This window comes from Petromyzon marinus, unplaced genomic scaffold (assembly GCF_048934315.1).
Source record: "Petromyzon marinus isolate PM22_M1 ecotype Great Lakes invasive population unplaced genomic scaffold, UKy_Petmar_22M1.pri1.0 PM_G_Scaffold_41, whole genome shotgun sequence".
Classification (NCBI taxonomy): domain Eukaryota; kingdom Metazoa; phylum Chordata; class Hyperoartia; order Petromyzontiformes; family Petromyzontidae; genus Petromyzon; species Petromyzon marinus.
The window spans coordinates 503,067-575,155 of record NW_027422993.1 but is presented as its reverse complement, the minus strand read 5'-3'; the positions used below and the strand labels follow the sequence as shown (position 1 = coordinate 575,155).

Genomic DNA, 72,089 nt, shown 5'->3' with positions numbered 1-72,089 from the left:
CCGTGTGTGTACACAATGTGTGTACACTGTGTGTAACAGTGATCATAGGGACTGTGACCGAATTTTTAACAATAAACTACATAAATAAATTATAACACCAAAATCTAGAGCCATATTTTAGGCCACTGTCCATAGACAGTGTTGAGTCTATGGACAGTGTTGAGTCCATGGGCAGTGTTGAGTCTATGGTGCAGTTCTGAGTCTATGGTGCAGTCTTGAGTCTATGGGCAGTGTTGAGTCTATGGTGCAGTGCTGAGTCTATGGGCAGTGGTGAGTCTATGGGCAGTGTTGAGTCTATGGGCAGTGCTGAGTCTATGGGCAGTGTTGAGTCTATGGGCAGTGCTGAGTCTATGGGCAGTGTTTATCAGTTCTACAGAATCTGAGCCTCGCTCGCACTGCGTGTTCGCCTATCCGCACTACGATTTATAAAAGCGCCCTGCTAAGGCCTCACGTGATAACAGCCCCACCGAGTCGCCTGCCTGTGATTCGAGGCACGGAACGTCGAATCTCCTCCACCACGACCACACGAGGACATTGTTTTGTTTATAACCTCACCACGAAGGAGGATATAGCTCAAGACCCCCTCCCCAGACACCTACGCAGCGTTGCGCTTGTGAGTGCCGCGTTGAGGCCTATTCCGGGAGTGTCACCGGTCTCGGCTAGATTGCCCAGCCGGCCGAGGCGGCACTTTGGCCGGCTACAGATGCCGCTGTCATGCGATGGTCTCCATAGAGACCTGGAAGATGGTCTCTAGGTTATGTTGTGGGTTAGCAAGCTTCCAAAGGATGCGTGAAGGCTGCCGCTAGGCTTTTGTAACGAATCTTTGCTGCGTGTTTTAAACTTGAATTATTTGCAATGCACGCGTGTCAATGTGCTCTAGAGGAGTTGTAGAACCCTAGCTGCCACTGCTATTCAGTGGCCTAAATTATGGCTCTAGATTTTGGTGTTATAATTTATTTATGTAGTTTATTGTTAAAAAATCGGTCACACTCCCTATGATCACTGTTACATTGCATTTATGGCTTTTATTTTGGTGATTTCGAAAAAAATTGTTTTGGCCATGTTTTTGTTTATTGTAGTACGGAGTTAGACTGATGGCTTTAATCTTACTTGTCTTGTGGTTGTTGTTGTTATTTGACTTGCATCCCACTGGGATTTTTGTACACAGCGTTGGTGTACAGTGCTATTTCAGGAATATTTTGATATTTTTTTCCTGTATTTTCTGTTTGCACAGTCACGTAATCACTTTAAGATGTTTTCTTGTTCATGTTTTTTGTTTGTTGCGGTTGCACCCGATTCAAGAGCCGAATGGCTCACAGGGCTATACCAAATAAATGAACTATGAACTATGCGTCGCTCAAAGACTTCACTCGAGCGCGTCGTGTTCAAGCTCGCTTTGTCTACCTTAGGAGCTTACAAAGTGCCGCCCAATAATTTACTGTGCGTCTGCCTCTTAGACCGAGTGAATCGCTTGAACAAGTGCACATTCAGAAGCGTAAACTCTGCGAGTATCTCGTTTTAAATTTAGATTTAAAGCTTTCGTGACTGCAGTAATTCATATTCTTAGCTCTTTCGGTAAAGTCACGTTGAAGGGAAACAATAAAATATATAAAACAATAAAAATTCTCACGATGTTTCGACCTGATGACGACCGTTTGTGTTATGGTCGAAACGTCGTGAGAATTTTTATTGTTTTATATATATTATTATTTTATTGTTTCCCTTCAACGTGACTTTACCGAAAGAGCTAAGAATATCTCGTTTTATTCATAGTCCGTGTTTCCAAGGATAAAACAAATTGCACATTCTCATTACCAATACATCGACCTGGCTGGCGGTCAAAGTTGCCAGGAGCCCCTTTCCCTGTCGGCTTGACATTTTTTTCAACTCAATTGTTTTTTTACACAGCTCTTGGACAGACGTGCGGCAGTGTTGGTTTCTATCCTGGAAGGTGCTCTCACTTCAGGGGCTGTTTCATTGATGGGAAAAAAAAACCTGAGCTGGGGGTGTAATCAATGTTGTTTTATTGATCTAGTTTAAAACAATCAGCACGAACATCGGTGCCAAACTAACACGATGTGAGGCGCTAGATTTGAAGCTTTCGTGATGTGCAAGGATTCATACTCTGGCTTATTTTCGGTAAAGTCGCGGAGGTAAAAAAAATAAAGTTAAACCCAAGTTAAACTTTAGCAGCCTTATAGTTTACAGCAGTATGCTCTGCAAGGCAACCAGTTTGTCAGCTTAACTACTGCCTCCTGCCTCTGGTTCACGTGTGTAATGCTCTTCAACCTGCACACGGCCATCTCTCCGTCCCCAACCCCCTGCAGCATAACAGAAGGCGGCTTAACTTAGCCCCCCCCCACGGCCCTTCTTGTCTCTCCCCCCCCTTAACCTGTATACAATCTCGGGTGTCTTAGAGTTCCTCTTTGGTTCTATTCGGTAAAGTCACGTAGGTAAAAAATAAAACAAAAATCACGACGTTTCGGCCACAACACAAGCGACCTTCATCAGGTGAAAGGATCAGGCTGTCTCGAGGACAGCGCTGGAGTGAAACACAGCCACGCTCAGACCGCGACCTTTAAGCTGTCCACGGTCTGAGCGTGGCTGTGTTTCACTCCAGTGCTGCCCTCGAGACAGCCTGATCCCTTCACCTGATGAAGGCCGCTTGTGTTGTGGCCGAAACGTCGTGATTTTTGTTGTTTTATTTTTTACCTACGTGACTTTACCGAATAGAACCAAAGAGTATGGATCCTTGCAGTCACGAAAGCTTTAAATCTAGAATTGGCTTAGAGTTCTCTTCACTTGATGTAGCAATTTTTACCGTGATGGTTTCCACCTCAAGACGGAAGCTTGTGCTACTGCCTCCGAAACGTCGTGATTTTAATTGAGTTGTTTTTTAAATTTATTTATTTTATTGATTTTTTTACCTACGTGACTTTAGCGAACAAAAAACAAAGAGTCCGATGTGAGGAGGCGTTTCCCCCAACGTTCGTTTTCTGCGGTGGCAAAAAATGCAGCCTCTGCGAAACGATGAGAACCTAAACATTTTGCTCAACGCAGGAGGAACGTGTCCATCAACGAGGGAGCCTTAGGCATGCATCCAATTGTCCCTTGTGAAGGAGGAGGTCTTTAACCCGGCATGGTTGTCACCTGGTGCACAGGAGGTCGTGGGGTTTGATACCGACCCTGACACTCCCTGCTGTATCTTTGGAGTTGACGTTTCTCGCGCCCCGCGGCCGCGTGGATTTCTCTCCCCGAGTCCTCCGGTTTTTTCCCCTCCACATTCCGAAACGCCACGCGTTTAGAGTATTTTGCCCTGAATGTCCACTTGATATCAGCCCACTATTTGTGGGCCAGGTCTCTTCTTAAAAAGAGCTATGTAGCACGGTGGTGTGCTTCACGTGGCAACATTAAACATTGGTTACTTTTATTAGTATAGATTTTTTTAAAGTGATTTGTTTACTCTTCCTGTAACTCTGCACTCACGCCGTGTTTTTGTTTAGTGTTTGTTGTCATGTTTTGACCCAGTGCCACAGCTGGACATCTGTGACAAAAAGAGCTTTGTAGCGCTTTGGATTCCTCCTCTTGCAGTCTAAATAAATATCATTTCCACTGCTCCTCCTACTCCCTCCCCTTCACCCCTCCTAGCCAAGTGAAGGAAGCCTCCAGGCCGACCATCTGCCACCCCCCCCCCCCCCCCAATGGAGGCTTTCCACACCACCACCCGTTTAGTGGCCTTGCTGGTCGTTGTGCTGGGCGACCGTCACAACCCCTTCGCCCTGCCGCTTGACCGTGAGTAGCAAACAGCGCCGCTACCCCACTTGAGACGATGCCCCCTCTCAACGCTACTCCCACTAAAGGCCATCGACTAAACTCGACACTTTTGACTTCACCAGGCAATGCCCACTGAGCTTCGTGGCTCTTATTTTTTTCAGAAGCGCCCCGGCTCTTGCAAATGATGGCTTCAACGAAGCACTTCGACGTTCAAGCGGGGCCGAGTACTCGAAACACTTGTGGGTATCTGTGTGAGTAGTGTGTGGGTCTCTGTGTGAGTAGTGTGTGGGTTTCTGTGGGTCTCACACAGAGACACAAATACTACTCACACAGAGACCCACACACTACTCACACAGAGAGACCCACACACTACTCACACAGAGAGAACCACACACTACTCACACACAGAGACCCACACACTACTCACACAGAGACCCACACACTACTCACACAGAGACCCACACACTACTCACACAGAGACCCACAGTCTACTCACACAGAGACCCACAGACTACTCACACAGAGACCCACGCACTACTAACAGAGAGACCCACAGACTACTCACACAGAGACCCACACACTACTCACACAGAGACCCACAGACTACTCACACAGAGACCCACACACTACTCACAGAGATACCCATAGACTACTCACACAGAGACCCACAGACTACTCACACAGAGACCCACACACTACTCACACAGAGACCCACACACTACTCACACAGAGACCCACACACTACTCACACAGAGACCCACAGTCTACTCACACAGAGACCCACAGACTACTCACACAGAGACCCACGCACTACTAACAGAGAGACCCACAGACTACTCACACAGAGACCCACACACTACTCACACAGAGACCCACAGACTACTCACACAGAGACCCACACACTACTCACAGAGATACCCATAGACTACTCACACAGAGACCCACAGACTACTCACACAGAGACCCACACACTACTCACACAGAGACCCACACACTACTCACACAGAGACCCACAGACTACTCACACAGAGACCCACACACTACTCACACAGAGACCCACACACTACTCACACAGAGACCCACACACTACTCACACAGAGACCCACATACTACTCACACAGAGACCCACACACTACTCACACAGAGACCCACACACTACTCACACAGAGACCCTACTAACACTGCTGTATTTTCGCCCGCAGCTGCGGTTATCATCTCTGGCCACGTACGGTACCAAAGAAGCTCACATCAGGTGTATGCAGCAAAGCAGCAACCTCCGGAAACACGACGGAAAGGTGCACGGTTGCGACATCACACACACACACACGTACAGGGCCCAGTTGAGTACGCAGTTTGTTAAGGTGCAACACTGCAAGTACTTGCTCGGCCCGGAGCGACCCCCCCCCCCCCCACCCTCGGGAGCGACCTCTGCCCGCTCGCTGTCTCTGCCCCCCCCCCCCACCACCGCCTCACACAGCCAACCCCCCGTCGATGTTGTCGGAGCAAGACAGGATGTACAGGGCGAGAGAGGGAGAGGCGGTGTACATGGAGTGCTCGGTGTGGCCGCCCGCCACCATCCTGTGGTGAGACCGAACGCCGCGCCTGAGCTTCCGTCCCTCTCCGCCTCTCCTCTCGCTCTCCGCTCGCTGGAGACTCTTTTTGTTTATTTCACCGCCTGATGCCCACCGAGCCGTGCAGCTGTTTTTCAGAAGCTACCCGGCCATGTCGCAAACGACGGCCCTGACGACGCGCCTCGAAGCTCCCTGTCGCGAGGGCTGTACGTGCCCTGAACTTCTTTCGCACCCTACGTGGCCAACCGTGCTAATCTGTGCCTCCGTGGATCTGGGTGTCTGTGGGTCTCTCTGTATGTGTACGTGCCCTGAACTTCTTTCGCACCCTATGTGGCCAACCGTGCTAATCAGAGGCACGAGAGCCGAGTCTGTTTTGGAATGCCGCCAGCGGGTTTGCATGGCTGGCCACGTACGGAGCGAAAGAAGTTCAACATAGAACACTTCCATAGACTTCAATGCTAAAGGCTCCCATAGACTTCAATGTTAAAGGCTCCCATAGACTTCAATGTTAAAGGCACCCATAGACTTCAATGTTAAAGGCTCCGACAGACTTCAATGTTAAAGGCTCCCACAGACTTCAATGTTAAAGGCTCCCATAGACTTCCATGTTAAAGGCTCCCATAGACTTCAATGTTAAAGGCTCCCAAAGGCTTCAATGTTAAAGGCTCCCATATGCTTCAATGTTAAAGGCTCCCATAGACTTCAATGTTAAAGGCTCCCATAGACTTCAATGTTAAAGGCTCCCATAGTCTTCAATGTTAAAGGCTCCCATAGACTTCAATGTTAAAGGCTCCCATAGTCTTCAATGTTAAAGGCTCCCATAGACTTCACTGTTAAAGGCTCCCATAGACTTCACTGTTAAAGGCTCCCACAGACTTCAATGTTAAAGGCTCCGACATACTTCAATGTTAAAGGCTCCCATAGACTTCAATGTTAAAGGCTCCCATAGACTTCCATGTTAAAGGCTCCCATAGTCTTCAATGTTAAAGGCTCCCATATACTTCAATGTTAAAGGCTCCCATATACTTCAATATTAAAGGCTCCCATAGGCTTCAATGTTAAAGGCTCCCATATACTTCAATGTTAAAGGCTCCCATAGACTTCAATGTTAAAGGCTCCCATAGACTTCAATGTTAAAGGCTCCGATAGACTTCAATGTTAAAGGCTCCCATAGACTTCAATGTCACAGGCTCCCATAGACTTCAATGTTAAAGGCTCCCACAGACTTCAATGTTAAAGGCTCCCACAGACTTCAATGTTAAAGGCTCCCATAGACTTCAATGTTAAAGGCTCCCATAGACTTCAATGTTAAAGGCTCCCATAGACTTCAATGTTAAAGGCTCCCATAGACTTCAATGTTAAAAGCTCCCATAGACTTCACTGTTAAAGGCTCCCATAGACTTCACTGTTAAAGGCTCACATAGACTTCACTGTTAAAGGCTCCCATAGACTTCACTGTTAAAGGCTCCCATAGACTTCACTGTTAAAGGCTCCCATAGACTTCACTGTTAAAGGCTCCCATAGATTTCACTGTTAAAGGCTCCGATAGACTTCACTGATAAAGGCTCCCATAGACTTCACTGTTAAAGGCTCCCATAGACTTCACTGTTAAAGGCTCCCATAGACTTCACTGTTAAAGGCTCCCATAGACTTCACTGTTAAAGGCTCCCATAGACTGCACTGTTAAAGGCTCCCATAGACTGCACTGTTAAAGGCTCCCATAGACTTCACTGTTAAAGGCTCCCATAGACTGCACTGTTAAAGGCTCCCACAGACTTCAATGTTAAAGGCTCCCACAGACATCAGTTTTAAAGGCTCCCACAGACTTCAATGTTAAAGGCTCCCATAGACTCCAATGTTAAAGGCTCCCATAGACTTCAATGTTAAAGGCTCCGATAGACTTCAATGTTAAAGGCTCCGATAGACTTCAATGTTAAAGGCTCCCATAGACCTCAATGTTACAGGCTCCCATAGACTTCAATGTTAAAGGCTCCCACAGACTTCAATGTTAAAGGCTCCCACAGACTTCAATGTTAAAGGCTCCCACAGACTTCAATGTTAAAGGCTCCCACAGACTCCAATGTTAAAGGCTCCCACAGACTTCAATGTTAAAGGCTCCCACAGACTTCAATGGTAAAGGCTCCCATAGACTTCAATGTTAAAGGCTCCCATAGACTTCAATGTTAAAGGCTCCCATAGACTTCAATGTTAAAGGCTCCCATAGTCTTCAATGTTAAAGGCTCCCATAGACTTCAATGTTAAAGGCTCCCATAGACTTCACTGTTAAAGGCTCCCATAGACTTCAATGTTAAAGGCTCCCATAGACTTCAATGTTAAAGGATCCCATAGACTTCAATGTTAAAGGCTCCCATAGACTTCAATGTTAAAGGCTCCCATAGACTTCAATGTTAAAGGCTCCCATAGACTTCCATGTTAAAGGCTCCCATAGTCTTCAATGTTAAAGGCTCCCATATACTTCAATGTTAAAGGCTCCCATATACTTCAATATTAAAGGCTCCCATAGGCTTCAATGTTAAAGGCTCCCATATACTTCAATGTTAAAGGCTCCCATAGACTTCAATGTTAAAGGCTCCGATAGACTTCAATGTTAAAGGCTCCGATAGACTTCAATGTTAAAGGCTCCCATAGTCTTCAATGTTGCAGGCTCCCATAGACTTCAATGTTAAAGGCTCCCACAGACTTCAATGTTAAAGGCTCCCACAGACTTCAATGTTAAAGGCTCCCACAGACTTCAATGTTAAAGGCTCCCACATACTTCAATGTTAAAGGCTCCCACAGACTTCAATATTAAAGGCTCCCACAGACTTCAATGTTAAAGGCTCCCATAGACTTGAATGTTAAAGGCTCCCATAGACTTCAATGTTAAAGGCTCCCATAGACTTCAATGTTAAAGGCTCCCATAGACTTCAATGTTAAAGGCTCCCATAGACTTCAATGTTAAAGGCTCCCATAGACTTCACTGTTAAAGGCTCCCATAGACTTCACTGTTAAAGGCTCCCATAGACTTCACTGTTAAAGGCTCCCATAGACTTCACTGTTAAAGGCTCCCATAGACTTCACTGTTAAAGGCTCCCACAGACTTTAATGTTAAAGGCTCCCACAGACTTCAATGTTAAAGGCTCCCACAGACTTCAATGTTAAAGGCTCCCACAGACTTCAATGTTAAAGGCTCCCACAGACTTCAATGTTAAAGGCTCCCACAGACTTCAATGTTAAAGGCTCCCATAGACTTCAATGTTAAAGGATCCCATAGACTTCAATGTTAAAGGCTCCCATAGACTTCAATGTTAAAGGCTCCCATAGACTTCAATGTTAAAGGCTCCCAAAGACTTCAATGTTAAAGGCTCCCATAGACTTCACTGTTAAAGGCTCCCATAGACTTCACTGTTAAAGGCTCCCATAGACTTCACTGTTAAAGGCTCCCATAGACTTCACTGTTAAAGGCTCCCATAGACTTCACTGTTAAAGGCTCCCACAGACTTCAATGTTAAAGGCTCCCACAGACATCAATTTTAAAGGCTCCCACAGACTTCAATGTTAAAGGCTCCCATAGACTTCAATGTTAAAGGCTCCCATAGACTTCAATGTTAAAGGCTCCGATAGACTTCAATGTTAAAGGCTCCCATAGTCTTCAATGTTACAGGCTCCCATATACTTCAATGTTAAAGGCTCCCACAGACTTCAATGTTAAAGGCTCCCACAGACTTCAATGTTAAAGGATCCCACAGACTTCAATGTTAAAGGCTCCCACAGACTTCAATGTTAAAGGCTCCCACAGACTTCAATGTTAAAGGCTCCCACAGACTTCAATGTTAAAGGCTCCCATAGACTTCAATGTTAAAGGCTCCCATAGACTTCAATGTTAAAGGCTCCCATAGACTTCAATGTTAAAGGCTCCCATATACTTCAATATTAAAGGCTCCCATAGGCTTCAATGTTAAAGGCTCCCATATACTTCAATGTTAAAGGCTCCCATAGACTTCACTGTTAAAGGCTCCCATAGACTTCACTGTTAAAGGCTCCCATAGACTTCACTGTTAAAGGCTCCCATAGGCTTCACTGTTAAAGGCTCCCATAGACTTCACTGTTAAAGGCTCCCATAGACTTCACTGTTAAAGGCTCCCATAGACTGCACTGTTAAAGGCTCCCATAGACTTCACTGTTAAAGGCTCCCATAGACTTCACTGTTAAAGGCTCCCACAGACTTCAATGTTAATGGCTCCCACAGACATCAATTTTAAAGGCTCCCACAGACTTCAATGTTAAAGGCTCCCATAGACTTCAATGTTAAAGGCTCCCATAGAGTTCAATGTTAAAGGCTCCGATAGACTTCAATGTTAAAGGCTCCCATAGTCTTCAATGTTACAGGCTCCCATAGACTTCAATGTTAAAGGCTCCCACAGGCTTCAATGTTAAAGGATCCCACAGACTTCAATGTTAAAGGCTCCCACAGACTTCAATGTTAAAGGCTCCCACAGACTTCAATGTTAAAGGCTCCCACAGACTTCAATGTTAAAGGCTCCCATAGACTTCAATGTTAAAGGCTCCGATAGACTTCACTGTTAAAGGCTCCCACAGACTTCAATGTTAAAGGCTCCCACAGACATCAATTTTAAAGGCTCCCACAGACTTCAATGTTAAAGGCTCCCATAGACTTCAATGTTAAAGGCTCCCATAGACTTCAATGTTAAAGGCTCCGATAGACTTCAATGTTAAAGGCTCTGATAGACTTCAATGTTAAAGGCTCCGATAGACTTCAATGTTAAAGGCTCCGATAGACTTCAATGTTAAAGGCTCCCACAGACTTCAATGTTAAAGGCTCCCACAGACTTCAATGTTAAAGGCTCCCATAGACTTCAATGTTAAAGGCTCCCATAGACTTCACTGTTAAAGGCTCCCATATACTTCAATGTTAAAGGCTCCCATAGACTTCACTGTTAAAGGCTCCCACAGACTTCAATGTTAAAGGCTCCCACAGTCATCAATTTTAAAGGCTCCCACAGACTTCAATGTTAAAAGCTCCGATAGACTTCAATGTTAAAGGCTCCCATAGACTTCAATGTTAAAGGCTCCGATAGACTTCAATGTTAAAGGCTCCGATAGACTTCAATGTTAAAGGCTCCCATAGACTTCACTGTTAAAGGCTCCCATAGACTTCACTGTTAAAGGCTCCCACAGACTTCAATGTTAAAGGCTCCGACATACTTCAATGTTAAAGGCTCCCATAGACTTCAATGTTAAAGGCTCCCATAGACTTCCATGTTAAAGGCTTCCATAGTCTTCAATGTTAAAGGCTCCCATATACTTCAATGTTAAAGGCTCCCATATACTTCAATATTAAAGGCTCCCATAGGCTTCAATGTTAAAGGCTCCCATATACTTCAATGTTAAAGGCTCCCATAGACTTCAATGTTAAAGGCTCCCATAGACTTCAATGTTAAAGGCTCCGATAGACTTCAATGTTAAAGGCTCCCATAGACTTCAATGTCACAGGCTCCCATAGACTTCAATGTTAAAGGCTCCCACAGACTTCAATGTTAAAGGCTCCCACAGACTTCAATGTTAAAGGCTCCCATAGACTTCAATGTTAAAGGCTCCCATAGACTTCAATGTTAAAGGCTCCCATATACTTCAATGTTAAAGGCTCCCATAGACTTCAATGTTAAAAGCTCCCATAGACTTCACTGTTAAAGGCTCCCATAGACTTCACTGTTAAAGGCTCCCATAGACTTCACTGTTAAAGGCTCCCATAGACTTCACTGTTAAAGGCTCCCATAGACTTCACCGTTAAAGGCTCCCATAGACTTCACTGTTAAAGGCTCCCATAGATTTCACTGTTAAAGGCTCCGATAGACTTCACTGTTAAAGGCTCCCATAGACTTCACTGTTAAAGGCTCCCATAGACTTCACTGTTAAAGGCTCCCATAGACTTCACTGTTAAAGGCTCCCATAGACTTCACTGTTAAAGGCTCCCATAGACTGCACTGTTAAAGGCTCCCATAGACTGCACTGTTAAAGGCTCCCATAGACTTCACTGTTAAAGGCTCCCATAGACTGCACTGTTAAAGGCTCCCACAGACTTCAATGTTAAAGGCTCCCACAGACATCAGTTTTAAAGGCTCCCACAGACTTCAATGTTAAAGGCTCCCATAGACTCCAATGTTAAAGGCTCCCATAGACTTCAATGTTAAAGGCTCCGATAGACTTCAATGTTAAAGGCTCCGATAGACTTCAATGTTAAAGGCTCCCATAGACCTCAATGTTACAGGCTCCCATAGACTTCAATGTTAAAGGCTCCCACAGACTTCAATGTTAAAGGCTTCCACAGACTTCAATGTTAAAGGCTCCCACAGACTTCAATGTTAAAGGCTGCCACAGACTTCAATGTTAAAGGCTCCCACAGACTTCAATGTTAAAGGCTCCCACAGACTTCAATGGTAAAGGCTCCCATAGACTTCAATGTTAAAGGCTCCCATAGACTTTAATGTTAAAGGCTCCCATAGACTTCAATGTTAAAGGCTCCCATAGTCTTCAATGTTAAAGGCTCCCATAGACTTCAATGTTAAAGGCTCCCATAGACTTCACTGTTAAAGGCTCCCATAGACTTCAATGTTAAAGGCTCCCATAGACTTCAATGTTAAAGGCTCCCATAGACTTCAATGTTAAAGGCTCCCATAGACTTCAATGTTAAAGGCTCCCATAGACTTCAATGTTAAAGGCTCCCATAGACTTCCATGTTAAAGGCTCCCATAGTCTTCAATGTTAAAGGCTCCCATATACTTCAATGTTAAAGGCTCCCATATACTTCAATATTAAAGGCTCCCATAGGCTTCAATGTTAAAGGCTCCCATATACTTCAATGTTAAAGGCTCCCATAGACTTCAATGTTAAAGGCTCCGATAGACTTCAATGTTAAAGGCTCCGATAGACTTCAATGTTAAAGGCTCCCATAGTCTTCAATGTTGCAGGCTCCCATAGACTTCAATGTTAAAGGCTCCCACAGACTTCAATGTTAAAGGCTCCCACAGATTTCAATGTTAAAGGCTCCCACAGACTTCAATGTTAAAGGCTCCCACATACTTCAATGTTAAAGGCTCCCACAGACTTCAATGTTAAAGGCTCCCACAGACTTCAATGTTAAAGGCTCCCATAGACTTGAATGTTAAAGGCTCCCATAGACTTCAATGTTAAAGGCTCCCATAGACTTCAATGTTAAAGGCTCCCATAGACTTCAATGTTAAAGGCTCCCATAGACTTTAATGTTAAAGGCTCCCATAGACTTCACTGTTAAAGGCTCCCATAGACTTCACTGTTAAAGGCTCCCATAGACTTCACTGTTAAAGGCTCCCATAGACTTCACTGTTAAAGGCTCCCATAGACTTCACTGTTAAAGGCTCCCACAGACTTTAATGTTAAAGGCTCCCACAGACTTCAATGTTAAAGGCTCCCACAGACTTCAATGTTAAAGGCTCCCACAGACTTCAATGTTAAAGGCTCCCACAGACTTCAATGTTAAAGGCTCCCACAGACTTCAATGTTAAAGGCTCCCATAGACTTCAATGTTAAAGGATCCCATAGACTTCAATGTTAAAGGCTCCCATAGACTTCAATGTTAAAGGCTCCCATAGACTTCAATGTTAAAGGCTCCCAAAGACTTCAATGTTAAAGGCTCCCATAGACTTCACTGTTAAAGGCTCCCATAGACTTCACTGTTAAAGGCTCCCATAGACTTCACTGTTAAAGGCTCCCATAGACTTCACTGTTAAAGGCTCCCATAGACTTCACTGTTAAAGGCTCCCACAGACTTCAATGTTAAAGGCTCCCACAGACATCAATTTTAAAGGCTCCCACAGACTTCAATGTTAAAGGCTCCCATAGACTTCAATGTTAAAGGCTCCCATAGACTTCAATGTTAAAGGCTCCGATAGACTTCAATGTTAAAGGCTCCCATAGTCTTCAATGTTACAGGCTCCCATATACTTCAATGTTAAAGGCTCCCACAGACTTCAATGTTAAAGGCTCCCACAGACTTCAATGTTAAAGGATCCCACAGACTTCAATGTTAAAGGCTCCCACAGACTTCAATGTTAAAGGCTCCCACAGACTTCAATGTTAAAGGCTCCCACAGACTTCAATGTTAAAGGCTCCCATAGACTTCAATGTTAAAGGCTCCCATAGACTTCAATGTTAAAGGCTCCCATAGACTTCAATGTTAAAGGCTCCCATATACTTCAATATTAAAGGCTCCCATAGGCTTCAATGTTAAAGGCTCCCATATACTTCAATGTTAAAGGCTCCCATAGACTTCACTGTTAAAGGCTCCCATAGACTTCACTGTTAAAGGCTCCCATAGACTTCACTGTTAAAGGCTTCCATAGGCTTCACTGTTAAAGGCTCCCATAGACTTCACTGTTAAAGGCTCCCATAGACTTCACTGTTAAAGGCTCCCATAGACTGCACTGTTAAAGGCTCCCATAGACTTCACTGTTAAAGGCTCCCATAGACTTCACTGTTAAAGGCTCCCACAGACTTCAATGTTAATGGCTCCCACAGACATCAATTTTAAAGGCTCCCACAGACTTCAATGTTAAAGGCTCCCATAGACTTCAATGTTAAAGGCTCCCATAGAGTTCAATGTTAAAGGCTCCGATAGACTTCAATGTTAAAGGCTCCCATAGTCTTCAATGTTACAGGCTCCCATAGACTTCAATGTTAAAGGCTCCCACAGGCTTCAATGTTAAAGGATCCCACAGACTTCAATGTTAAAGGCTCCCACAGACTTCAATGTTAAAGGCTCCCACAGACTTCAATGTTAAAGGCTCCCACAGACTTCAATGTTAAAGGCTCCCATAGACTTCAATGTTAAAGGCTCTGATAGACTTCACTGTTAAAGGCTCCCACAGACTTCAATGTTAAAGGCTCCCACAGACATCAATTTTAAAGGCTCCCACAGACTTCAATGTTAAAGGCTCCCATAGACTTCAATGTTAAAGGCTGTTAAAGGCTCCGATAGACTTCAATGTTAAAGGCTCTGATAGACTTCAATGTTAAAGGCTCCGATAGACTTCAATGTTAAAGGCTCCGATAGACTTCAATGTTAAAGGCTCCCACAGACTTCAATGTTAAAGGCTCCCACAGACTTCAATGTTAAAGGCTCCCACAGACTTCAATGTTAAAGGCTCCCACAGACTTCAATGTTAAAGGCTCCCACAGACTTCAATGTTAAAGGCTCCCATAGACTTCAATGTTAAAGGCTCCCATAGACTTCAATGTTAAAGGCTCCCATAGACTTCACTGTTAAAGGCTCCCATATACTTCAATGTTAAAGGCTCCCATAGACTTCACTGTTAAAGGCTCCCACAGACTTCAATGTTAAAGGCTCCCACAGTCATCAATTTTAAAGGCTCCCACAGACTTCAATGTTAAAGGCTCCGATAGACTTCAATGTTAAAGGCTCCCATAGACTTCAATGTTAAAGGCTCCGATAGACTTCAATGTTAAAGGCTCCGATAGACTTCAATGTTAAAGGCTCCCATAGTCTTCAATGTTACAGGCTCCCATAGACTTCAATGTTAAAGGCTCCCACAGACTTCAATGTTAAAGGCTCCCACAGACTTCAATGTTAAAGGCTCCCACAGACTTCAATGTTAAAGGCTCCCACAGACTTCAATGTTATAGGCTCCCACAGACTTCAATGTTAAAGGCTCCCACAGACTTCAATGTTAAAGGCTCCCATAGACTTCAATGTTAAAGGCTCCCATAGACTTCAATGTTAAAGGCTCCCATAGACTTCAATGTTAAAGGCTCCCATAGACTTCAATGTTAAAGGCTCCCATAGACTTCAATGTTAAAGGCTCCCATAGACTTCACTGTTAAAGGCTCCCATAGACTTCACTGTTAAAGGCTCCCATAGACTTCACTGTTAAAGGCTCCCATAGACTTCACTGTTAAAGGCTCCCACAGACTTCAATGTTAAAGGCTCCCATAGACTTCAATGTTAAAGGCTCCCATAGACTTCAATGTTAAAGGCTCCCATAGACTTCAATGTTAAAGGCTCCCATAGACTTCAATGTTAAAGGCTCCCATAGACTTCAATGTTAAAGGCTCCCATAGACTTCACTGTTAAAGGCTCCCATAGACTTCACTGTTAAAGGCTCCCATAGACTTCACTGTTAAAGGCTCCCATAGACTTCACTGTTAAAGGCTCCCATAGACTTCACTGTTAAAGGCTCCCACAGACTTCAATGTTAAAGGCTCCCACAGACTTCAGTGTTAAAGGCTCCCACAGACTTCAATGTTAAAGGCTCCCACAGACTTCAATGTTAAAGGCTCCCACAGACTTCAATGTTAAAGGCTCCCACAGACTTCAATGTTAAAGGCTCCCACAGACTTCAATGTTAAAGGCTCCCATAGACTTCAATGTTAAAGGCTCCCATAGACTTCAATGTTAAAGGCTCCCATAGACTTCAATGTTAAAGGCTCCCATAGACTTCACTGTTAAAGGCTCCCATAGACTTCACTATTAAAGGCTCCCATAGACTTCACTGTTAAAGGCTCCCATAGACTTCACTGTTAAAGGCTCCCATAGACTTCACTGTTAAAGGCTCCCATAGACTTCACTGTTAAAGGCTCCCATAGACTTCAATGTTAAAGGCTCCCATAGACTTCAATGTTAAAGGCTCCCATAGACTTCAATGTTAAAGGCTCCCATAGACTTCAATGTTAAAGGCTGCCATAGACTTCACTGTTAAAGGCTCCCATAGACTTCACTGTTAAAGGCTCCCATAGACTTCAATGTTAAAGGCTCCCATAGACTTCAATGTTAAAGGCTCCCATAGACTTCACTGTTAAAGGCTCCCATAGACTTCACTGTTAAAGGCTCCCATAGACTTCACTGTTAAAGGCTCCCATAGACTTCACTGTTAAAGGCTCCCACAGACTTCAATGTTAAAGGCTCCCACAGACTTCAATGTTAAAGGCTCCCACAGACTTCAATGTTAAAGGCTCCCACAGACTTCAATGTTAAAGGCTCCCATAGACTTCAATGTTAAAGGCTCCCATAGACTTCAATGTTAAAGGCTCCCATAGACTTCAATGTTAAAGGCTCCCATAGACTTCACTGTTAAAGGCTCCCATAGACTTCACTGTTAAAGGCTCCCATAGACTTCACTGTTAAAGGCTCCCATAGACGTCACTGTTAAAGGCTCCCATAGACTTCACTGTTAAAGGCTTCCATAGACTTCACTGTTAAAGGCTCCCATAGACTTCAATGTTAAAGGCTCCCATAGACTTCAATGTTAAAGGCTCCCATAGACTTCACTGTTAAAGGCTCCCATAGACTTCACTGTTAAAGGCTGCCATAGACTTCACTGTTAAAGGCTCCCATAGACTTCACTGTTAAAGGCTCCCATAGACTTCAATGTTAAAGGCTCCCATAGACTTCAATGTTAAAGGCTCCTATAGACTTCACTGTTAAAGGCTCCCATAGACTTCACTGTTAAAGGCTCCCATAGACTTCACTGTTAAAGGCTCCCATAGACTTCACTGTTAAAGGCTCCCATAGACTTCACTGTTAAAGGCTCCCATAGACTTCACTGTTAAAGGCTCCCATGGACTTCACTGTTAAAGGCTCCCATAGACTTCACTGTTAAAGGGTCCCATAGACTTCAATGTTAAAGGCTCCCATAGACTCACGGAGGTGCACACATCGAGGGCAGTCAACAAAGTTCCGGTCAAACGGAGATAAAAGAACGCTTTGAAAATAAAAAAGATTCTCAGCATCGCAACTCTGGGCAGGGGTTTGCTGTTTTGGCAAAGAGCGTTGTTGACACTCGGGTGTTGGTGGTGGTGGTGGTGGTGGTCCACCGCTCACCGCAGAGGAGTTACAATCGGGCACCCGACGTCGATGATGTGACAGTCGGCGTTTTAATTTACCAAATAGTTTTAAACGTAGTGTTATGGATCGTCTCTCTGAATGATTGGGTGAGTGGCAGAGTGAACAAGTGAGGAAGAGGTTTCAGTCTCAACTACCAACAACCTCCAACAAATCTTCCATCCCCTAGGAGGTGGTGGTGTTGGTGGTGGTGGAGATGGTGGCGGTGGTGTTGGTGGTGTTGGTGGTGGTGGTGTTAGTGGTGTTGGTGGTGGTGATGGTGGTGTTGGTGGTGTTGGTGGTGGTGGTGTTGGTGTTAGTGGTGTTGGTGGTGTTAGTGGTGTTGGTGGTGTTGGTGGTGGTGGTGTTGGTGGTGTTGGTGGTGGTGTTGGTGTTGGTGGTGTTGGTGGTGGTGTTGGTGGTGGTGTTGGTGGTGGTGTTGGTGGTGGTGTTGGTGGTGATGGTGGTGTTGGTGGTGGTGGAGATGGAGGAGGAGGCGGAGGGTTGTAAGAGGCCCCCCGGTACTCGTACATTGCTCTCATCATAGCGATGGCGACTGACGTCTCGTTTCTCCGCTTGCCCCTTTGCAGCGGCGACGACATCATCAGCGACGTCATCAGCGGCGACGACGTCATCAGCGACGACGTCAGCGGCGGCGACGACGTCAGCGGGGCGGGCGTCTGCCACCAGCAAGGCGTCTTGCTGCCCCGGTGCCGCTTGGGCCACGGCGCTTCTGCTCACGCTGGTGCCGTCGTTGGCGCGCGGCGGCGACGTCTAGAAGGAAGCTTTTCTTTCTCGCTCTCGCAAAAATCTTTACGATTTGCGATGCCCCGTTGCGTTCCGACATCGTTTCTCGTTTCCACGCATTCACGTTGTCCGAGTTTTATTGGGGGAGAAAAGTGACGCGCCGTGTGCCCGCGACGTCTCGCGGAGAGCCGTCTTGCGTGACGATTTTAAACGCGAGTTGCGATTGAGTCATGCCCTGAAGTTGTTCCGTGCTGCTGCTGCTGCCGTGCTGAAGACGTAATGATAAAGGCGCCAAGTTAGCTGTTGCTGCTGTTGTTGACACAAATGTTGCCGTTGTTGATGGTCCAGCTGAGGCACGGAGAAGCTGCCTTAGTCTTGCGGGGCGAACGCTGTTGTGGATCTGGTGGGGGGGGGGGCGCTGTGGTGCTCTGTGAGTGATGTACAGCAACGGGAGACTAGAGTCTTGTGCGTCCGTCTCGTCTCACACGCTTAGGTGAGGACATCACTGATTAAGAATATTATTTTGTTACCAGGTTAAGAAGGGCCCACAACTGGGGCCTATCGTTGGCTTCCGATTTCACCGATTTTCCTCGAGTCGAAATAAAAACATCTGATTGTGAATATAACAGCACGAGCTTTAACTACCCGGCTTCGCCCGGGACTTGGATTCACCACGTCCGGCCACCTTTGTCTCCCGATGTTCACACCACAACATTTACACGTTTGAGGCTGAGTCGACCTAGGGGAGGCCCAGGACCGGTTGAAATAATCGTCACCGGTGGTGGCCGTGAGCGGGAATCGAACTCGGGTCGCCGGGTTCGTAGCGCAGCGTAGCGCTAACCACTACACTACCGCTCCCCCCCCCACACACAGACACACACAGACACACACACAGCCACACACAGACACACACACAGACACACACAGACACACACACACACAGACACACACACAGACACACACAGACACACACACATCATGCTCCAGTTTAAATGCCCCGACCACCCGTGAGATCACCACGGAGCTTAGGCCAAGTTCGCTGACAGGTCACGGGACAGACCCAGATGCCATGGGTTGACTGACTTGAGACAATTGGCAGATGCATCACAGTACACATCCACACCCACCCTCCCACTCACCCACCAACCGATTCACCCACCCTTTCACTCACTTACCCACTCACCTACCCAGCCACTCATCTACTCATTCAGTCATTCGCCCACTCACCTACCCACCCACCCACTCATCTACCCATCCAGTCATTCGCCCACTCACTCACCTACCCACCCACTCACCTACCCACCCACTCACCTACCCACCTACTCACCTACCAACCCACCCACTCATCTACCCATCCAGTCATTCGCCCACTCACTCACCTACCCACTCACTCACCTACCCACCCACTCACCTACCCACCCACTCACCTACCCATCCACTCACCTACCTACCCAGTCATTCGCCCACTCACCTACCCATCCACTCACCTACCCACCCTGTCATTCGCCCACACACCTACCCATCCACTCACCTACCCACCCACTCACCCACCCACTCACCTACCCACTCACTCACCTACCCACCCACTCACCTACCCATCCAGTCATTCGCCCACTCACCCCACACCACACCGCACCGTTTGAACCTCTTCCTCCTGCGCTGATACGAGCCGTCATCAAAGATGTTCGCAGCCGCCGGGTCCACGACCCAGTGATTGCTTCTGCCCGGCTGGCCCGGCCTTCTGGGCACTTTAACGAAGCAGTCTTCAAACGTGAGGCAGCGACGGACAGAGTTTCCCCGCTTCTTGTCATTGTTCTGATAGAAGGGGAAGTTCTCAGTAATGAAGCGACGGATGTCCCTCGCTGTCAGGCGCCCCTCGGCCGGGATGACAATTGCCATTGTGGTGCCACAACAGAGAAGCCGCTCCGTCGAAACCGGGGCAGTCGCTGTGCTGCTGCGACCGAGAAGCCACCCGGCTCCCATCACAGCACTTCCTCTGCCCCCCCCCCCCACCTAAACACACACACACTCAAGTAGGGCCTCATGGGGAGGGGGGGGGGGTACCTGCCCTGAGTTGTTACCCGAGAGGCCCCCTCGTGGGGGTGCTCCACGGTTTCTCAGGGTTAGGGAATTGGCAGGCACCCCCCCCCCCCCCAGGCCAAATGGCACTGCGGCGCCGTGGCTTAACTTAGAATTAAATGACCACGGAGAACTCGCTGAGAACTGCAGTGAGGAGATGCCTAGGACACACGCGGACCAGCAGACAGGTGGGGAGCGGGGCAGCGCGGGTTAAGCGTCTCTACCCATGGTGCACCGCAGGTTAGCGTCTCTACCCATGATGCACCGTGGATTAACGGCCCTACCTATGATGCACCGCGAATTAACGGCCCTACCCATGATGCACCGCAGATTAACGGCCTGACCCGTGATGCACCGCGGATGGGCGGTGCGAGGGCTTTGAAAGGAGGATAAAAAGGGACGCTTTGGGGAAGCACGGGGAGAGAAAATAGAGGGCAGACAGGTCGATTAAGTATCAGGCAGTAGCGAGATAGGTTAGACCTGTCCTGCTGGTCCGTACTGACACGCACAGTCTAGTTCGTTTATTCGTGGGGAATAAACCGTCCGTAGGGTATAAACCGTATCGTGTTGTCTCTGTGAGTACGGAGGGGTGGTGCGTGGTGTGGCGAGCCTGCCCGCGGTGATTCTTTTGTTTGCGCGTGAGTGAGTAATTTTACCCATGTGTTTACGCTCGCACGGGTGAGTCCACTCGGGGCTTGACGCGCATGCCGGGGCAGCAGCAACGTGCTATCGCCCTGGGAATTAAAGTACGGGTCCTTCGATCATTAAATGCACTCGTGCGTGGTGTGGTGAGCCTCTGCATTGTGTGGTACTGGTTGCACTTCGCCCGCGCCAGTACGGGGACGTGCAGGAGCAGCGGCGCTCACGGCACGCGCCACGCGTGTAGCGTGTAGAGATCAATTGGTGAGCGGGAATTGCGCAGCGTGGCCTAATTAGTTGCTTCCGACCAGCTGCGAAGGTAAATGAAACAAGATTACACAATTCAAGCACGCGATGCTGCTGGCGGTGGTTACTGCGTGAGTAGAGCTGCGCCGTGAGGTACACGGGTACCCACGGGCATAATCATACAACGGGTGTTGCAGTTGTGGTAGTGGTATGAATTTAACGGGGGAGTCGGGGGCCAACGGCCCCGACAATTCGGTGATGGCGGGGGACGGTAGCCCCCACAAATGCATTTTTCTGTTTCCACCACCATAACCACAACCTTAGTAATGTGTGAACAACAGATCAATGTTGGTGAACTGATATACATGGGTTATCTCCACTGTAATGAAGGTGAGTGGTGCTGTTCAACAAAGCTGTAAGTATATTTGTACAACCACTATACTGCAGTCTTTTTTCGGGAAGACTGGTTCCCATTAAGTGAAAAATGGATCTCCCCTTCTCACGCATCAAATTAGAGCAGAAATGTAAATATACACACAGCAGATTGAGCAGTTGCTAACGTTCATCATCCATATTTCATTAGAATATTTACCCAGGAAAGCACCACCGAGACTGAAGACTACGTGCATAGATCAAAATGAATGCTCTTACAGACACCACAGTGCTGCCCTGCAAGTCGGGCGTGCAGAGTTTTACGATCTCTGCGTGATCCATAACTCAAAGAGTTGCTGTGTAAGAGGAGTGTGGGCACCGTACTCCGCTGACGAAAAAAGAGCTCCATCCTCTGCTTTCACAGATACCATTAAAACATTAACCTTGTTTATATAAAGTGTTTTAGAAATGCTTGACAAGTTTCTTCACTTCCTAGGAAAACTGTTAGAAAGTTCACAGACCTTCAATAATGCACACCATACATTTCATCAATGTGGTATACTTTCATAAAACATATATTTGAGCTTATTTCCATTCACATTAATGAATGGCATCTCGGCTTAAATAAAATTAACGTTATGCACACTTGAAGGTCAGAAGCTGTATTCCTGTATAATCATCTGAATGCAAAATGCAACCTATATGTTAACCTTATCCAGAAACACAAATCAAAGTGTCACCATTGTCAAATATACATTTGACGGCTCTCATCTGAGCTTGAGGGTGGAAATTATACATTTATTGGCAGGCACCGGCCTCTGCATAGGATGACTCTTCTATTTAGGATGTATAGCAAGGTTTGCTACGTACTGTGCGAAAGAAGTTCAACATACACACATGAGGATTACAATAATAATAAGAATAACGCGAATGAATTTGTCCAGAATAGCCTCCTTGAGTCTCGAGATATTCGTGTCGAGAATACTGCCATTGGGATGCTGTGATGACGGTGATAGGCGCCTGCAAACGTGGGAGGAGGAGCACCCGGAGAAGATTCCTGACCTTCACGCTTCAGGGTCGCCCCTTCTTCATATTTCACCGTCACTCGTGGCCACGTAGCGAAGCGTTTTTCTGGATTTTGTTGTTATTCTGTCTCTTACTCTTCAAATAAACCTACCATTAAAATTATAGACTGATCATTTCTTTGGCATGGGGCTAACGTACAAAATCAGCAGGGGATCAAATACTTTTTTCCCTCACTGTAGACTCAACACTACCATAGACACAACACTACCACCCATAGACTCAACACTACCATAGACTCAACACTACCATAGACTCAACACTACCCATAGACTCAACACTACCATAGACACAACACTACCACCCATAGACTCAACACTACCATAGACACAACACTACCATAGACTCAACACTACCACCCATAGACTCAACACTACCACCCACAGACTCAACACTACCATAGACTCAACACTACCATAGACTCAACATTGCCCATAGACTCAACACTGCCCATAGATTCAGCACTACCCATGGACTCAACACTGCCATAGACTCAACACAGCCCATAGACTTATGGACCACAACGCCTTTGTCACCAGACTTATGGACCTCAACGCCTCTGTGTCACCAGACTTATGGACCACAACGCCTCTGTGTCACCAGACTTATGGACCACAACGCCTCTGTGTCACCAGACTTATGGACCACAATGCCTCTGTGTCACCAGACTTATGGACCACAACGCCTCTGTGTCACCAGACTTATGGACCACAACGTCTCTGTGTCACCAGACTTATGGACCACAACGCCTCTGTCACCAGACTTATGGACCACAACGCCTCTGTGTCACCAGACTTATGTTTGTTGCGGTTGCACCCGACTTATGAGCCGCATGGCTCACAGGGCTATACCTAATAAATGAAACTTGTGTGTCACCAGACTTATGGACCACAATGCCTCTGTGTCACCAGACTTATGGACCACAATTCCTCTGTGTCACCAGACTTATTGACCACAACGCCTATACGTGTACAAATACATTTTTTTTTACCAATTCCACTTTACAATAAAATTGTAGACACGGCACAATATATATTTCTGAATCTTTATTGTTACCAACATTTTTTAAAATATTCTCCGTTAAGGCAAAATTCTGAAATATTGGATTTTTTACAAAGCCTTGTGAATTCACCTTGTATCTGAACAAGTTCAATTTGTGCAAATATATTTTTTCAAACGTATAAATAAAAAAGACTGCTTACAAATATCAGCTCTATGTTTTCAAGTAAATACATTTTGGGTAGTGAATAAATTGTAGTCTAAATAAGCTACACATGACGAATTGTAGGCAATTATAGTTATAATCAAAGACATTTTTAAACAATCACGTGGTCCCTGTAGTCGCCGTTAAGAGACAAAATCTGCTTGAAACAGTTTATCAACATATATGAATACATTGATTCGAATAAGCAGAGTTAATTTCCTATTTATGGCATGCCAGCTATGTGTCAGTTTTCGATATCAACATCACCTTATAAAAGAATAACATTTAAAATACGCACAGACAAGTATTCATTCGTAATTATTGACAGGCATATTAACAAAATTTAATTACTGCAGTGAAATATACTGCATCAGGTTACATCGTATTAACAAGAAGCTATTTTAAAAATACGCAACTCCTGCTTAACAGTGTATGTACAACAAACTATTGCAGTGTCATTCAAAACGAGTAGGCCATTGCATGCTGGCGTCTGGGTCAAAATGTAGCAAATTCTAAACATTAGCTACAAATAATAGATCACGGAGTTTAGATCGTAACACAAGCAATCGTCATCAGGTGAGACAACCACAGCAGCAAGAAGACAAAACTGCTGAAGTAGGCGCCTACTTCAGCGTCTTCTTCTTGCTGTGGTTGTCCCACCTGATGACGATTGCTTGTGTTGTGATCTAAACGCCGTTATCTGTTATGTTTCTACCCACGTGATGACTTTACCGAAATAACGAGAGAGTATGGATTCCTGCAGTCACGAAAGCTTCGAATCAAGATTGCCGACAAACTACACAACCGAGATGACGCATCAATCATTGCCCCCTACTGACAGGCTCTTGTCCACATGCACAGAACATCACTCAGCTATTTCAATGCTAAATTCTATGCTAATTCCTTTGTCAAGGGGTGCCTCTGCGGATGTGTATACTTTAACTTAGCTATTTCAATGAGCCATTTCAATGCTAAATTATATCCTAATTCCTTTGTCAAGGCGCTTTGTTTCTTCTCACACAGCTTAAAGGTCGTGATCTGCGCGTGGCTTTTTCCACTCCAGCGATGTCCTCCAGACAGTCTCGTCCCTTCACCTGATGAAGGCCGCTTGTGTTGTGGCCGAAACGTCGTGGTTTTTGTTATTTAATTTTTTTACCTACATGACTTTACCCAATAGAACCAAAGAGTATGGATCCTAGCAGTCACGAAAGCTTTAAAATCTAGAATAGAAATGTAATGCAATACAACACAGAGAGTCGGCCAACATAAGAGGCAACACCCCACCTGGTTGATAACGTTCTTCCAAAGATTGCTCAATTTGAAAGAGAGACAAAACACAGACACGGAGACACATAGGCAGAGAGATAACACAGAGACACACAGAGAGATACACACATACAATGAGGGAAAAAAGTATTTGATCCCCTGCTGATTTTGTACGTTTGCCCACTGACAAAGAAATGATCAGTCTATAATTTTAATGGAAGGTTTATTTGAACAGTGAGAGACAGAATAACAACAAAAATCCAGATAAACGCATGTCAAAAATGTTATAAATTTATTTTAATGTGGGAAAAAAGTATTTGACCCCTCTGCAAAACATGACTTAGTACTTGGTGGCAAAACCCTTGTTGGCAATCACAGAGGTCAGACGTTTCTTGTAGTTGGCCACCAGGTTTGCACACATCTCAGGAGGGATTTTGTCCCACTCCTCTTTGCAGATCTTCTCCAAGTCATTAAGGTTTCGAGGCTGACGTTTGGCAACTCGAACCTTAAGCTCCCTCCAGATTTCCTATGGGATTAAGGTCTGGAGACTGGCTAGGTCACCCCAGGACCTTAATGTGCTTCTTCTTGAGCCACTCCTTTGTTTCCTTGGCCGTGTGTTTTGGGTCATTGTCATGCTGGAATACCCATCCACCATCCATTTTCAATGCCCTGGCTGAGGGAAGGAGGTTCTCACCCAAGATTTGACGGTACATGGCCCCGTCCATCGTCCCTTTGATGCGGTGAAGTTGTCCTGTCCCCTTAGTAGAAAAACACCCCAAAGCATGTTTCCACCTCCATGTTTGACGGTGGGGATGGTGTTCTTGGGGTCATAGGCAGCATTCCTCCTCTTCCAAACACGGCGAGTTGAGTTGATGCAAAAGAGCTCCATTTTGGTCTAATCCGACCAAAACACTTTCACCCAGTTGTCCTCTGAATCATTCAGATGTTCATTGGCAAACTTCAGACGGGCATGTATATGTGCTTTCTTGAGCAAGGAAACCTTGCAGGCGCTGCAGGATTTCAGTCCTTCACGGTGAAGTGTGTTATCAATTGTTTTCTTGGTGACTATGGTCCCAGCTGCCTTGAGATCATTGACAAGATCCTCCCGTGTAGTTCTGGGCTGATTCCTCACCGTTCTCATGACCATTGCAACTCCACGAGGTGAGATCTTGCATGGAGCCCCAGGCCGAAGGAGATTGACAGTTTTTTTGCGTTTCTTCCATTTGCGAATAATCGCACCAACTGTTGTCACCTTCTCACCAAGCTGCTTGGCAATGATCTTGTAGCCCATTCCAATCTTGTCCCTGACATCCTTGGAGAGCTCTTTGGTCTTGGCCATGGTGGAGAGTTTGGGATTTGATTGATTGATTGCTTCTATGGACAGGTGTCTTTTATACAGGTAACGAGCTGAGATAAGGGGCACTCCCTTTAAGAGTGTGCTCCTAATCTCAGCTCGTTACCTGTATAAAAGACACCTGGGAGCCAGAAATCTTTCCGATTGAGAGGGGGTCAAATACTTTCCCTCATTAAAATGCGAATCAATTTATAACATTTTTGACATGCGTTTATCTGGATTTTATTGTTGTTATTCTGTCTCTCACTGTTTAAATAAACCTACCATTAAAATTATAGACTGATCATTTCCTTGTCAGTGGGCAAACGTACAAAATCAGCAGGGGAACAAATACTGTTTTCCCTCACTGTAGGCACACAGAGAAACAACGTCTCTGTGTCGAGGCCTTAAATAGAGAGAGAGAGGGGGGCAGAGAGAGGGGAGGGGGTGTAGAGAAATTCGCGAGTCAATGCAAGGCCGTAGCCATGGAGTCAACATTGGGGGGGGAACAAATCTACCAGGGGCTCTGGGGTCTCCCCCCCCCAGAAAGAAAATCTAAATTTGAAAACTAATTTCTAAAATATTGAAAAATTTCACTAACAATATTGTATAATATTGTATTGTATTACATTGCTCTGTTGTTTATTTTTTAACTTTTCTTGTTTCATAGTATGTAATGGCAGAGATTAGGGATTCATAAAGTACAACGCAATCATACAAACACAAATCTACGCATTGTTACATGAAGACAAGTCCACATTTTGTGGCCAAGGTTTAGCATATTGTTTTTATTAACATAGCATAGCAATTATTATATGAAATAATATTTTTATAGCAATATATTTTGAGCATATTTGATTATTGGGGGGGGATATGTCCCCCACCAATATATATTATAACTATTATAACATATTATCATTACGGCCTTGTGTCAATGAGAGATTTGGAACTTTGGTGACTGCAGGAAATAATAATAACACGAGCACACGCAGAGAGAGAGAAAGCTCACTTATAATCTTGGTTCTTTCGGTAAAGTCACCACGTAGAAGGGAAACAATAAAATAATAAAAATATAAAACAATAAAATTCTCACGACGTTTCGACTGCAAGACGAGCAATCATCATCAGGTGTGAAAACCACAGCAACACATGAACATTTTCTTGCTGATGGTTTTCACACCTGATGATGATTGCTTCTTGTGTTGCAGTCGAAACGTCGTGATAATTTTATTGTTTTATATTTTTATTATTTTATTGTTTCCCTTCTACGTGGTGGTGACTTTACCAAAAGAACCAATAATATTAATCCCTGCAGTCACGAAAGCTTTAAATCAAAAGCACACTTAATCAAACAAACTGAGTAAAACTTGGAAATGTAATGCAATGCAACACAGAGAGTCGGTCAACACACAATAAACGCATAGCCTGGTAGATTACTTTCTTACAAAGATTGCTCAACTAAGCGAGATAATTGAAGCAAACACGATCAGGCGAGGGCAGGAGGCAAGGCCCCGCGTGGCTAGGCCCCGCGTTGTAAAGTTCCAACCTGGACATCGATTCCCATGCTCGCTGCTACTCAACTGACATCCCTGAGAGAGAGAGGCTCTACCTTGGTAAACAACAACAACCACCACCACCACAACCACCACCACCACAACCACCACCACAACCGCGATGAGAATTTCTCACCTCGGATTTCAGTTCACGCGCGGAGCGGCAGATTTCTGTTACCTCGTGACGTCACGCAGCAGCAGGAGTGACGTCACTTGCATGGTACAAGAACACTCCCCTCCCGCAACGAGCGGGTCTTAATTTAAATAAATTATGTTAATGAGTCCGGCCCATACGTCGCAATAAACTCGCGACGGTCGACACGAACACATTATGTTAATGAGCCGCCAGTCACCGGGCGTAGCTTTGCCCAAATAAGGATTGTACTTGAACAGATAACGCAAGTTGACCCAGGCAGAGGTGACGTCACGCTCAAGGGCGCGGTAGACGGGGTGGGGTGAATACCTTGGTGACATGACGTCACTGGCGAGGTACACCTCACCCTGGCGTTTCACGCCGATGAGGTGATGCTGAGTAGTGACGTCACAGAGCGGGATTGGAGTTTAAGTTGGTTTAGATTCATTTTCCATTGCTCCCTCCCTTGAACTCAGCAACAACAACGTGGACATTGCATCCCACTGGGATTTTTAGCACACAGCGTTGGTGTACGGTGCTTTTTTCAAGAACATTTTGCTGTTTTTTTCATGGATTTTCTGTTTGCAGAGTCACACAAAGTAGTAACTTTAAGATGTGTTTCTTGTTCTTGTTTGTGTTTGTTGTGGTTGCACTTGATTCAAGAGCCGAATGGCTCACAGGGGTATACCAATATATATCAACTGAAACTATTGTGTACACACTATGTGTATGTAAACTGTGTGCATACACTGTGTACGTGTACACTGTGTACGTGTACACTGTGTGTACATGTACACTGTGTGTACACGTACACACAGTGTGCACTGTGTGTGTGTACAGTGTGTGTACACAGTGTGTGTGTGTGTACACTGTGTGTCACTGTGCCTGGCACAAGCGTCGTGGTGACGTCACCGCCACTTAGTGGCGAATGGCGGTTGTTGTTGTGTCACTGTGTGTGTGTGTACACTCTGTGTGTACACTATGTGTCACTGTGTGTGTCACTGTGTGTGTATATACACTGTGTGTGTACACTGTATGTGTGTACACTGTGTGTACAGTGTATACCCTGTGTATGTGTACAGTGTATATACTGTGTGCGTGTACACTGTGTGCGTGTACACTGTGTGCGTGTACAGTGTGCGTGTACACTGTGTGTGTGTGTACGGTATGTGTGTATACACTGTGTGTGTGTACACTGTGTGCATGTGTACACTGTGTGTACATTGTGTGTGTACACTGTGTGTGTGTACACTGTGTGTACACTGTTTGTGTCCGAACCCCCGGCAAGGCCATCTACTTAATGACGAGAGAAAATTCACACGAAATGTCCTTTTCAATGAAGTCTTCCAGATGTAAATTGATACAAGCTTTTAATGAAGAAATAAAATCATCTAATTCAAAACACAACACAAGTCAAAGATGTTTCATTTTAAAACTTCAAAACGGAGCATGGGGTACTTGCGTGAATGCGTCCTTCGTGTGCCGGAAATGTTGTGACTTTCCTGGCCTGAAGGCCGTCAATGTGTTGGACCATTATTGGTGCACAGCGTCTCAACAACAGCAGTGGGGTTTGCTTCAACCGATAGGTAACGAACATCCAGACGTGAATCAGCAAGGAGCATTTCTAGTCCTAGTTAGACAAAATCTACGTCAACACGTAAGACAAAACTACAATTCGTGTTGTAGAGAATGTACCTCCTCCTATACGTGTAACTTTCGAGTGGTATGCCTTGTAACTGATGAATGATCCGAGCGTGCTCCCTATTTCAAAGACGATGAGTTGCTCCAGAGGCAGACGCTTCGTGAAACACAAGAGTTCTCTGTACAGGTTACTTCCAAAACACACACACACTTTGTCCTAACATCACTTATTCAATGTGTGACCCTCAGACAAAATATTACATGTACGCGCACAATCAGACAAGTATTCATTCTAAATCATTGACGGACATATTAGCAACATTGAATTACTGCAGCGAAATTGACTGCATCACGTTACATCGTATTAACAAGAAGTTATTTTACAAATACGCACCGTCTGCTTAACAGTGAATGTACAACGTACTATTGTTGCGTCATTCAAAACGAGTAGGCCGTTGCATGCTGGCATCTGGGTCAAAATGTAGCAAACTCTAAACATTACGCTACAAATAATAAATCACGGCGTTTCGATGGCAACACAAGCAATCGTCATCAGGTGGGACAAGCACAGCAGCAATAAGAAGAAACTGCTGGAGTACGCGCCTACTTCTTCAGCAGTTTCTCTTGCTGTGGTTGTCCCACCTGATGACGATTCCTTGTGTTGTGATCTAAACGCCGTGGTCTGTTATGTTGCTACCCACGTGGTGACTTTACCGAAATAACTCAAGTGTGTGGATTCCTGCAGTCACGAAAGTTTCGAATCAAGATTGCCTACAAACAGCACAACTGAGATGACGCATCAATCATCGCCCCCTACTGACAGGCTCTTGTCCACATGCAGGCCGGTGCAGGGCCACACCTTGTGCCACACAGGGGCAGCTGCTACTTCGGGATGCTCTTTGAGTGTTTCAGACGAGGTACGACACAAAACTCCGTGTTGCTGATGCGATTAAGCAAGCACCGTGTAAATGCAATTATAATAACATAGTGAATGCTTGGGAGCTTATTGTCTCTCGCTCCTGGTTACAAATCTACCCAACCCACGGGCCCACAAAGCCTGGCCGCCCTTACTCTGCAAGTTGAACTAGGAACTGAGTGTCCAACTTCACATTCTTGTCATTAAAGGCCTGTGACAAAGGTGCATCTATTGGAGCGACATCATCTCAAGCTTACACATCTACCGGGTCTCCACTTGACTTTGTATTGTCTTGGAGTAAGTCCACCCACACCTCCACTTCCACGAACTGCTGGGAGTTGCCTCACTCTGACTCAGAGTCAGAATTCTCCTCCTGCTTTACGATGTGAAGGTCCCATTTTAGAGTTGAATCTTCTTCACATTTCACTTTCACTTCTTCGCTCTTCACCATCACCTCTTCACATTTCACCATCACCTCTTCATATTTCACCTCGATACCTTTAAAAGTGTCCAAGCAGGGATTTTCGTCCGGTTCTTGTTTCATGAGGGATGGGCTCATTGCGGCACTTTGACTTTCACAAGCTGATTTCAGACTCCACTCCTTGTGGATATTCTGATGCTTCTGTGTTCTCTGGTGTACTTGAAGATTTAATGAATGTGCAAATGCATTCCCGCACACACTGCACTTGAAGGGTTTCTCTCCCATATGTGTTCTCTGGTGTTTTTCAAGAGCAGATGACCGTGAAAATGCCTTCACACACACACTGCACTTGAAGGGTTTCTCTCCAGTGTGTGTTCTCTGGTGTATTGTAAGAGTAGATGAATCTGAAAATGTCTTCCCACACACACTGCACCTTAAAGGTTTCTCTCCTGTGTGTGTTCTCTGGTGTGTTTTAAGAGCAGATGACCGTGAAAATGCCTTCCCACACACACTGCACTTGAAGGGTTTCTCTCCCGTGTGTGTTCTCTGGTGTGTTTTAAGAGTAGATGAATCTGAAAATGCCTTCCCACACACACTGCACCTGAAGGGTTTCTCTCCCGTGTGTCTTCTCTGGTGTTTTTTAAGAGTAGATGAATGTGAAAATGTCTTCCCACACACAGTGCACTTGAAGGGTTTCTCTCCCGTGTGTGTTCTCTGGTGTGTTTTAAGAGTTGATGACCATGAAAATTCCGTCCCACACACACTGCACTTGAAGGGTTTCTCTCCCGTGTGTGTTCTCTGGTGTGTTTTAAGAGCAAATGAATCTGAAAATGTCTTCCCACACACACAGCACTTGAAGGGTTTCTCTCCCGTGTGTGTTCTCTGGTGTCTTTGAAGATGAGATGAATCTGAAAATGCCTTCCCACACAGAGTGCACCTGAAAGGTTTCTCTCCCGTGTGTGTTCTCTGGTGTGTTTTAAGAGCAGATGACCGTGAAAATGCCTTCCCACACACACTGCACTTGAAGGGTTTCTCTCCCGTGTGTGTTCTCTGGTGTGTTTTAAGAGTAGATGAATCTGAAAATGCCTTCCCACACACACTGCACCTGAAGGGTTTCTCTCCCGTGTGTCTTCTCTGGTGTTTTTTAAGAGTAGATGAATGTGAAAATGTCTTCCCACACACACTGCACCTTAAAGGTTTCTCTCCTGTGTGTGTTCTCTGGTGTGTTTTAAGAGCAGATGAATCTGAAAATGTCTTCCCACACACACTGCACTTGAAGGGTTTCTCTCCCGTGTGTGTTCTCTGGTGTTTTTTAAGAGTAGATGAATATGAAAATGTCTTCCCACACACAGTGCACTTGAAGGGTTTCTCTCCCATGTGTGTTCTCTGGTGTGTTTTAAGAGCTGATGACCATGAAAATGCCGTCCCACACACACTGCACTTGAAGGGTTTCTCTCCCGTGTGTGTTCTCTGGTGTGTTTTAAGAGCAAATGAATCTGAAAATGCCGTCCCACACACACTGCACTTGAAGGGTTTCTCTCCCGTGTGTGTTCTCTGGTGTGTTTTAAGAGCAAATGAATCTGAAAATGTCTTCCCACACACACTGCACTTGAAGGGTTTCTCTCCCGTGTGTGTTCTCTCGTGTCTTTGAAGATGAGATGAATCTGAAAATGCCTTCCCACACACACTGCACTTGAAGGGTTTCTCTCCCGTGTGTATTCTCTGGTGTGTTTTAAGAGCGGATGACCATGAAAATGTCTTCCCACACACACTGCACCTGAAGGGTTTCTCTCCTGTGTGTGTTCTCTGGTGTGTTTTAAGAGTAGATGAATCTGAAAATGTCTTCCCACACACACTGCACCTGAAGGGTTTCTCTCCCGTGTGTGTTCTCTGGTTTGTTTTAAGAGCAGATGACTGTGAAAATGCCTTCCCACACACAGTGCACTTGAAGGGTTTCTCTCCCGTGTGTGTTCTCTGGTGGGTCTCAAGAACTGATGGCCATGCAAATGCCTTGTCACACACAGTGCACTTGAAGGGTTTCTCTCCTGTGTGAGTTCTCTGGTGCTGTGTCAAATTTCCAGTCCGATCCGTGCTGTAAGCATGCTGGTCGCATTGTTGACTTGTCGTACCAAGCTGCTGTGCTGAGTGCCTTTGCTCCATCAGACCAGCGTCAGCTGCAGACAGAAAATAAGAATATCCACACCATCTACACGTCAGTATCGAGCCATGGAGGAATGAATATATACAGTCACACGTGACTTACACGTCTATATTGATTCATATATTCACGACTAGCTGTACTACCCGGCTTCGCCCGGGACTTGGATTCACCACGTTCGGCCACCTTTGTCTCCCCAGTGGCGATGTTCACACCACAGCAGTTACTCGTTTGAGGCTGAGTCGACCTAAGGGAGGCCCAGAATCGGTTCAAATAATCGTCGCCGGTGGTGGCCGTGAGCGGGAATCGAACTCGGGTCGCCGGGTTTGTAGCGCAGCGTAGCGCTAACCGCTACACTACAATGTGTGACGCTTCCACACACACAGATACACACGGACACACACACAGATACACACACACAGAGACACAGACACACACACACAGACACACACAGACACACACACAGACAACGCTAACCGCTACACTACAATGCGCGACGCTTCCACACACAGAGACGCACACACACAGACACACACACAGACACACACAGACACACACACAGACAACACTAACCGCTACACTACAATGCGTGACGCTTCCACATGCGAGGGTCACGTGACAGATTTGACATCACAGGTCACTTGCCGTGCAAAAAATCTATACATTATTGAGCTCCCCCCCCCAACAAAAACACAAAAGTGTATTTGTATAATGTTTGCACGGTGTACAGTCTGGAAAGTACCCACATGGCAAATTTCCAGTTTGTTGCATGTCGGGAAGTACGCTAAACATTTTGAACAGACAACACACACAATCACAACTTTGCCTTTTATATGTATTTGGAGATGCAGTGAAAAACTTTCCCAAATTCATCACGCGGTTTCAGTTTTTTGATTTTCAGTTTGATTTATTTTGGTTATAGTCCCGTGAGCCATTTGGCTCTTGAATCGGGTGCAACCACAACAAGCAAAACAAACTAAAACACGACCAAGAAAAACATCTTACAGTGACTCTGTGTGACTGTGCAAACAGCACTGTCATGGCACGCAATGAAAGGGCAAATGTCATAAATATTCCTGTAAGCCCTCGCATCTTCAACATTAATGTTGCCATAGAAACGTCGTGGGGTGTTTTGCTTCATTGTAAAAAAAAAAAATTATCTGTTATTTTAATTTTATTTTCTATCTACGTGACTTTACCGAAAGAACCAAGAATATTAATTCCTGCAGTCACCAAAGTTTTAAGTCAAAACATTCACACACGTTGACAAAGCCTCACCTTGTGTTGTTGTGGGCAGGTCGCTTCTGATAACAAGAGCGGTATAGCAGCTCAAGCGGGCTTGGTCTGGTAACAAAAGAAAATAAAAACTGCGTGAATATTGACAATAAAACAAAGTTACAAAGTGGCGAGCCGGGTGAAGACAAATTAAACTTAAGCGAGATAATTAAAGTTAACGCAATCAGGCGAGGGCAGGAGGCAAGGCCACGCGTGGCTAGGCCCCGCGTTGTAAAGTTCCAACCTGGACATCGATTCCCATGCTCGCTGCTACTCAACTGACATCCCTACGAGAGAGAGGCTCTACCTTGGTAAACAACAACAACAACCACCACCACCAAAACGACCACCACCACCACAACGATGAGAATTTCTCACCTCGGATTTCAGTGCAAGCGCGCACACGGCAGCTTCCTGTTGCCTCGCGACAGCAGGAAGTAGTATGACGTCACTTCCCTCCCACGAGCGACTCTTTAACTGAATAAATTATGTTAATGACTACGGCCCATATGTCGAGGGATGGGGGCTTGAGAGCTGAACCCGTCGCAATAAACTCGCGACGGCTTTAACGGACACATTATGTTAATGAGCCGCCAGTCACTGGGCGTAGCTTTGCCCAAATAAGGATTGCCACTGGAACGATATCGGCAGTGACCCAGGCGGAGGTGACGTCAAGCTCAAGAGCGCGGTGGACGGGGGTGGGGTGAATACCTTGGTCACATGACGTCACTAGCGAGGTACACCTGCCCCTGGCGTTTCACGCCGATGAGGTGATACAGAGTGGTGACGTCACAGAGTTGGAGTTTGTTGATTTAGATTAATTTTCCATTACTCCCTCCCTTGAGTGTGTGGGCTCAGCAACAACGTGGAAATTATATATACACTGTGTGTGTACACTGTGTGTGTACCCTGTGTGTGTACCCTGTGTGTGTACACTGTGCATATACTGTATGTACAGTGTGTACACTGTGTGTGTACACTGTGTGTGTGTACACTGTGTGTGTACATTGTGTGTGTGTACACTATGTGTACACTGTGTATACACTGTGTGTGTACACTGTGTATACACTGTGTGTATATACACTGTGTGTGTACATTGTGTGTACACTGTGTGTGTACACTGTGTGTGTGTACACTGTTTGTGTCCACATTGAACCGAACCCCCGGCAAGGCCATCTACTTAATGACGAGAGAAAATTCACACGAAATGTCCTTTTCAATGAAGTCTTCCAGATGTAAATTGATACAAGCTTTTAATGAAGAAATAAAATCATCTAATTCAAAACACAACACAATTCAAAGATGTTTCATTTTAAAACTTCAAAACGGAGCATGGGGTGCTTGCGTGAATGCGTCCTTCGTGTGCAAATGCTGTGACTTTCCTGGCCTGAAGGCCGTCAATGTGTTGGACCCTTATTGGTGCACAGCGTCTCAACAACAACAGTGCGGTTTGCTTCAACCGATAGGTAACGAACATCCAGACGTGAATCAGCAAGGAGCATTTCTAGTCCTAGTTAGACAAAATCTACGTCAACACGTAAGACAAAACTACAATTCGTGTTGAAGAGAATGTACCTCCTCCCATACGTGTAACTTTCAAGTGGTATGCCTTGTAACTGATGAATGATCCGAGCGTGCTACCTATTTCAAAGACAATGAGTTGCTCCAGAGGCAGACGCTTCGTGAAACACAAAAGTACCCTTTGGCCTGTATCACAAGAAGAACGGGTCTCACCTGAGTTCTCTGTACAGGTTACTTTCAAACACACACTTTGTCCTAACATCACTTATTCAATGTTTGACCCTTATAGATGAAATGTTACAAGTATGCACAAAACCAGACAAGTATTCATTCTAAATTATTGACAGGCATATTAACACAATTGGATTACTGCAGTGAAATATCCTGCATCACGTTATATCGTATTAACAAGAAGCTTTTACAAAAAAGTTGCAAAGTCTGCTTCACAGTGTATGTAAAACATACTATTGTGTCATTCAAAACGAGGCCATTGCATGCTGGCGTCTGAGTGAAAATGTAGCAAATTCTAAACATTACCTACAAACTACACAACTGAGATGACACATCAATCATCGCCCCCTACTGACAGGCTCTTGTCCACATGCAGGCCGGTGCAGGGCCACCACCTTGTGCCACACAGGGGCAGCTGCTACTTGGGGATGCTCTTCGAGTGTTTCAGACGAGGTACGACACAAAACTCCGAGTTGCTGAGGCGATTAAGCAAGCACCATGTAAAAGCAATTATTATGATAACATAGTGAATGCTTGGGAGCTTATTGGCTCTTGCTCCTGGTTAGAGATCTACCCAACCCATGGGCCCACAAAGTGTGCAACTTCACATTCTTGTCATTAAGGGCCTGTGACAAAGGTGCATCTATTGTAGCGACATCGTCTCTGGCTTACACATCTACCGGGTCTCCACTTGACTTTGTATTGTCTAGGAGCAAGTCCACCCACACCTCCACTTCCACAAACTGCTGGGAGTTGCCTCACTCTGCCTCACAGTCAGAATTCTCCTCCTGCTTCACGATGTGAAGGTCCCATTTTGGAGTTGAATCTTCACATTTTACCTTCACTTCATCGCTCATCACTTCTTCACATTTCACCATCATCTCTTCATATTTCACCTTGATACCTTTAAAAGTGCCCAAGCTGGGATTTTCGTCCGGTTCTTGTTTCATGAGGGATAGGCTCATTGCGGCACTTTGACTTTCACAAGCTGATTTCAGACTCCACTCCTTGTGGATCTTCTGATGCTTTTGTGTTTTCTGGTGCACTTGAAGATGTAGTTTCTGTGCAAACGCCTTCCTGCACAGAGTGCACCTGAAGGGTTTCTCTCCCGTGTGTGTTCTCTGGTGTACTTGAAGATTTGATGAATCTGCAAACGGCTTCCCGCACAGAGTACACTTGAAGGGTTTCTCTCCCGTGTGTGTTCTCTGGTGTACTTGAAGATTTGATGAATGTGCAAACGCCTTCCCGCACAGAGTGCACCTGAAAGGTTTCTCTCCCGTGTGTGTTCTCTGGTGTTTTTTAAGAGCAGATGACCGTGAAAATGCCTTCCCACAAACACTGCACTTGAAGGGTTTCTCTCCCGTGTGTGTTCTCTGGTGTGTTACAAGAGCAGATGACTGTGCAAATGCCTTCATGCACACACTGCACTTGAAGGGTTTCTCTCCCGTGTGTGTTCTCTGGTGTACTTGAAGATGTGGTGACTGTGCAAACGCGATCCCGCACACAGTGCACCTGAAGGGTTTCTCTCCCGTGTGTGTTCTCTGGTGGTTTTTAAGGGCAGATGACCATGAAAATGCCATCCCACAAACACTGCACTTGAAGGGTTTCTCTCCCGTGTGTGTTCTCTGGTGTGTTTTATGAGCAAATGAACCTGAAAATGTATTCCCACAAACACTGCACTTGAAGGGTTTCTCTCCCGTGTGTGTTCTCTGGTGTGTTTTAAGAGCAGATGACTGTGCAAACGCCTTCCCACACACAGTGCACTTGAAGGGTTTCTCTCCCGTGTGTGTTCTCTGGTGTGTTACAAGATTACATGACTGTGCAAACGCCATCCCGCACATCGTGCACCTGAAGGGTTTCTCTCCCGTGTGTGTTCTCTGTTGGTTCTGAAAAACTGATGGCCATGCAAATGCCTTGTTACACACAGTACATTTGAAGGGTTTCTCTCCTGTGTGACTTCTCTGGTGCCGTGTCAGATTTCCAGTCCGGTCCGTGCTGTATGCACGCTGGTCGCATTGTTGACTTGTCGTACCGAGCTGCGCTGAGTGCCTTTGCTCCATCAGACCAATTCTGCAGAGGAAGCGTCAGCTGCAGACAGAAAAAAAGAATATCCACACCATCTACACGTCAGGCACAGAGGAATGCACACGTGACTTACACGTCTATACTTATTAATATATTCATGATGTAGTGAAAAAGTTTCCCAAAATTATCAGATTTGATGAACGTGCAAACGCCTTACACACTGCACCTGAAGGGCTTCTCTCCACGGGCTGTTATGGCACACAATGAGAGGGAAAATGTCATTAATATGCCTGGAAGCCTTCATATCTTCAAGATTAATGTTAACTCAAAACTCTAAGCACACAAATTTGGCTGTCTGACTACAAAATGAATATTTATGAAAGCTAAATTCAGCTGACATAGCAAAGGGTGTTGAAAACAATACTATTTGTGTTGTGCAGAAATGCATAAATTAATGTTTAATCGCAACTCAGGTGTGAGTCCAGGCTCATATGTCCTTGAATGATGGGGATGTACAGTTCCGACTTCAGCTGAATGTGTGTGCTGTGTTCACCTCCTGTTTCCATTCGTATAAAGTTCCAGAGGAAAACTGAAATAAACTATTGTTTTGATATAACCTCGTGTTCAACAGAGTTAATCGACTTTACTGCAAACACAAACTTGACACTGTCACACACTGCCATGAGTAAACAGGTGGCGGTGTGACCAGAACCATGCCTGGCTACCTTCATCTGCTCAGCATTAATTCTTCCTCACTCCACCAAGTAATGAATCGAGGATCAATCAACACAGCCGAGGCTATCCGTGTCTGTCTCTCTCTCCCCGTGGTGAAGGTGTTCCCCTCCACACATTCAGAGTCAACAGCGGCACGCGCTTCGCGTCTTTGACCGATACATTGACGCACGTATTGTTGGTTCTTTCAGTAAAGTCACGTAGATAGAAAATACAAATAACAGATTAAATTCAATAAGATAAAGACCACTTGTGTTGAGATCGAAACGTCGTGGGGTTTTTGCTTCATTTTCAATTTTTTTCTTTTTCTTTTAATTTATTATCTTATTTTAGTTTATTTTCTATCTACGTGACTTTACCGAAAGAACCAAGAATATTAATTCCTGCAGTCACCAAAGTTTTAAGTCAAAATATTCACACACGTTGACAAAGCCTCACCTTGTGTTGTTGTGGGCAGGTCGCTTCTGATAACAAGAGCGGTATAGCAGCTCAAGCGGGCTTGGCCTGGTAACAAAAGAACGAAAATAAAAACTGCGTGAATATTTACAATAAAACAAAGTTACAAAGTGACGAGCCGGGTGAAGACAAATTAAACTTAAGCGAGATAATTAAAGTGAATGCAATCAGGCGAGGGCAGGAGGCAAGGCCCCGCGTGGCTAGGCCCCGCGTTGTAAAGTTCCAACCTGGACATCGATTCCCATGCTCGCTGCTACTCAACTGACATCCCTACGAGAGAGAGGCTCTACCTTGGTAAACAACAACAACCACCACAACAACCACAATCGCAATGAGAATTTCTCACCTCGGATTTCAGTGCAGGAAGCGATAGCTTCCTGTTACCTCGTGACGTCACGCGGCAGCGGGCGACATGACGTCACATCCGGGGAACGATACACGCTCCTCCCACAATGAGCAGCTCCGTAACTAAATAGAAAATAAATGTTAATGTGACTCGTCCCATGTGTCGTGGGCAATGAACTCGTCGGCTTTAACGAATAAATTATGTTAATGAGTTGCCGTCACTGGGCGTAGCTTTGCCCAAATAAGGATTGGCACTGGAACGCAATCGGCAGTGACACAAGCGGAGGTGACGTCACGCTCAAGAGCGCGGTGTAATACCTTGGTGACATGACGTCACTAGCGAGGTACACCTCCCCCTGGCGTTTCACGCCGATGAAGTAATGCTGAGTGGGGACGTCACAGAGCGGGATTGGAGTTTAAGTTGATTTAGATTAATTTTCATTGCTCCCTCCCTTGGGTGCGTGGGCTCAGCTACAACAACAACGTGGACATTATTGTGTATACACTGTGTGTGTACACTGTGTGTGTGTACACTGTGTGTGTGTGTACACTGTGTGTGTGTGTACACTGTGTGTGTGTGTACACTGTGTGTACATTGTATGTGTGTGTGTACACTGTGTGTACACTGTATGTGTGTGTGTACACTGTGTGTGTACACTGTGTGTACACTGTATGTGTGTGTACAATGTGTGTGTGTGCACAGTGTGTGTACACTGTGTGTGTGTACACTGTGTGTGTGCACAGTGTGTACACTGTGTGTGTGTACACTGTGTGTGTACACAATGTGTGTACATAATGTGTGTGTACACAATATGTGTGTGCACTGTGTGTGTGTACACAATGCGTGTTTGTGTACACTGTGTGTGTACACTCTGTGTGTGTACACTGTGTGTGTTTACACTGTGTTTACACTGTGTGTGTTTACTCTGTGTGTTTACACTGTGTGTACACTGTGTGTGTGTACACTGTGTCTGTGTACACTGTGTGTGTTTACACTGTGTGTGTGTGTGTACACTCTGTGTGTGTACACTCTGTGTGTGTACAATCTGTGTGTGTGTACACTGTGTGTGTTTACACTGTGTGTGTGTACAATGTGTGTGTGTGTACACTGTGTGTGTTTACACTGTCTGTGTGTACACACACAGACACAACCTCTACCGTCAGCAGTGGATGGGTGTAGCGAGGTGCAATGCCCCCCCCCCCCCATCTCTGTGATTAAAACACACAAACACCACTAGCCTATAATAATGAAGTGACCAAAAAGGACAAAGAGTACGTTTGACCTGTCAACTGATATAAATTCCACATTTATATGGCGTAGCCCAGTCTCTCCATAGGATCACTCCTGTTAACCTCACACACTAGTACTAAATTTATTGAGCTCTGATGCCCAAACTGTATCTTGAAATTGCAACCTTTAAAACTGCGAGACAAACGTTTTAGCGACATCACTTTCCAGCCAGAAATCTCTACCCAAGGTGGAGCACTCTACCAATGAATCCAGTCATCTGAAATTAACGTGATTGTAACATGCATTCGGAATTCCTTTGGTCGCCCAAATCAGCCTCCGCACCTTGGCATGGATAGCGAGTCCTGCACTCACGTCAGAAGCAATAACGTCCAGCTATTTTATTTCAGCATGGCAGATTTTAAGCCATGTTGACTTGGAATAAACCTCCCCAGGTACTTGGTCCGATTGAAACTGTAAAAATAAAATTGTACCCTTAGGGGTTAGCCTGAATTGAACCCATGAGATCGGATCCAAGCGTAATGCATCAAAGCAGCACTCCCATCTCACTGGGTTTGTACAAAATATCTGTGGTAGAGTGGATTATTTGTAAATTTTGATTGAAAATCCGAAGTGTCTTCAGTTATAAGACTCCGTCATTCTTCAAGCTGCATACCAATGTTGAACAAACATTTACATTGCTTAAGGACATTTGCAGATGATACATTATTAATGTTTGAGACAGAGGGACATGCCAATGCACGGGAATGTTTTTCAATAAAACATATCAAAACTATACAGTTGCAATGATATTAAAATTAAATCCAAGCAACATTACCATTTTACCTGCTCCTTGAGTTTGTGCTCAATACTTTAACGTGTACAGGGCCATGGCGGTGTGGGGGCCGACGTCCACCCCACCGCCCTCGCTAGGCAGGTGGGGCGCGACGTCCGCCCCTTCCGCCGCCTCCTCCACCGCGTCGGTCGGCTCCCGCCGGGCCCCCGCCGACCGAGCGATCGGACCCCCCGCGCTAGCGCCCTCTCCGAGGGACAGACTCGTGCTGCTGGCTCACGGCCGCACGGAGTAAACCCACGCACCCCGGCGCGCACCGCGGCTATCGCTAGCGCAGCGGACAGCGGCACGCTAGCGCCTGCACCGGCGAGCGATTACCTCCACGAGCATCCGCGCGCACCGCAGCCGTCGTTAACACGGGGCCCGAACGGTCTCGCACCTGCGGGCGATTATCTCAACGCGCGTCCGTGCACGCCGCGCGCCCACTACGGCTGATGCTGACGCAGCACGCGGCGGCCCACTCGCGTCCACGCCGACGGGCGATGATCTCAACGCGCGAGCTCTGGCCGCGGCTCCGCCCTCGCTCTCGCCGCGCATCCGCCCACGGAGCCGCTCCGCACGGGAATCACACGCGCACCACACCGATGCTCTCTGCTAACTTTTATTCATGGCGCAAACCCCGCACCGCCCGGAGGGAATATTCTACGAGCCGACCGTAGGCCTACCGCTACCCAAGTCCGCAAATGCTCGCACGCCCCATCACGTACCTCGCGGCCGTGCTCACGGCGTCTCGCGGACGCCGTGAGAGTTGGAGGGACGAAGACGAAAGGGAACTTTGCCTATCGCCGCCTCGTAGCGGCGCTCGCCGGTGTCGCACAGATGCCGCGAGCGGCTCGAGAAGGCGGGGAGCGTCGCGTGCGACTCGTCGCCGCCGACCCGGCGAAACTTCGCGCGCCCAAACAATTTGAAGCCAACTCAGGGGCGCCGCAATGTGACTCGCTCTGCGAGGGTCGGCCATTCTCCTGGCGCCGGGAAACCGCGGGACTTTCATCCCAGAGACCCTTCGGATGAAAACCCGTCGTGCCGGGCAATCCCCCGCCAGGACGCTACGTGCGCGCGTTGCAGGTGCGTGCTCGGTGTGGGGGGGCACGGGGGAGTCGAGGCAATGGCAGAGTTGCTCCGAGACCGTGGCACCACAGCGGATCGGGAATTGCGTTGAAATCCGGCTCACGCAAAAGCACAAAAGGGGCGACCCAACGGGGCCCAGAAATCAAATCGATTCGCCGAGTTGACAAATGTGCACATCGCCCCGGGGATGGCAACTGACAGTCGAGTACGGAAAATCGTGATGTGCACCGATTCTGTTTATGTGCGACACAACTTCACGCCACATGGTCCCACTGGGAAAGACGGTGGCATAAGTAAATACAAAAACGAACCAGTAAACCATTGGTGATTGATCAAAGCTATGAAGGCAATGATCCAGGAAAATTATATTATGATGCTGTGGTAAAAGGTAATAAGTTACTCTAAAGTGCATGGCCATGGAAACGTTGGTAATGATAAGGAAAAAGTCTGAAATATGTTGACGTGTAAATCAGCAAATCAAATTAAATCCACAGAGGAGGGAAAGGATCCCAAGCATGCGACACTCAGAACCAAAAGTGGCAGAGACTCGGCCGAGAGAGTGGAGAGAGAGAGAGGAAGATACTTTTCAGGACTTTATTTCCACTAAAAAACTAACAAAAAAACATTACAGCAAAAAAACACCAAAATTGAAAATCAATAAAACATCAAACTCTTAACAGCGGTATGTGCATGAAATACAAATGGCACCGGGATAGAGGCTGTGGAAACGAGACGGTGCACGGACATCTCCATGTGCAGCAAAGTTGTTCAAGGGTTTTTTTATTTTATAAAGAATCAAATGTTTTGACATCAGAATGCGATGTGAACAATATACATTTTTCTCCCCTACATTTTCAAAACGAAATGGCGTTGACATGTCAAACACCTGAATTCGTTTTTTCAAGGATTCTGTTGTCGTAGCTACGTATGCAGTCTGCAAGTTTTTTTCTGTGGGCACGTGCAAATATTGTCTGGGTACATGAAAAATTCCTTTGAAAATGTGTCCTAGACTATATATATTTGTAAGTTAATAAAAGTAGAATTGAAACATTAGCACAATGTAGATTTGTATATTGGTTTAATACAATTTATATTTTTACTTAGAATACTTTAGCCATGCAATAGACTAAATATAATGCTTGTGTTTTAAAATAAAAAAATATATTTACTAGGATTAAAGTTGCACGAAAGATTTTATAAAATCTGAGGCTTGGAGAATTGCATGCTGGGAATTAAATTGAGACAGAAAGGGGTTAATGCATGGCTTGCAGAGCAGTCGCACGTTACAGAGATCATTGACAAAACAGAATGCGATGTGAACAATATATATTTTTCTGCGCTACATTTTCAAAACGAAATGGCGTCGACATGTCAAACACCTGAATTAGTTTTTTCTTCAAGGATTCTGTTGTCGGTTTTCATTAAAGTGCAATGACAGGGTGACACCTGCTGACATCACAGGGTGACACCTGCTGACATCACAGGGTGACACCTGCTGACATGACAGGGTAACACCTGCTGACATCACAGGGTGACACCTGCTGACATCACAGGGTGACACCTGCTGACATGACAGGGTGACACCTGCTGACATCACAGGGTGACACCTGCTGACATCACAGGGTAACACCTGCTGACATCACAGGGTGACACCTGCTGACATCACAGGGTGACACCTGCTGACATCACAGGGTGACACCTGCTGACATGACAGGGTGACACCTGCTGACATGACAGGGTGACACCTGCTGACATGACAGGGTGACACCTGCTGACATGACAGGGTGACACCTGCTGACATCACAGGGTGACACCTGCTGACATCACAGGGTGACACCTGCTGACATGACAGGGTGACACCTGCTGACATGAAAGGGTGACACCTGCTGACATGACAGGGTGACACCTGCTGACATCACAGGGTGACACCTGCTGACATCACAGGGTGACACCTGCTGACATGACAGGGTGACACCTACTGACATGACAGGGTGACACCTGCTGGCCTGGCAAGGGGTTCACAGGTACGGCCACAGAGGTAACAACCAATCAGGGAAGGAGGCGCATCTGGGGCAAAGGCAACAGGTGGGGCTAGCCGAGTTACTCCGGTAACCTGCTCGAAAGGTTCCACGAGAGGGCGTGGCCGGAGGCGGGGCCTAGCCACGCCTCTGGCCACGCCCTCTCGTGTAACCTGCTCCAAGGTTTCACGAGAGGGCGTGGCCGGAGGCGGGGCCTAGCCACGCCTCTGGCCACGCCCAGTCCACCTTGATGGTCCGGCCCCATAGCTGCAAGTTGATTCGAAGGAGCTTCCGCCGGGCCATGGCGGCCGCATGATGGCTCCGGTACTCGATGAACGCGTAGCCTCGGTTGAGGGTTTTGTCCCGGTAACAGACGCTCATCGTGACGTCCACCACGCCCTCCGTGGCACCGCTCATCGCCATCATCACCTCCGCTTGCTTCTTGTCCTTTGGCAGCCCCCCAATGAAGAGGTGGCGATTGTCCACGCTGAAGTGGACTCCAATGCGGCGTCCGGGACGGATCTCGAATTTGTTGAGTTTCTTGACGGCATCCGTGGCTTGGGCGAGCGTCGCGTAGGTAGCGAACGCATAGCCGCGGGTCTCTCCGCTATAATCCATCATGAGGCGGAGCTGGTAGAGCTTCCCCACCATCTCCAGCACGGGCACCAGCTCATCCTCGTAGAGGTCGCGCGGGATCCCCCCCAGAAACACCTCGCAGCCACGGGCGGGAGGGGGCCCCTGCCAGTCGGGCGGCAGTCCGAACTTCCTCTGTCTGCTCTCCTGGACGATGCTGTACCCCGTGCGCAACATGAGGTCCAGCAGGACCTTCATGCAGGCCATGCCGAGCACCGATGGTTTGGCTACTACGGTGGTGCTGGGGCAGCGCCTTGGGGCCCGGTGGAGCCCTTGACACTCCGCGCGGTCGCCTCGTGCCGACAAAGCCACGGGGGGAATCAGCTCCTGAAAAGCCAAATCCCCGGCAGGAACTCGCTCGGCCCAAACCTACAGGCCAGCAGTGAAGAGAGGAAGAGAGAGAGAGTGGAGACGGATGGAGAAAGAGAGACGCGTTTGTTCTGTCCATGGGCCTAAATGTGACGTTAGCGTAGCCTGTGCAGTATGCATACAGCGCTTTTGTCAATCCACTGCTCGATGAAGCCCTCCCCCACATTGCGCAGAGGAAACAAGAAACACAAACTCACACGGTTCCCGGCATGCGTTTGTTTGTCCTCGGAAATGTTCACCGAGCGATGAGTTTGCGTTTCGAGCGGCGTTTGACTTCGCGCGGTGAACTTCGCCCGTGATGACATCACTGGGCACGACAGGAGAGGTCGGCACTGACTTTTAGCGCCGTTTTTTTTCTCCCCATCCAATAGTCCATGAGACGCTTCAAAATGAGACCGTTTTGCCGGTATCAAAGTATGACAAAATAAGAATAGATTTGATCCTTTTTTGGCAATAAACCATCTTCAATGAATCTTAAGATCTGTTTTATTGCCAGAAAGGATACAACCTATTCATATTTTTTCATAGCCCATGAGATGTCTCCTTTGTCGGTACCACGTGAGGTGGCCTAAATTGAGCAGTTTCAATTTCTCTACGTGGCCAGTGATAAACAAATGCAATAAGTGAGACTATCAAGTAATTTACTTTCATTTTCCATCCAAATAAATGGGTACGACTTAAGTTTTGCTACCTTAGGTGGTACCGAGTTCTGCTCTGGACCATGAGTGGGCCGTTTAATCAATTTTGGCCAGTTTTCAACATTGTTAGGTCCCTAACAGCAACAGAGCTGTTGTACTACAATTGTGTTCATATTGGATCATCTTTACAACAGAGCAGACATGCAGACAGAGCTAATGCTTAATGCTTTCAAACCCTCATTGTTGAAATGTGAGTTTACTTGCAAATGGAAGCACAGTCCCAAATCATGACCGCAGAATGGTTGGAGCGAGTTGTTGGGGAGGGTGGTGGGTCTGGGGTTGAATTGCCATCATCAAAGCAGCACACGCCCCCCACCTTATGAACCACACAGAGTAATCACGCGAGCCAGACGTTGTATAGAAATGATTATTGTTGTTAGTGTAGCGTTCACCAAAACGATCCAGCATATGTTTTATTTGGTCATGCCATTCATATTCAGATATTCATTTTGCTTGTGTTTCAGAGTGGGCCGATTCATCTTTGATCTCATGAAGATGCCAAATCGCAAATAGGTTTTGATCAAGTTGCTAAAAGGATACAATTTTTAAATGGATATTTTAAATCAATGGAGTGCATGTTTTACAATTCACGCAGCTCAATAACGAAATAAATTATATCGCATGGTTTTAATTAAGTAAAATATTTTATATATATGAATTTATAAATGTGTCATGAATTATGGTGATGAATTTTGATTTGACCATCTCTTAAATAACCGCAGTTATAATTAGAGCTGGGATATCATCATATTTCTCAAGTCGTCGATCACTCAACCAAATATATCGGTTTCATTACTCGACAAATTGGAAAATAATTAGTTTTTTTTTAAAATGTGTCCGCATATGTGCCACTGGATGGGAGGTTATGGGCGCGGCATAATCAGTTGTATCATGCTGGGCGTGGCTTGTAGGGGGTTTCCTACCTTCGGGAAGCGTGACGCTGAAACGGTCGCTGTTTTTTAATCCACCCGAGTTACTGACCACGCGTTCCTCTGGTTAAGGAACCTTCACGCAAACTGCGGTCATCCTCGCAGTGCCTTTTGGCTCAGCCACCGAACAAAGACGGTCACGGTGTCGCACGCTGTCAGGTGTGTTTCTGCAGCCGCCTGGAATACTTTTTATTACTATATTAGGAAGCCACTGGAGCTATGCACATTCACATCTAGATTTAAAACTCATTTCTTTAGAACTGCTTTTTGTGTTCTAAGCTCTTTCGGTAAAGTCATGTTGAAGGGAAACAATAAAATAATAAAATATATAAAACACAATAAAAATTCTCACGACGTTTCGACCATAACACAAACGGTCATCATGATTTTTATTGTTTTATATATATTTTATTACTTTATTGTTTCCCTTCAACGTGACTTTACCGAAAGAGCTAAGAATATGAATTTCTGCAGTCACGAAAGCTTTAAATCAAAATGTAACTGCTTTGTGTTTAGTCTTTCGTCCTTCCCCCACATCTCTGATTGGCACGGTTAACTACCGTACAGCGTGAAAGAAGTTCAACAACATACATGCACACAAAAGTTATAAGTCAATTCACATAATCGACTAATCATATCAGCTCCTAGCTATATTGCACTCTTTGTAGGTGAGTAGGTCGGTAGCTGCACTACTGTTGTGACATTGCCTACACGATTAACTCTGCGGTGGCGAATAGCGTGAATGGTGTGTGTGTGTGATAATTATACATGACGACAGTGGTGTAGCTTGTACAGAATAAGTTAACACGATTTTTAATTTAGAGAGCATCTACATGCAACCGAATCTCACGACGCTATACCACAACAGACGCGTGCACCTAACCGGTAACAACGAGGCGTGATATTTGTCCGGTATTTTAAGAGAGAGACGGCCATAGGCAGAGAAGAGGAGGAAATGTATTTAGCTTGGACGTGGACAGATGGTTGAGGGAAGTAAGTTCCAGATCTTGGAGGCAGCAAGAGGAGAAGGCGAAGCAAAAGACGAACCGAGGGTTGACCTCTACACAAGGAGAAGGTCAACTCGCTGCTTCGATCAGAAACCTTCGGCTCCTGCGGCGCAGAGCGCACAGAGGCGGTGCCTGGTGTAAGAGGGGAGATGAGGCTTGCACGTTGGAACCGGCGACAGTTGAATCCATATTCAGAGACGTTCGATTTGTGTACAGGATACATCACGTGAGAGCCCGGAGTGCAGCGGAGGGGGGCGAGGCTGATTCATTCGGCCTCAGAGGAACGCCGTGACCCTCAACCGGTCCGTCATCAGTCTCAGCCGTGGTCTATCCGCTGCGGGGTGAAGGGCACCCCCCTTGTCAGTCGCTCTCGGTACTGCAAGGGCCACGTTACACTTCACTCCTGCGTCACGAAGCGATCCCGTAGCGCCGTCTCTACACGGGTTGGGCCAGACGTGGGCAAAGGACGGCCCGTTGGGCTTTTTAATCCGGCCTGCCGAACTTGTCCAAATATTATTATTGTTTTTGTTGTTAAATTAAATTTTACCTTTCTCCTGTAATGCCCCCGTTTCCCAGATTAGACGGCGCACTTTGACCGGGAGTGCGGTAATTGTTTTGGGCGCAGGCCTCAGACGTTTTCGTGATGTTTGATCAGTCACGTTACGACACGTTTTTGTGTCGTTCATGTTCATGCAATTTGTTAAAATTGCCTTGCAAATGAACGCTCCGTCCGTCTGTTCCTGGCCCGGCACCCTCTTGTCAAATTTTAGAACCCATTGGTGGCACCGTGAGTCAAGAAATCTGCCCAACCCTGGGTTGGACTCTCGGGCGCGTTCTGCGTTCCTCTGGCTGCCACTCGGACTGGAAGAGTCACACTCCGACTCGGTGCATCACACAGCCTTGAGAACAACGTTTAAACTATATTCTTAGCTCTTTCGCTAAAGTCACGTTGAAGGAGAAACAATAAAATAATATTGTTTTATAAATATTATGAGACCTCCTTTGCCAGTAACAAGATATAGGAATAGGTTTTACCCTTTTAACTGGCACAAAAACTGACACCTTTATTCAAGGCATGATGTTTGCAATAACCACAACACAAGCAGTCAAAATGCAAACAAAAAAGACAACTCTGATAATAATATTGGCACTGTCCTTGAATTTGATTGGTCCACACCCGAGACGGCTTTTCTTAGAGCCCAGTCTCCACTGGTGTTGGACCAGAAGACGCCAAAATTCAAGGACAGTGCATATTATTATCAGAGTTGTCTTTTTTGTTTGCATTTTGACTGCTTGTGTTGTGGTTATTGCAAACATGATGCCTTGAATAAAGGTGTCAGTTTTTGTGTCAGTTAAAAGGGTAAAACCTATTCCTATATGTTTTATATATATGTTATTATTTTATTGTTTCTCTTCAATGTGACTTTACCTGAAAGAGCTGAGAATATGAATTACTGCAGTCACGAAAGCTTTAAATCAAAATGTAACGTTTAAACTATTTCGTGGAAGTAAGTTGTTTTTGCTCTTGTCAGTAGGCGCATCTCTACACCTTGCAATGTCCTGCAACTGGCGGCGGCCTTGGGCTGCGGTCGTCTTTGCAACAGAGCTGCACTAAGCTCAGTGGGCCTCTTCAGCAGCTGCTGAGACTCAAGTCTGTAACGTGGATGAAGCAGCGGTGCAGTGGTTAGAACACTGAGCCATGACCCCATCCACCTGAGTTTAACTCCCACAATGGATAACATCAGTGGCCAATTACATAGGAACCTTGCCCTGTTCTGTCCCACCCGACATCCCCACCACCACCACCAACATCAACATCACCACCACCACCAACATCATCACCACCACCGCCATCATCACCACCAACATCACCACCAACATCACCACCACCAACATCTCCACCACCGCCAACATCACCACCACCAACATCACCACCACCAACATCACCACCAACATCACCATCACCACCACCACCAACATCACCACCACCAACATCACCACCACCACATCACCACCACCACCACCAACATCACCACCACCAACATCACCACCACCAACATCACCACCACCAACATCACCACCATCAACATCATCACCACCAACATCACCACCAACATCACCACCACCATCGCCACCACCAACATCACCACCACCACCAACATCACCACCACCACCAACATCACCACCATCACCATCACCACCACCACCATCACCACCACCAACATCACCACCACCACCATCACCACCAACATCACCATCACCACCACCACCACCAACATCACCATCAGCACCAACATCACCACCACCAACATCACCACCACCAACATCACCACCACCAACATCACCACCACCACCAACATCACCAGCACCACCAACATCACCATCACCACCACCAACATCACCACCAACATCACCACCACCAACATCACCACCAACATCACCACCACCACCAACATCACCACCAACATCACCACCACCAACATCACCACCACCACCAACATCACCACCACCACCAACATCACCACCACCAACATCACCACCACCATCAACATCACCACCAACATCATCACCACCACCAATACCATCACCATCACCACCACCACCAACATCACCACCACCACCAACATCACCACCACCAACATTACCACCACCAACATTACCACCACTAACATCACCACCAACATCACCACCACCACCATCACCACCACCAACATCACCACCACCAACATCACCACCATCACCACCATCACCACCACCACCAACATCACCACCACCAACATCACCACCACCAACAACACCACCACCAACAACACCACCAACACCACCAACATCACCACCAACATCACCACCACCAACATCACCACCACCATCATCACCACCACCACCACCACCAACATCCCCACGACCACCAACATCACCACCATCACCACCAACATCACCACCACCACCAACATCACGACCACCACCAACATCACCACCACCACCATCACCACCATCACCACCACCATCACCACCAACATCACCACCACCATCACCACCACCAACATCATCACCACCAACATCACCACCACCAACATCACCACCACCAACATCACCACCAACACCACCACCATCACCACCACCACCAACATCACCACCACCACCATCAACACCACCACCACCACCAACATCACCAACATCACCACCACTAACATCACCATCACCACCACCAACATCACCACCACCACCACCATCACCACCACCAACATCACCACCACCAACATCACCACCACCATCACCACCACCATCACCACCACCATCACCACCACCATCACCAACACCAACATCACCACCAACACCACCACCATCACCAACATCACCACCACCACCATCACCACCACCACCAACATCACCAACATCACCACCACTAACATCACCATCACCACCACCAACATCACCACCACCATCACCACCACCAACATCACCACCACCATCACCACCACCACCATCACCACCACCAACATCACCACCACCACCAACATCACCACCACCATCACCACCACCAACATCACCACCAACATCCCCACCACCACCATCACCACCAACATCACCACCACCAACATCACCACCAACATCACCACCACCACCAACATCACCACCACCAACACCACCACCACCAACATCACCACCACCATCACCACCACCAACATCACCACCAACATCCCCACCACCACCAACATCACCACCACCATCACCACCACCAACATCACCACCAAAATCACAATCACCACCAACATCACCACCACCATCATCACCACCACCATCACCACCACCATCACCACCACCACCACCATCAACATCACCACCATCACCACCACCATCACCACCACCACCATCACCACCAACATCACCACCACCATCACCACCATCACCATCACCACCATCACCACCACCACCAACAACACCACCACCAACATCACCACCACCACCAACATCACCACCACCAACATCACCACCATCACCATCACCACCATCACCACCACCACCACCAACAACACCACCACCAACATCACCACCACCACCATCACCACCATCACCACCACCAACAACATCACCACCAACACCACCAACATCACCACCACCAACACCACCACCATCACCACCACCACCATCAAAGACAAACTATAGAGATGCCCCCCCCCCACCGTACGAGCCCTGGAACGAGACCCTTGGGGGGCGAGCCGCTGTTCAGTCTCCAGCAGCAGCAGCTGCCGCCGTGTGGCGCACGATGGGGTGACCAAGCGCCTGAGCGCGCGCCCGCCTTTGTCTCCCCAGCGAGCCCCAGGCGGCCAACATCGCCACCCTGGGCCGGGTGAGCAATCTAGCCGAGACCGGCGACACTCCCGGGGACCAGGCCTCACTACGGCACTTACCGGCGCAAAGCTCCGTAGGTGTCTGGGGGAGGGGTCTTGATGAGGTTACACACGAAACTGTTTCCTAGTGCGCTGGTGGAAGAGGAGGTCGCTTATGTCCGACGTTCCGTGTCACTACCACGGACGGGTGACTTGCGCGCGTGCCTGTGATCGCGTCAGAGGCCTTATCTTGACGCTTTCAGAAAACGTAGCGCGGATAGGCGATCACGTGTTTAGCGAGGCTGAGATTCCGTAGAACTGATAAGCACTGCCCGTAGACTCAGCACTGCCCATAGACTCATCACTGCCCATTCACTAGGAGACAGAAAACCCCAATAAGCTGAAATAGAAACCGAATAAACTTAGAGAGAAACCCGCGAAACGTAAAAAGCTATTGAATGCATGGCTGTGTGTGCTGCTTTGCATTGTCGTAGCTACGTATGCAGTCTGCAAGTTTTTTTTATGTGGGCACGTGCAAATATTGTCTGGGTACATGAAAATATTTCTTTGAAAATGTGTCCTAGACAGTATATTTGAAAGTTTGTGAGTTAATAAAAGTAGAATTAAAACATTAGCACAATGTAGATTTGTATATTGTCGGGTAGAAATGTATTTATGATCTAATATTGGTTTAATAACATTTATATTTTTACTTAGAATACTTTGCAATGCAATAGACTTAATACAATCACAACTTTGTCTTTTATATATATTTGGAGATGCAGTGAAAAACTTTCCCAAAATTCATCACACGGTTTCAGTTTTTTGATTTTCAGTTTTATTTATTTTGGTTATAGTCCCGTGAGCCATTCGGCTCTTGAATCGGGTGCAACCACAACAAGCAAAAAAACAAAAACACGACCAAGAAAAACATCTTACAGTGACTCTGTGTGACTGTGCAAACAACACTGTCATGGCACGCAATGAGAGGGCAAATGTCATAAATATTCCTGTAAGCCCTCGCATCTTCAACATTAATGTTGCCATAGAAACGTTGTGGGGTGTTTTGCTTAATTTAAAAAAAAAGAAAAATTATTATCTGTTATTTTTATTTTATTTTCTATCTACGTGACTTTACCGAAAGAACCAAGAATATTAATTCCTGCAGTCACCAAAGTTTTAAGTCAAAACATTCACACACGTTGACAAAGCCTCACCTTGTGTTGTTGTGGGCAGGTCGCTTCTGATAACAAGAGCGGTATAGGAACTCAAGCGGGCTTGGCCTGCTAACAAAAGAAAATAAAAACTGCGTGAATATTTACAATAAAACAAAGTTACAAAGTAACCAGCCGGGTGAAGACAAATTAAACTTAAGCGAGATAATTAAAGTGAATGCAATCAGGCGAGGGCAGGAGGCAAGGCCCCGCGTGGCTAGGCCCCGCGATGTAAAGTTCCAACCTGGACATCGATTCCCATGCTCGCTGCTACTCAACTGACATCCCTACGAGAGAGAGCGAGGTTCTACCTTGGTAAACAACAACAACCACCACCACCACAACCACCACCACCATGAGAATTTCTCACCTCGGATTTCAGTGCAAGCGCGGATCGGCAGCCTCCTGTTACCTAGCGACGTCACGCGGGTAAGCAAGTAACATGACGCCACTTCCGGGGTAAGAGACACGCCCCTCCCACAATGAGCGGCTCTGTAACTGAATAAATTATGTTAATGAGCCCGGCCCAATGTCGAGGGAAAGGGCGTGGCTGCTGAACCCGTCGCAATAAACTCGCGACGGCTTCAACGAACACATTATGTTAATGAACCGCCAGTCACTGGGCGTAGCTTTGCCCAAATAAGGATTGCCACTGGAACGATATCGGCAGTGACCCAAGCGGAGGTGACGTCACGATCAAGTAGCGCGGTGGACGGGGTTGGGGGAGTGTGAATACCTTGGTGACACGACGTCACTAGCGAGGTACACCTCCCGCTGGCACTTCATGCCAATGAGGTCATGGGGATGGAGTTTAAGTTGATTTAGATTCATTTTCCATTGCCCCCTCCCTTGAGTGCGTGAACTCAGCAACAACAACGTGGACATTATTGTGTATACGTACACACTGTGTACACTTTGAGGCCACGTGAAGCGTCAAAGGCTCGCTGGAAGGAGGAAGTCGCGTGACAGACTCAGCAGTTGCGATGGGTTAACTGACGGATGGCTATCGATTAGAAATCACATATCCCCGAGTCTCACCTGTGAGTGGCACCGCCTCACGCTGTTGTGGATCCCCACGTGGCTCGGAGCCTCAAAAACTTCGTGACTCCTGGGTGGTGATACAAAGACAAAGATCCCCCGTGTAGCCTTAACAGACTGTTGGGGCAAGTGCTGTTAGCAAGTAGCAGCACCACCTATGAAGGCCGGAATGGTACACGAAGGGAGTGGGTGGCCAGCACCGTGCCCGACCGCCTTTGTCTCCCCAGTAATGATGTTTGCACACCACACCGGGTACTCACTTGAGGCTGAGTCGACCTAGGGGAGGCCCAGAACCGGTTCAAATAATCGTCACTGGGTGTTGGCTGTCGTTATGTTCGTAGAGCAGCGTACTAACCGCTGGACTACCGCCGAACACGTTACACACACACAGTATACACACACACGGTGCACACACACACACGGTACACACACACGGTACACACACACGGCGCACACACACACACACAGTACACACACACGCACAGTACACACACGCACAGTACACACACACGCACAAACACACGGTACACACACAGTACACACACACACAGTACACACACACAGTACACACACATGCACAGCACACACACACACGCACAGTACACACACGCGGTACACACACACACAGTACACACACACACACAGTACACACACACACAGTACACACACACACAGTACACACACGGTGCACACACACGCACGACACACACGCACAGTACACACACACGCACAGTACACACACACACAATACACACACACAGTACACACACAGTACACACACGTATGCACGGCACGCCCACACTCCTTCAGTCACGTGACTAAGGTTGACGCGCCGCCCCGTCTCCCGAGGTGACCTCTTGGCTCTCTCATCTCTCCTCGACACGTAGATTCATTTCTTACTCTTACCTAGAAACGTCATTGTCTGTCTGTCTCTGTGGACGCAACTTGCGAGGAATTGTACTCACACACTGTGGGGTTTACGTTTCAAATAAAGTGCCCAGATACCACGCGATAAGCCCCGTGGTGAGCCAGTGCTATTCCTATTTCCAATCCGTCAACGTGAAAGTAGTAAAATTAACAATTTATTACCAATCTCCACATATATTAAAGGCAAAGTTGTGAATGTGTGTCTGTTCAAAATGTTTAGCGTACTTCCCGACACGCACCAAGCTTGAAATTTGCCATGTGGGTAATTTCCAGACTGTACACCATGCAAACATAAAAATACACTTTTGTATATTTTTTGGGGGGGCGCGCAATGGATAAGCATGAAAACACCAAGATACATAGGACTTACTTTGATTAGAATCTTGGAATTGATTGTGTACATGTTGAAATTGTTAAATGAGCATTTTGAGCACACTGCTGTTTTAATAAATGTTCATGATTCTGAGAATATAAGTGTAATTCTGAGCATCATAATGACCATATTGGAATTATCATGAATGGGGGTTCAATTATTTTTATAATAGGAATGCGGTTTTGAGCATGACTATTGATATTTCGGACTCATTTATGACAAGAGATTCACGATTAAATTGCAATTTTGTTTTGCTCATCAATCAGGATACTGTTAATGATGCGCATGCCCATAAATTGTTGAAATTACTAGAAATGCAAGTTGTGTATACTCTCCAACCCCATTCCTCTACCTACCCATTCCCTTGACGGGCTCCGTGCCCACTTAAACCCATGACGATGGCGGTGATGATTCCACCTCTCGCTGTAACAATCAAAGCACCTCCAACTTCTGAATGCAAAGGTGCTGGGTTGGTGCAACGCCAAAACACATCGTCAACGCCGCTCCCAAGCCCGCCCTACGTCAGTTACATCGTTAGAATAAACCAAATAAAAAATTTCAGAGGAAACTAAAATTACATTACGCAATCCCCAAAGTCGCACGCGGTAGGCTACACAACTCGGAGAACGTCAGACTTCAAGACTTGCATCATCATCATTATTCTTCCTCTCCACAAGTCATCGCACGTCAATATTCAACAAGCTGCACACACGTGCAAGTCACCTCTCGACCCGCCACCTGCACAGTTAATGCGATCAGACCCGGTGGTCAAATTAAAATTGTGTCGTCTTTGGTGACGTATTACAATCGGTGTAATTTTAATGATGTACGTACAGCAAAAGCTGTACGTACATCGAATTATATCATTGACAACGGGGTCCGCTTTTGCGGTATCTGCGTGCGGTCTTTTAATTATATAGATACGTAGTCAGTTCATTAGTATGGGGTTCCTCTATAAGGAATTGTAATTGTAAAATGTATTACTTAATACGATTCCAGGCTGCACTTAGCTTGTAGAAGTCAGAGCAGTTAAAATGACTGTACATGTGTAGGTATAAAATAAATTTAAATAAATGTAATTTATTAAAAAATGTAATTTAACGTAGATATAAAATGAATTTAATTAAAATAAATGTAATTTATTAAAAATTTAATTTAATGTAGGTATAAAATAAAATAAATTTAAATAAATGTAATTTATAAAAAAAAAATTAAACGTAAGTATAAAATAAATTAAAATCAATTTGATTTATAAAAAATTTCAATTTAATTTAACGTATTTATGAAATTAAATTAAATTTATTACACATTTAAATAAAATTTTACGTAGGTATAAAATAAAATGAATTTAAATTATAAAAAAATATTCATTTATAAAAAAATTACGTAGGTATAAAATACATTTTAATTAAATTAATCAAAATTTCAAATTAAATTTAAGGTAGGTATAAAATGAAATGTAATTAAAATAAATAATAAATACATTTTCATTTCTACCTCCGTGACTTTACCGAAAGACGCAAAGAGTGTGGACCCACGTGACATCAGGGCTGTCCTAGTCTAGGCAAGGCCTCAGGGTGTACCGGGCCTTTCACAACAGCAGCAACAACAACGGTTCTCTTGAGAAAATGCTTTAAAAAATAAAGTCAACATAGCTTACCTTGACACTCGCGAACTTTAATGATTAAAATAATTAAAACACAACTAAACACTCACACGCACATGGGCACGCGGCGTTCAGCGTGTGGGGCATTAAAAATGGTAGCGTCCTCCCGCGATCTGATTGGTCGCCGCATGCCAAAGTGGGGAGGGGGGGAGAGCCAGCGATCCGATTGGTCGAGAGGCAAACCTGGGCGCGTCTCCGGCGATGGTGCGCAGCGATTGGTCAATGGTTGTCCTATGCTAATTTTGGTATGCTAATTAATTTGAATCTGTATGCTAATGTAGTTTATTTATCCATACTCATTAAGTTTATTATGTTTATCCTCAATTAGTTAAAAATTTATGCTCATTTAGTTAACATTCTATGATAGTATCGTTATATTTTTTATGCTATAACAGCAGTGCATACTGACTGTGGTGGTACCTGCTATTACAGTAGTACATACTGTGGTGGTACCTGTTATAATTACAGCAGTGCATACTGCTGTGGTGGTACCTGCTATGTTTACAGCAGGCATACTGACTAGTGGTACCTGCTATGATAACAGCAGGCATACTGACTAGTGGTACCTGCTATAATTACATCAGTGCATACTGACTAGTGGTACCTGCTTTCACTACAGCAGTGCATACTGACTGTGGTGGGACCTGCTAAGGTTACAGCAGTGCATACTGTGGTGGTACCTGCTTTCACTACAGCAGTGCATACTGTGGTGGGTACCTGCTAAGGTTACAGCAGTGCATACTGCTTAAATGCTTTATCACGTGTCGTGAATGTGATAGTTTCATCCCAGAAATGGTGCCCTTGACCAGCCCAGAGCAGACATTTCCCTTTGCCTTAGAACCTGAGGTGGCACAGCATTAGCAATTCCAAGTTCTTTATGTGACCAATAACAACGAATTATGTGGCAAGCATTTGAAATGAGTGGGTTATGACGTACTGTACTTCACTCTTATCGACCACTAACATAAGTCTGTGTTACTGGCGTTGTGCTGCCTTGGCTGGTACCAACTTCTTCTTTGACCACGTGGACCACGCGGATGAATGGTCTACGCGAGTCGAGCGACCGATGGAGAAGACTTATGGGGGCACGCGGCGGGAGACTCTCAGGCGAAATCGTGGAAGTAGCGTGACAGAGGCCACGAGTGGAGGATAGATGCATGCTGGCGAGACGTCGTCTTCAGTTTAATTTAAGTTTCACGTGTCAGGTGTAGAGCCCTGTGAGCCGTGCGGCCCTTGACTCGGGTGCAACCGCAACAAACAAAAACGTGAACATATTCATGTTGTGGGTCACTGTTGATGATGTGGGTCCCTACTGACGAGGTGAGTGTCCATATTCATGTTTTGGGTCACTGTTGACGATGTGGGTCCCTACTGATGAGGTGAGTGTACATATTCATGTTGTGGGTCGCTGTTGACGATGTGGGTCCCGATTGAAGATATGGGTCCAGATTAAAGAGGTGAGCGTCCCTTTTGATGTGGGTCTCTATTGACGAGGCGAGCATCCCTGTTGGCGATGTGGGTCCCTGATGACGATGTGGGTCCGTGTTAACGATGTTAGTACTGAATTGGTCCTCGTCTAATAGCCTATATGTTCTACCATATGTAAACCCATACGACAATAAATGTTACAATACATAGCATGTATAAGAATTCAAATTCATGTCAACCACCACTCACCCTCCCCTCGACTCACTCCCATGCTCAGCCCTCCACTAGGGTACCCCCCCCCCCCGCCCACACCGGTGGCAGAGGGCCTTGTTGGACCCAAGACACCTCTCCTTCTTTCCACAGAGCTACAAGACAATCAGAGTTTAGTCGTCCTTCACATCGTCAGCAAGATGGATGAGGTGAGCTAGGTCTGGCTGTGTGTGGCGCCGAGCGTGAAGATTTTCTTCTCTTCTGCAGCGTGCGTCCACGTCAACTTTCACCACCAAGCGCGCCCAGACTCCTCCACGGCTCCGCTGTCTCTCCTGCCCTCGTCCTCCTGCTTCCGCTCCGTCCGATCGCCCCCCTCTCCTCCCGCCCCTTGCCGTCTCTCTTCACACGCGCACTCCGACCTCCCTCGCCTTCCACGTCAGGAGGTACGCCCGAGATCATTCGTCCTGCCTGCACCAGCGGCGAGTGAGCGGGCTTATTTGTGCACCCACGGCCAATACCAGTGACAATTAGGGGCCGTCTGTGAATGACGTCACGCACCTAGGGGGGGCGGGGTCAGACATTTGTGACGATGTGACGAGGGGGGGGGGTTTGAGAAATGTGACGTCACATCAAATTGCACAACTTTAAATATAAACACGTTCTAGTTAATTAAATATACTTTGTAATAAGTTTTCTACCTACAACATCAGAGTGCAGCGCCACATTAACTACGCACTACAACAATAGTTGAAAGCGATTTGAAGCATGTTTTATATATTTTTGGGGGGGGGGGGGGGGCAGAGCTTTGTGACGTCATATTTGAGGGGGAGGGGTCTGCCTTTAGTGTGACGTCGTGTGACGATGGGGGGGTCAAAATCCTCTAAAATCACGTGACGTCATTTAAGGTCGGCCCCTTACCTGAAGCAGTCCTGAGCGTCACTTAGGTGGACTCAGCCATAATTAAGGAGGTGGTGAGGTGGGTGGGGGTGCTAACATCAGAATTTGAGAGACGAGTGGCCAGCCGTGGTTCTGTCCACACCAGCCCCTGGTGTTGTTCCATTGCGACCCTCACCGGTGCTCGCTAACAGCGCACGCCCAGTGGGAGTCGATGAGTCCGTGGGTTTCTTTGCAGTTTGGGGACTAGTGCAGCACTAGTGTGTAGTAGTGTATAGTGTAGTGTATAGTAGTGTATAGTAGTGTAGTGTATAGTGTAATGTACAGTAGTGTATAGTGTAGTGTATAGTGTAGTGTATAGTAGTGTATGGTGTAGTGTATAGCTTAGTGTACAGTGTAGTGTATAGTGTAGTGTATAGTAGTGTAGTGTATAGTGTAGTGTATAGTAGTGTGTAGTGTATAGTGTAGTGTATAGTAGTGTATATTGTAGTGTATAAGTGTAGTGTATAGTGTAGTGTATAATAGTGTATTGTATAGTAGTGTAGTGTATAGTAGTGTATAGTGTAGTGTATAAGTGTATAGTGTAGTGTATAATAGTGTATATTGTAGTGTATAGCAGTGAATATTGTAGTGTATAAGTATATATAGTGTAGTGTATAATAGTGTAGTGTATAGTGTAGTGTATAGTGTAGTATAAAGTAGTGCATATTGTAGTGTTGTTGTATATGTGGGTGTGTGAAAATTGATGAAAAATAATTAAAATTAAATGAAATTTGAAATTTGCATAATTAATCCGAAATTATGCTAATTTGTGTACTTATGCGTGTAACTATGCTAATTAGAGAGGTAATCGTATTAATTTATACGAGTGGGTGTGGTTGTGTTAATGATAACCTTTATGATAATCAGGCCCCGCCTCGTTGACGAGGTGGGGTTATCAATCAGGATAACGCAATCAATCGTGTGCCGTTACGCTAGTGTCAATTCGGCCTCGTTGTCTAACTACGTATTATTGATCAGCATAATACAATGATTCTCGCTTTAACACTCCCCGAGTGTTCATTTTTTAGGTCCCAAGTTCATATCATTCGCTTTAAAGTTTAATGAGTGTGGATTGGTGTGTTTATAGTTTAGGTTCCCGAGTTCATATCTCGTCGCAGGATACAGATTTATGCAAAAATTCCAGGAAAGAATCACACGACCACTTCTGTATTAATCAATTTATTTTCTAATTAAACCTTAACTATAATATGTATGTGACTCTCAATCTCGGAACTTCAACACGGTATCCACACGGTATCAAGACAGTATCATCAACGACTGTACGATTTCACTTTGATAACACATGGACCCCGCATAAAGCGATTGCTGTTAGTGAGAGAGAGAGTCAGCACATGCCAACGCTATGCTACACAAAAGCTTATACATTATAATATGAACGATCATTATGCTTGAAATGGTCAGCACATTATCACAGGCGATTGATTAACATCCAACGGTATTCATATAAAAAGACAATCAAACAGTTATTATTTCCAAAGGCATAAATGTAACAACAGATCCACCGGACAGAATATAAGATTACCGAAATGGCTTAGTGTGAGGGTATGCGGCGGAACGTGTTATCTCACGGGAGATTAATTAATTAATTCGTGAATAAGATTGTATGATCAGAAAATCAGTTTAGCACGATTCCACCCCGGGAGCGTAGCTCCGTGGCGAAGGTGCCAAGGGTTAATTCGTATTGATGGATCGGTTGGTAACTTATGCGATTAGAAGTACAGTCCAAAACAAAATATTAAAGAGGACAATTATGAATATACTTATAAATGTCAGACTGTTATCACACGATCGATGCTTCCACAGCCAGATGGTTCACGGACTTGAGTGTTCGCCTCTGGTTAAGGACCCGTGTATGTTTGAGTGATATGAATTGTTTTGAATAGTCAGTGTTTGGAATTAATTATTTGCGTTGCCATACGCTGAAGTTGGCATCGCTTGTAGAAGTAGCCTCGCTCCCTTTAGAGCGGTGAGGTGTGTGGGAGTGCGTCATACGAATCACCGCCCTCCTCCACGCAGCAGCCAGCCTCCGTCCACGGGGGAGAGTTGCTTGATCGCTCTCAGTGCTGCTCAGTGGACACCTCTCTCCACTGCTGGATGAGCTGCGCGATCACGCTCGTGCTGGTTCGCTGACAGCAGTTTCTCTCCGCTGTTGGATGAGCTGCATCGGCACGCTCCCTCTCTCTGGGTGGAGAACTCGAACGTGCTCGTTGCTGGTTTGCTGAAAGCAGGTTTTTCTCCACTGCTGGATGACTCAAGTCGCACGTGCTCTTGCTCTGGTTTGCAGAAGCTCTTGCTTGGTGCGTCGGTCGCTCTGCAGCTGGACTCAATGTAGAATCAGCAATACTCTGTCTTTCAGCTCTTGGAAATCACACTAGGTGACGCCTCACTACCCTGCGAGTCTTGCCAACGTCAGTGGGTAGCGACGGGGCCACTTTGGCTTCTGCTCGCCGCCCCCTGCTCTGCAGCTCGCCGGCTGGCGACCTGTTGCTCTCGTTCCCGATTGGAACTGCTCCTGAGCCGACCCACTGGTCGAACTCCCCGCGTTCCGACCTCCTCCGAGTCGAACTCCCCGAGTTCCGACCCCCCTGGTCGAACTGTTCCGAGTTGCTCCTCCGAGTCGAACTGTCTCCCGAGAGTCGACCCCCCGGTCGAACTCTGGTGAGCCGACCCCCCCCGGGTCGAACTCTGGTGAGCCGACCCACTCCTGTCGAACTGTTCCGAGTTGCTCCTCCGAGTCGAACTGTCTCCCGAGAGTCGACCCCCCGGTCGAACTCTGGTGAGCCGACCCCCCCCCCAGTCGAACTCCGGTGAGCCGACCCACTCCTGTCAAACTGAGGTTTCAATGCTCAGGATCCTCTTTTTATGCCCAAAAATCCCTTCACTCGGATCCTGCCCACAAGGCGGGGTTTCTTTCGATTTTTGCTGTGTCAGGATTTGTTCGTATGTATCTGCGTCCGTGTGTGTGTCCGTACGTGTGTCAGTGTGTGTCCTTGTGCATCACCGACGGTATATTCCGTTGTCATACTCCTACCATAAAACCCACAAGTAAAACAATCAAATGTTATAAATTGTCTCGAAGGCGCCTCTCTGTCTGGGTGCACAACCTGGAGGGAGGGGCGATATTCCCTCCGACTCTCACCGACACACAAAGAAATGGTTAAAAAGTTTTAAGTTAACATTTCATTTCATCAGAGTTCCACAGTTATGATTCTGTATTAATCCAAGGTCTGGGTCAGCTTCCCGTTGTGGTGTTTGACTCGTTTTTCCCCAAGCGTATACACACTCCTACCCCGCGCTGCAGGTATACAAAGACGGCCGGGATCTCCCTTTCTCTCCGACCCTGGGTTTAACATCGCCCTTTGCTTACGTTGCAGTTTTGCTGTGCTCTTGCATTTCTTTTCCTCTCCACTCTTACTTTAACCCTGCTTATTATTTGCGTATGGGTGGAGGCTAGAGCATTTATGTTGACTTAGGAAAACCTGATTGTTATAGGCTTCGGGTCAAGTCGTATAGAAATTATTAAAATATGGAAATACATTTCATATTAAATTAATAGACGGGTGATGGTTACATTGACGTAGCTTGTGGCAGGGTTCAATTGAAGTGGGTGTGAAGATCAATAACTTTAGCCTACCCTGTCGTTGAATTCCGATTTTAAGTTACTTTAATAGTAATGTAGAACCAATCAGCTTTTTGACTGAACTATATCTAGGCTAACGCAAACTCCCAGTGACCCTGGCTTGGTGTGTTTACGTCAGCCCCTGGCAATTCGCTGTGCTCTGCTCTCTATCTGCTCGCTCTGACCCTGGGAGGGCTCTGAATGTCAAAATCGTGTTAGTGGGTCAAGGTAAATATGACCTCCACATGCCATGCTGAGGCCTGGTTTGGTGTTTTTATTCATTATTAAAATTAAAAGAAACAATAGAAATATGTATCTATATGTATTGAAAAATTACTTGTTAATATTAAGATGGAAAGGGGGCATATACAACAGTGTATAAGTGTATAGTGTAGTGTATAATAGTGTATTGTATAGTAGTGTTTAGTGTAGTGTATAGTGTAGTGTATAAGTGTTAAGTATAGTGTAGTGTATAGTAGTGCAGTGTATAGTGTAGTGTATAGTTTAGTATACTAGTTATCACGTGACTAGTGTAGCTAGCCAGGTGGTGACCACACTCGTGCGTGCATCTCCACTCGTCCGTGTCTGCAAGTAAGCGCTCGTGTGTGTATGTGCACCCGCGTGTTTGTTCGTGTTTGTATGTACGCACACTGTTGCACATGGTTCGCTCGTGTGGGTGTGTAGTGGAACGCACTGCTCATGAAAACATTGCCTCGTTACACGGTAAATGCTGCGGCACAACAGGAGGGAACTGCAGTGATGAGGCTCTCCACTCTTGGTGCCGTGAATTAAAACAGCGCCAGGGTGGAGAATCCCGTCCCTACAGCTCGTAGCTGTGACGGAGCGAGAGTGATCAGCGGACAGCCACCATGGTTGCCAGGTAAGGGGAGACTTCACCCGGAACTCTCCTCCACACGTGTTCCCCTTGAACATTGTCGCAATAAACGTACGGTCAGGAATCTTTAAAATATCCGACCTTTGTTGTTCCGCAAGAATATTAACGCTCAAACTCGTATCGAACTCTTCATGAATTCACTTGGTCAAACAGTTCAGGTACTCGGCAAAGCATTTCACCACCCAGTATGCAACAGTTAAACTATCTACTCCAAATCAACACCGAAATGTCAAATTATCATCCACCATTGACTTCCACATCGATGGAAGCCATTTGCCATGACATCCAAGCCATTAAACACCGGAACAACGAACGTGCCATTCAAGTACATCTTGAAACCCATTATCTGAAGAAGTTTGTATTAAACAATAACTAAATAATAGAAACACGTTTACAATATTGAGCGAAGTTATAGTCACGGACTTTTTCCAACTTTAGCTCAACAGGACCACAAAAGCTCGGATATGTGGTGCAAAATAAATGAATAAATCTGATTGAAATCATCAACTGGCCAAATACTTTCCGATTTCAACATCACCTTATAAAAGAATAACATTTTAAATATAAGCGCACAACTTTATCTATCTGTGATGAGCGCTGCACTTTCCGTTGTTTTCATGCAGGGGGCGCTACAAACCTACGCACCCCCTGCATGGACGACGGAGGCGCAGGGACAGACGTTCGATTACGTTGGAATCAATCTGCAGACGGCGGTCTTCTCGCACGGCCAGCTCAGTGTTGCCTTATCTCGATCCCGCAATCCCAAACAGGTGAAAGTCCACATCGAACCGAACCCCCGGCAAGGCCATCTACTTAATGACGAGAGAAAATTCACACGAAATATCCTTTTCAATTAAGTCTTCCACATGTAAATTGATACAAGCTTTTAATGAAGAAATAAAATCATCCAATTCAAAACACAACACAATTCAAAGATGTTTCATTTTAAAACTTCAAAACGGAGCATGGGGTACTTGCGTGAATGCGTCCTTCATGTGCAAATGTTGTGACTTTCCTGGCCTGAAGGCCGTCAATGTGTTGGACCCTTATTGGTGCACAGCGTCTCAACAACAGCAGTGGGGTTTGCTTCAACCGATGGTTACGAACATCCAGACGTGAATCAGCAAGGAGCATTTCTAGTCCCAGTTAGACAAAATCTACGTCAACACGTAAGACAAAACTACAATTCGTGTTGTAGAGAATGTACCTGCTCCTATACGTGTAACTTTCAAGTGGTATGCCTTGTAACTGATGAATGATCCGAGCGTGCTCCCTATTTCAAAGACGATGAGTTGCTCCAGAAGCAGACGCTTCGTGAAACATAAAAGTACCCTTTGACCTGTATCACAAGAACAACGGGTCTCACCTGAGTTCTCTGTACAGGTTACTTCCAAAACACACACACACACTTTGTCCTAACATCACTTATTCAATGTTTGACCCTCACAGACAAAATGTTACCTGTACGCGCACAGTCAGACAAGTATTAATTCTAAATTATTGACGGGCATATTAACAACATTTAATTACTGCAGCGAAATATACTGCATCACGTTATATCGTATTAACAAGAAGCTGTTTTAAAAAAATACGCACCATCTGCTTAACAGTGTATGTACAACGTACTATTGTTGCGTCATTCAAAACGAGTAGACCGTTGCATGCTGGCGTCTGGGTCAAAATGTAGCAAATTCAAAACATTACGCTACAAATAATAAGTCACGGCGTTTCGATGGCAAAACAAGCAATCGTCATCAGGTGGGACAAGCACAGCAGCAATAAGCAGAAACTGCTGGAGTACGCGCCTACTTCTTCAGCAGTTTCTCTTGCAGTGGTTGTCCCACCTGATGACGATTGCTCGTGTTGTGATCTAAACGCCGTGACCTGTTATGTTTCTACCCACGTGGTGACTTTACCGAAATAACTCAACAGTGTGGTTTCCTGCAGTCACAAAAGCTTCGAATCAAGATTACCTACAAACTACACAATTGAGATGACGCATCAATCATGGCCCCCTACTGACAGGCTCTTGTCCACATGCAGGCTGGTGCAGGGCCACTACCTTGTGCCACACAGGGGCAGCTGCTACTTGGGAATGCTCTTCGAGTGTTTCAGACGAGGTACGACACTAAACTCCGAGTTGCTGAGGCGGTTAAGCAAGCACCATGTAAATGCAATTATGATAACATAGTGAATGCTTGGGGGCTTATTGTCTCTCGCTCCTGGTTAAAGATCTACCCAACCCACAGGTCCACAAAGACTGGCCGCTCGCTCTTACTCTGCAGGTTGCACCTAGGAACTGAGTGTTCAACTTCACGTTCTTGTCATTAAAGGCCTGTGACAAAGGTGCATCTATTGTAGCGACATCGTCTCAAGCTTACACATCTACCGGGTCTACACTTGACTTTGTATTGTCTCGGAGGAAGTCCACCCACACCTCCACATCCACAAACTGCTGGGAGTTGCCTCGCTCTGCCTCACAGTCAGAATTCTCCTCCTGCTTCACGTTGCCTCCATCGATGTGAAGGTCCCATTTTGGAGTTGAATCTTCATCTTCACATTTTACCGTCACTTCTTCGCTCTTCACCATCACTTCTTCCCTCTTCACCATCTCTTCTTCACATTTCACCTCAGTTCCTTTTCAGTGTCCAAGCTGGGATTTTCCTCCGGTTCTTGTATCATGAGGGATGGGCTCATTGTGGCACTTTGACTTTCACAAGCTGATTTCAGACTCCACTCCTTGCAGATCCTCTGATGCTTCTGTGTTCTCTGGTGTACTTGACGATTTTATGAATCTGCAAACGCCTTCCCGCAGAGTGCACCTGAAGTGTTTCTCTCCTGTGTGTGTCCTCTGGTGTTTTTTTAGAAAAGATGACTGTGAAAAGGCATTCCCACACAGACTGCACTTGAAGGGTTTCTCTCCCATGTGTGTTCTCTGGTGTCTTTGACGATTTGATGAATGTGCAAATGCCATCCCGCACAGAGTGCACCTGAAGGGTTTCTCTCCCGTGTGTATTCTCTCGTGTCTTCGAAGATGTGACACATGTACAAAGGCCATCCTGCACAGAATGCACCTGAAGGGTTTCTCTCCTGTGTGTGTTCTCTGGTGTACTTTAAGATGTGGTGACTGTGCAAACGCCTTCCCGCACAGAGTGCACCTGAAGGGTTTCTCTCCTGTGTGTGTTCTCTGGTGTTTTACAAGAACAGATGACAGTGAAAATGCCTTCCCACACACACTGCACTTGAACGGTTTCTCTCCTGTGTGTGTTCTCTGGTGGGTCTGAACAACTGATGAATGTGCAAACCCCTTCCCACACAAGATGCACCTGAAGGGTTTGCCTCCCGTGTGTGTTCTCTGGTGGGTCTGAAGAACTGATGGCCGTGCAAATGCCTTTCCACACACAGTGCACTTGAAGGGTTTCTCTCCTGTGTGTGTTCTCTGGTGGGTCTGAAGAACTGATGGCCGTGCAAATGCCTTCCCACACACAGTGCACTTGAAGGGTTTCTCTGCCGTGTGTGTTCTCTGGTGTCTTTTAAGATGATATGACTGTGAAAATGCCTTCCCACACACACTGCACTTGAAGGGTTTCTCTCCCGTGTGTGTTCGCTGGTGTCTTTTAAGAGCAGATGAGTGTGAAAATGCCTTCCCACACACTGTGCACTTGAAGGCTTTCTCTCCTGTGCGAGTTCTCTGGTGCTGTGTTAAATTTCCAGTCCGATCCGTGCTGTATGCACGCTGGTCGCAATGTTGACTTGTCGTACCGAGCTGCTGTGCTGACTGCCTTTGCTCCATCAGACCAGCGTCAGCTGCAGACAGAAAATAAGAATATACACACCATCTACACGTCAGTATCGAGGCACAGAGGAATGCATATATACAGTCACATGTGACTTACACGTCTATACTTATTCATATATTCATGATGCAGTGAAAAAGTTTCCCAAATTCCTCACACGGGCTGTCATGGCACACAATGAGAGGGCAAATGGTCACAAATATGCCTGGAAGCCCTCGTATCTTCAAGATGAATGTTAACTCAAAACTCCGAGTACATAATTTCGGCAAAGGGTGTTGAAAACAAAACTATTTGTGTTATGCAGAAATGCATGAATTAATGTTCAATCGCAACTTAGAGGTGTGAATCCAGGCTCAGATGTCCTTGACTGCTGGGATGAACAGATTCGACTTCAGCTGAATGTGTGTGCTGTGTTCACCTCCTGTTTCCATTCTTACAAAGAGTTGCAGAGGAAAACAAAAATAAACTATTGTTTTGATATAACGTCCGTGTTCAACAAAGTTGATAGATCTTCTTTGGTTCTTTCGGTAAAGTCACGTAGAATGAGAATAAAATAATAAAATAAAACAATTAAATTCTCACGACGTTTCGGCCACAACACAAGTGGCCTTCTTCAGGTGAAAGGAACAGACCTGTCGGGACGACAGAGCTACAATGAACGCTGCTAAGATTCGCAGCGTCTTTTAAGCTGGTTGAGAGAAGTGAGGCACCTTGACAAAGGGGTTTACAAATCAAACAGGATAATTTAGCATAGACTTTACTGCAAACACAAACTTGACACTGTCACACACTGGCACGGGTCAAGAGGCGGTGGCATGTCCAGAATCATGCCTGGCCACCTTCATCTGCTCAGCATTAATGTTTCCTCACTCCACCAAGTAATTAATGAGGATCAACGAACATAGCCGAGGCTAACTGGAGTTTGCGTGTCTCTCTCCGTGGTGAGATGTTAACTACCTCACCTGGTATACAGGAAGTCATGGATTCGATCCCGACCCAGACGCCTCCTGTATATTTGGAGTTTGCGAGTCTCTCCGTTTATCGTCTTTGACCGATAGACATTGATACACGTACTTGATGAGACCTCCTTTGCCAGTAACAAGATATAGTAATAGGTTTTACCCTTTTAACTGGTACAAAAACTGACACCTTTATTCAAGGCATCATGTTTGCAATAACCACAACACAAGCAGTCAAAATGCAAACAAAAGGGTAAAACCTATTTCTATATCTTGTTACTGGCAAAGGAGGTCTCATAATGTAAATGCTCAACCCGAGCCCTCAATACTCTGATGGTGCGCTGTTTTTGAATTGTACGCCTTTTGGCATCTTCTGGTCCAACACCAGTGGAGACTAGGCTCTAAGAAAAGCCGTCTCGGGTGTGGACCAATCAAATTCAAGGACAGTGCCAATATTATTATCAGAGTTGTCTCTTTTTTGTTTGCATTTTGACTGCTTGTGTTGTGGTTATTGCAAACATGATGCCTTGAATAAAGGTGTCAGTTTTTTGTGCCAGTTAAAAGGGTAAAACCTATTTATATTGACACACGTATTCTTGGTTCTTTCGGTAAAGTTACGTAGATAGGAAATAACAATAACAGATAATATAATTACATTAAATAAAGACCACTTGTGTTGCGATCAAAACGTGGGGTTTTTTTGGTTTATTTACTATTTTTATTGTTTTTATTTTATTTTCTATCTACATGACTTTACCGAAAGAACCAAGAATATTAATTCCTGCAGTCACCAAAGTTTTAAGTCAAAACATTCACACACGTTGACAAAGCCTCACCTTGTGTTGTTGTGGGCAGGTCGCTTCTGATAACAAGAGCGGTATAGCAGCTCAAGCGGGCTTGGCCTGCTAACAAAAGAAAATTAAAACTGCGTGAATATTTACAATAAAACAAAGTTACAAAGTGACGAGCCGGGTGAAGACAAATTAAACTTAAGCGAGATAATTAAAGTGAATGCAATCAGGCGAGGGCAGGAGGCAAGGCCCCGCGTGGCTAGGCCCCGCGTTGTAAAGTTCCAACCTGGACATCGATTCCCATGCTCGCTGCTACTCAACTGACATCCCTACGAGAGAGAGGCTCTACCTTGGTAAACAACAACAACAACAACCACCACAACAACCACCACCGCAATGAGAATTTCTCACCTCGGATTTCAGTGTTACCTCGTGACGTCACGCGGCAGCAGGTGACTTGACGTCACTTCCGGGGTACCAGACACGCTCCTCCCACAATGAGCGGCTCCGTAACTAAATAAATAAAGATTGGCACTGGAACGTTATCGGCAGTGACCCAAGGGAAGGTGACGTCACGCTCAAGAGCGCGGTGGACGAGCGAATACCTTGGTGACAAGACGTCACTAGCGAGGTACGCCTCCCCCTGGCGTTTCACGCCGATGAAGTAATGCTGAGTGGTGACGTCACAGAACGGGATTGGAGTTTAAGTTGATTTAGATTAATTTTCCATTGCTCCCTCCCTTGGGTGCGTGGGCTCAGCTACAACGACGTGGACATTATTGTGTATACACTGTGTGTGTGTACACTGTGTGTGTGTACACTGTGTGTATGTGTGTACACTGTGTGTGTGTGTACACTGTGTGTGTGTGTGTGTACACTGTGTGTGTACACTGTGTGTATACTGTGTGTGTGTACACTGTGTGTATACACTGTGTGTGTGTACACTGTGTGTGTGTACACACAATGTGTGTGTGCACTGTGTGTGTGTACACTGTGTATACACTGTGTGTGTGTACACTGTGTGTGTGTGTGTACACTGTGTATACACTGTGTGTGTGTGTGTGTACACTGTGTGTGTACTGTGTGTGTGTACACTGTCTGTATATACTGTGTGTGTACACTGTGTGTGTGTGTACACTGTGTGTGTGTGTACACTGTGTGTGTGTGGCCAGTGTGTGTGTACACTGTGTGTGTGTACACTGTGTGTGTACTGTGTGTGTACACTGTGTGTATATACTGTGTGTGTACACTGTGTGTGTGTACACTGTGTGTGTGTACACTCTGTGTGTACACTGTGTATACACTGTGTGTGTGTACACTGTGTGTGTACAATGTGTGTGTACACAATGTGTGTGTACACTGTGTACACTGTGTGTATGTGTACACTGTGTGTACGTACACTGTGTGTGTACACTGTGTACGTGTACACTGTGTGTGTGTAGTGGGGGGCACAGGTGGTGCATTGCC

At 46.1% G+C, this 72,089-nt stretch overlaps 3 protein-coding genes and 1 pseudogene across 4 annotated transcripts; 1 reads left to right on the top strand and 3 right to left on the bottom strand.

Moving 5' to 3' along the window:
• The first annotated feature begins 430 nt into the window (after positions 1-430).
• On the top strand, positions 431-18,611 carry LOC142917074 (uncharacterized). Its single transcript, XM_076061773.1, has 6 exons — positions 431-613; positions 3,649-3,792; positions 3,936-4,013; positions 4,977-5,069; positions 5,252-5,357; positions 17,829-18,611. The coding sequence occupies exons 2-6, from the start codon at positions 3,702-3,704 to the stop codon at positions 18,139-18,141; spliced, it is 681 nt and encodes a 226-aa protein (XP_075917888.1). The 5' UTR covers positions 431-613; positions 3,649-3,701; the 3' UTR covers positions 18,142-18,611.
• A 10,689-nt stretch (positions 18,612-29,300) lies between these two features.
• LOC142917073 (uncharacterized) lies at positions 29,301-33,035 on the bottom strand. 2 transcript variants are annotated; one of them, XM_076061772.1, is made up of 2 exons: positions 32,313-33,035; positions 29,301-31,976 (listed from the first exon to the last, which is right to left on the bottom strand). In XM_076061772.1, the coding sequence occupies exons 1-2, from the start codon at positions 33,029-33,031 to the stop codon at positions 30,794-30,796; spliced, it is 1,902 nt and encodes a 633-aa protein (XP_075917887.1). In that variant the 5' UTR covers positions 33,032-33,035; the 3' UTR covers positions 29,301-30,793. The 2 variants fall into 2 exon arrangements, with proteins under 2 accessions (XP_075917887.1, XP_075917886.1); XM_076061771.1 differs by having other exon boundaries at positions 29,301-33,035.
• A 2,599-nt stretch (positions 33,036-35,634) lies between these two features.
• On the bottom strand, positions 35,635-38,140 carry LOC142917072 (uncharacterized). Its single transcript, XM_076061770.1, has one exon. It carries the CDS (start codon positions 38,114-38,116, stop codon positions 36,815-36,817), a length of 1,302 nt encoding a protein of 433 aa, XP_075917885.1. The 5' UTR covers positions 38,117-38,140; the 3' UTR covers positions 35,635-36,814.
• Positions 38,141-44,647: 6,507 nt separating this feature from the next.
• Positions 44,648-54,036, bottom strand: LOC142917093 (putative RNA-binding protein 46 pseudogene; annotated as a pseudogene).
• Between the last annotated feature and the right edge of the window lie 18,053 nt (positions 54,037-72,089).

Bases quoted from the DNA above. Each gene is read 5' to 3' on its own strand.
- LOC142917074 (XM_076061773.1), top strand. From the start codon at position 3,702: ATGGAGGCTTTCCACACCACCACCCGTTTAGTGGCCTTGCTGGTCGTT. The intron at 5,070-5,251 runs GTGCACGGTTGC...CGCCTCACACAG, and splicing joins TCCGGAAACACGACGGAAAG to CCAACCCCCCGTCGATGTTG. The intron at 5,358-17,828 runs GTGAGACCGAAC...GCCCCTTTGCAG, and splicing joins CCGCCCGCCACCATCCTGTG to CGGCGACGACATCATCAGCG.
- LOC142917073 (XM_076061771.1), bottom strand. From the start codon at position 33,031: ATGGAGCAAAGGCACTCAGCACAGCAGCTTGGTACGACAAGTCAACAA.
- LOC142917072 (XM_076061770.1), bottom strand. From the start codon at position 38,116: ATGGAGCAAAGGCACTCAGCGCAGCTCGGTACGACAAGTCAACAATGC.